The sequence below is a fragment of the Gossypium arboreum genome, chromosome 3 (genome assembly GCF_025698485.1).
Source record: "Gossypium arboreum isolate Shixiya-1 chromosome 3, ASM2569848v2, whole genome shotgun sequence".
Classification (NCBI taxonomy): Eukaryota; Viridiplantae; Streptophyta; class Magnoliopsida; order Malvales; family Malvaceae; genus Gossypium; species Gossypium arboreum.
Genome location: NC_069072.1, coordinates 112,925,524 through 112,997,612, shown reverse-complemented (window position 1 = coordinate 112,997,612; position 72,089 = coordinate 112,925,524).

The following is a 72,089-nucleotide window of genomic DNA, read 5'->3' as shown; positions in this document are numbered from 1 at the left end:
TTTATTAGAAGTAAAACGTGGTTTCCTAAACCATAACTATTTTTAAATGGCGTGGTTTCGTATTCCATTGGCTAAGGTTTTTCGTTTTAAGGAAGTGTTTCCAATGAAAACAATGTTTTTGCTAAAACACTTCAATGTGACGAGCCAGATTCGGCCAAAACGTCTGGGCCGGGTTTGGGGTGTTACACGGCTGTGTGCCAGACTATGTGAAATCTAAGGGGGTTACTGACTTGGGTCACATGGCTAACCACACACCAATGTGCCAGCCCATGTGCCACACACGACTAGGTCGTGTCAAAACTATAGGGTATACTATCTTTAAATTGAAGGGTACCCTAAGGGACACACGACTGTGTAGCATGACTATGTGTCATACACGACTAAGATGCACGCTGGTGTCTCTGCCCGTGTAGACAAAAATAGGCCATTTGCAAGGCTAATATGCCACCATTTTCTCATGCCAACCTAGCCATCAAGATGGTATCATTTCTTCACAAATATGGACAGCCAAAACATGCTAATTCACAACATTTCATGTCATTTCATAATCAACCATATCAACTGCTTAATTTCCACAACCAAAACGTACCATTTCAATAAATCCAATTCATTAAGTTTGCATAACTACTAAATGCATTTAATCAATTCCTTATCATCTATATCATGCCACAAAACTTACCATTTCAATATCCCATAATTAAGCCATCACATAAGCATTATATACATCACATAACTTACTTACCAAACACATCATTTAGGCCAACTTTAAGGACCAAATACATATCAACATTTCCAACCAAAAGTAAGACAAATCTCATGGCTAAAATATTAACACAATAAGACAAATCTCATGGCTAAAATATTAACACAAAACATATCATCAACTTACTAGCCTATAAATGCCATACACCATATATAGAAGACTTCAAAAATACCAACAAGTAGTTGATAGTGTAATGATAGTTCTCGATGATCCCCGATGTCTGAGCTAGCTTCGATGGTCTATAATACATGGAAAGAACACACAAAGTAAGATTTAAAAGCTTAGTAAGCCATATACAAATAAAGCTATCATATAAACATATTCATATCAATTCAAATATGTTAAACATAGCTTAACACATTCAATTACACAAACCTTTTCATTGTACACATATTCAATATCATATTTGAATCCATCAAATAAATAATTTATGTATAAGCACATATAGATACACAAACCTTTCTCAATGGATAATTATTCACATTCACATGTAAGTTCATCAATTACTTCTCATCTTAATGCTCGTATGAATCTCATACGTATCTAAATTACTTAGCTCATTCACATAATCTTTCTCAACTTGACTTTTCCCGTTGAACCACTCGGAAACATTAAGGATACTCAGAATCGCATAAGCTCTTACAATGCCATATCCTAGATATGGTCTTACATGTAAATACATATCAATGCCACTGTCCCAGACAGGTTCTTACACTAAATCACTCCCAGACATGGTCTTACACGTAACCTCACTACAATGCCAATGTCCCAGACATGGTCTTACATGTAATCACATCTCAATAACCTAATGTCATGACATTTATATCCTATACTATTCCTAAGGTTTGTATGGGACTTTCGGATGTTGAAACTTCATTGTTTCTTGCTCGAAATTACTCGTTCAACATTCATAACAAATCAATGTGAAGTAAACACGTATAATTCAATTTAAATACATTTATTTGCATATGAACTTACCTTGTAGTCGGAATAGACGAATTGAATCAATTACTTGATAACTTTCGATTTTCCCCGATCCAAATCTAATTTCTTTCGTTCTTGATCTATATACATTCAAAATTAACTCTTTTATTCCTGAATTCATTCAATTTTGTCCACAAACACATATTTAGACATTTTTACACTTTAGGCCTAAACTTTCACATTTATTACAATTTAGTCCTTATTTCATAACAACATAAAATACTCAAAATTTCCTTATACACATGCTTGGTCAAATATTCCCTTAGTTCATATAAGCCCATATTTTTCATTTATTTCATATTTTTACCCCTCAATTTGGAAATTTCACAATTTAATCCTTAATAAGCATTTTTGTCAAAAATCACTTAATTAAACATAATAATCTATCATCAAAGATTTATTTTTCATCATCAAACCACAAAAATCTCAAGCAATCAACAATGACAAATCACAAAATCCACAACAAATTTAAAAATTCAAGCATGAGCTACTAATATTCGAAGGAACGATCTCAAAAATGTAAAAATCATCAAAAATAGAACAATACGAACCTTCAATTAAGCTTTAACATGGCCTAACCCTAAATCTTCCTATTTCTTTTCTTTTCTTTTGATTTTCGGCTAGGAAGGTTAAAAGATGATAAGAAATTTGATTTTGTTTTATTAATATTAGCTTAATAACTAATTTACAGAATTAACCCTAACTAAAAGCCACCATATTCCATCTTATTAAACCCATTTATGCAAATTTCTAAATTCAATGGTCTAATAACAACATAAGGACCTTTCATTTAATAAGCCATAGCAATTAGATACCTTTATCAATTAGAATGCAACTTTTGCATTTTACATGATTAAGTCCTTTTTCTCAAATTGAGCTATTAAATGATAAAATTAGCTCACAAAATTTTCACACATACATATTCACATGTTGTAAACACAAAATAATATTAAAATAATTTTACAACCTAGAATTTTTTGTTCTGAAACCACTGTTTTGATTTAGCTAAAATCAGGTTATTACAACTCTCCCCCTTAGAGATTTTCGTCCCCGAAAATCTTACCAGTGAATAGGTTTGGATATTGCTTTCTCATAGCATCCTCAGATTCCCATGTAGCTTCTTCAACCCCGTTTCAATGCCATAAACTTTTACTAATGCTATTCTTTTATTTCTTAATTCTTTGATATCACAAGCTAGAATTCGAATCGGTTCTTCACTGTAAGACAAATCTGACTGAATCTCAACTTCAGTCGAGGAAATAACATGCGAAGGATTAGATCTGTATCTTCGAAGCATCGATACGTGAAATACGTTATGAATCTTTTCTAACTCAGGTGGCAACAACAATCTGTAAGCAACCGGCCTAATACACTCAATAATCTCATACAGCCCAATGAATCTCGGACTCAATTTGCCTTTACGACCGAATCAAAGTATATTCTTCCACCGAGATACTTTCAAAAACACTTTATCCCCGATCTGAAACTCACTACCTTTCTGTTTCAAGTCTGCGTACGATTTCTGACAATATGACGCTGCTTTCAGGCTTTCATGATCACTTTCACTTTTTGTTCAGTCTCTTTAATCAAATTGACCCCGTGAATCTTATTCTCGTTGCAGTACAAAGGTGTTCGACATTTGCGACCGTACAATTTTTCGTAAGGTGCCTTTTTTATACTCGATTGAAAGCTATTATTATACACAAATTCAATTAATGGCAAGTATCATTCCCATGTACCTTCAAACTCAAGAATGAAAGATCTCAACATATTCTCAAGTATCTGAATAATCCACTCGAATTGTCTATTCATCTGTGGGTGAAAAGCAGTACTGAAGTGTAGCTTCGTACCTAACGTATCTTACAGTTTCTTCCAAAATAGCGATGTAAATTTGAGATCTCTATCCGAAACATAGAAATAGGTGCTCCATGCAATTTCACAACCTCAGAAATGTACAACTCAACCAACTTATCAAGCGAATAATCCATTCGTACCGGAATGAAATGAGCCGATTTGGTCAGTCTATCAACAACTACCCAGATCGTAGCTTTCTTACTCGAAGACAGGGGCAAATCCAATACAAAATCTATAGTGATTCTGTCCCATTTCCATTCGGGAATCAAAATCAACTGCAATAACCCAGATTGTACCTGATGCTCAGCTTTGACTTGCTGGCAAAGTAAACATTTTGAAACAAATTATGAGATATCACGCTTCATTATACATTTTCATTCTTACTAGATGAACAGATAAATGGCTACTATGTGCTTCGATCAAAATCATCTGAGTTAATTGTGAATTTCTCAAAACACATATTCGACCTCTAAATCTTAAACAGTCATCTAAATCAACTTGAAACTTTGAGTCAAGATTCGAATCACATTGAGCTCGTTTTGCTAACATTTCATTATCAGTTTTCTAAGCTTCACAAATCTGTTGTATAAACAATGGTTTCGCTTTCAACTTGGCTACAATCGAGCCATCATCAGACAGGGTCAATTGAGTATTCATTGCATGCAAAGCAAACAAAGATTTCTGACTTAATGCATCAGCAACAACATTTGCTTTTCCCAAATGATAGTCAATCACTAGCTCGTAGTCTTTTAACAATTCTAGCCATCTCCGCTATCTCAAATTCAAATCTTTCTGAGTCATCAGATATTTTAATCTCTTGTTATCTGAATAAACATGACGTTTCTGTAACAGCCCTTACCCATGTACGATGCCAGAGCAGGGTACGAGGCATTACCTGTAACACCCCTAACCAGTATCCAACACCGGGACAGGGCTCGAGGCATTACAGGAACTTTACACTTTCAGTATACTAACTCAGGTTACAAAATTTCATTTGAATTTAAAACTTTTCAATCATGAACATCTCGTCCCTTGTATAGGCCTTCGAGACCTATAACATATCGGAAGGCAATGCGGGATAAATACGGGCATGTTCGATTAACCTTGGGCTCCTCGGAAAATTTTCCTTAACATAAAAGGGACACACGCCCGTGTAGGTGGGCCGTGTGGACTCACACGCCCGTGTATCTTGGGGCACGCCCATGCCCTTCAACCGTGGGCAACACTGACTTATCAACACGGCCATGGAACACACCCGTGCTGCCTGCCCGTGGACGAAACTATCATTTTAACATGGCCATGGCGCACGCCCGTGTGGCCTACTCGTGTACAAATTTGAGCTAAAATTTTAAGTGCAAGGGACACACGGCCATAGCACACGCCCATGGAAGGGAACAGTGTGTCACACACGGCTAAGACACACGCCCGTGTGTCCAACCATGTGGACTTTATTAGGCTATTTCCAAACCTTTAGTCAGCCCTTTCTCCTACTTGTGCCCAGTGGTTACCAAGTTTGAGAGAAAACATAATTTTACGCTTGTAAATAATCTTAATGGAAATAGTTGTATGGAAACCTCATATCATTGGTTTCATACATAAATGGTTATTTCCTCTTTAGTGTTATGGGTTCCCATGTTACATTAATCAATCTGAAATTGGCTCATTCATGTGAATCATTGTCAATCGATAGCAACCCATCATTTGTAGTTAAAACCATGCATAAAATCATAGGTCATAGCCTACTTAAATTAAGCCATTTTTCATGGCCATAAACAAAGAGATAAACATATTTTTACATGCCTTTACTTGGCAAATCAAATGACACATATAACAAAATACTCAAAAATACTATACATGCCATTAAACAAAATAAACAGAGTCTTTATACCAAAGCTTGTTTAGTTGATAGTGTGTTGCTTCTCCAACCGTCTTCCAATCCTTGTGAGTCATCGAGCTCTGTAAAACGGGGAAAATGAGAAGGGGTAAGCATTTTCATGCTTAGTAAGCTCGAATAATCGGAAAGTAAACTTACTGAGTAATTAGCATACATCCACACATAAATCATGAAATCATCAATTATGAAGTGGTTTCCTATCACATGCACTCAATCAATGAGTTAGTCACATAACAAAGCATCATGTAATTTATGTAGATGAGCTCATCATTCATCATCTTATTGACATACATCATATTAATCCCACTTACTTTCTAGGAAATCTTGATGGAATACCCATTATCCGTAAATTCTTATGAATGATCATTTCACATATATGCACTTCCGCGAACCTTACATCTCATGTCGGGATTACCAGTCCAGGCTATGTCCCTTATAGCGACAAACACCCTTAATTACCAGTCCAGGCTAAATTCAGACCCTAATAGGATTACCCGTTCGTGCTAAATCCTCAATGCACATATATTCTTCGGGGGGCTCGATCATTCAAGGAACAGCCATCCGGGCTAGATCCTTTCCATACTTGAGATCACGCATTACTCGTCCAGGCTAAATCCTTACTGCAATATATGCAGGATCTCTTTACACATATCAATGAGGGTTTATCCATCGAATTCCCTTTGTCAACCTCATCCGAGACATTTTTCACATGTTACCATCAAATATGCATTTCCATGATATTTCATGCTAATAATAAATGCAATCATCATACATTCATAAATCATTCAATTACGTATATTAGGGGTTTACTTTAAGTTATCTGAACTTACCTGGTATTCATTTCGGAGATTTGTTTCGGTTATTCTGAAACCTTGCGTTTACTACGATCGACCTCCGAAATTTGTTCTTCGGGGTCTATATCACTAAAATTAACTCATTAATACCCCACATTATACATTTCAAATTTAATATCTACCCCGGTCCAAATGACCGTTTTTCCCCTAACCTTTCACATTTTTACGGTTTAGTCCCTAGGCTCGAATAATGAAACACATGCACTTTCTATCTTAACCAAGCCTAGCCGAACACTTTTCCTTCTTATGGTAGCCCACATTATCCATTATTTTCTCATTTCTACCATACATTTACATCTTTTGCAAAAATAGTGTAACACCCCGAACCCGAGACCGTTGCCGGTGTCGGACACGAGGGGTTAACAAGCCAAAACCACTTATAGCACCGACCAACTTGACATTCCCAGGCAAGCTGGAAAACTGCGTCACTGTTGTCTTAAAAAGCATATCTTGAGTTACAAAACTCGGAAACTGATTTCGTAAATTTTTCCTGAATTTAGACTCATATATCCATCCCTGGATTTATTTCTAGAATTTTTGGTTGGTCCAATTGGTACAGTTTATTAGTTAAAGTCGCCCATGTTACAGGGGTCGACTACACTGACCTTCGCGCGTTACAACTTGAATATCTCTCTGTACAGGGTTTCAATACTGATGCCGTTTGTTTCTAATGAAACTAGACTAAAAAAAGAATCTGCACATATAAGGCATGACTTCTAATTCATTCCGGATAATTTATGGTAAATTTTCAAAGTCGCGACAGGGGACCCAAAAACCGTTCTGGCCCTGTCTCACGAGAATTTTTATATCTCTCGGTATACTATTCATATGATCGTTTCGTACTTTCATATGAAAATAGACTCGTCAAGGTTCGATTTCATAATTTATTCACCATTTAATACCATTCCTACAAATTTTGGTGATTTTTCAAAACCACGTCACTGCAGCTGGCAGCATCTGTTTTTAAGGTAGGCTTTACCTAATTTGTAGTCTCTATGGGCCAACTATGGTCTTGCCATACATGGGTCCACATATGATCATATTTAGCCATTCCAATGGCTGATCATGTGACCAACACTCCCATTCCAATCCATAATCACATCATGAAACCATATATAATTACAAACCACAAATGGTCTAATTCCATACTCCACTATTACGAACCATTTTCGCATGGCCGTACACATATACAACACAAGTACTTAAAGACAACCGAGGGTAGTCCTATACATGCCATATCCGAACTCAACTAAAGGAGTACCAAAAGGGCTTTGATAGTGTGGTTGACTTCAACTTCGTGATCCCGAATCCGATCGCTAACGAGCAAAATCTATAAACAGAGAAACAAAGAAACGGAGTAAGCAATTTATGCTTAGTAAGTTTGAGCCATAATATACACACAACCAAAGCATAGCATTCAAGTAGCTAAACAATAATTCATATGCACAATTTCTCAAAGACATGCTTACTTCACAATCCCAACTCTTATTTTCATACGAAACAACGGCTTAGTTAAGGCCGATAGCTCGTTTATCATTAGAGCGAATATTCATACGACTTACTCATAGTGTGCAAAGCACACACAAAACATACCTTGTTGTTGGGAATTTCACAAGTGCATTAACTGAAAATTTTCCAGCAGCTTATAAATTTCAAATCACATACCTTCGGAGTTTATCCGGATATAGCTACTGTTCAAAACACCTTCGGACGTAGCCTGTTATGGTAACCCGCACAAATGCCTTGGGACATAACCCGGATATCACAACTCGCACAATTGCCTTGGGCTTAGCCCGATATCATAGCTCGCACAATTGCCTTGGGCTTAGCCCGATATCACAATTCGCACATTCATTCACATCTTTGTTTCAATTTCATAACAAACTTTTATGCACATTTTACTTAATCAAAATATCATTTCGGCTCAATGGCCATATACAAGGGCACAATTTCGATTGCTTATTACTTCATCCAATCGAATCAAAATCTAAGTTCCGATACTCGAAAACTTACCTCGGATGTTGTCGAATGATTCCGATGGCTATTCGACTACTTTTTCCTTCCCTTTACCGGATTTGGTCCCTTTTTGCTCTTGAGCTTAATTTAGCAAATAAATTGATTCTATCATTTGAGTATCAAAAAGAGGAACTCAAGGCACTTAGCCCACATTTATTCACTAGACATTAAAGTCACATAAGTACGGAATTCATGAATCGACTCAACACACAAAGCCTTCAACATGCTTACTCATGGCCGAACAACACAACCTCTTAGGTACTCATTCATGGGCCGATTATGCATGTTGATGTTGAGGCCAATTACATGTTTAATACCACACATGCATGGCACACATTTTACTAGCTAATGCTTTACATATTGTAGCTCAATACACATCTATCATTTGCTTCATAATCAAAACACAATCACATGAAAATACATACTTTGAGGTAGTACATATGTCATTCCAACACATCATGTGCAAACATATATATACATATAGGTGCATGGCCGAATCTCAAGGGGTTCATACCCATCCAAACACAAATTTTTACCAATCAAGTAACAAGCATAAATCATGCTCATGAGTGCACCATGGCCGAATACATCACAACCATACCCTTTTAACTTTGGTCATGGTTAAACAAAGAATTCAATGTCCTACTCAAGAATACTAAAAAGAAATTTCAAGAGTAGTCAATCCATCATTACATGCATCATCAACAAGCTTCACATTTAGCATGCAATGGCTTTAACACAATATCAACCTTGGCCAAATACCATTTTCATGGCATAACAAGGATTTGAACCATGGCTAACATGCACATCAAGTTAGTAACCAAAACAAGCATGAACCTCATGACACAACCTCAAACATACCTAAATCTTGATGCAATTATAGCCGAATCTCCTTCTAGTTCTCTTCTAAACCAAGCATGAAGCAAAAATCCTTCCTTTTTCCTTAGTATTTTCGGCCAAAGAAGAGAAAAATGGATGAACAAAATTTTTTTCCTTTCCTCCTCTACAACTCACGGCAATGGGGAGAAGATACCACACTCACACACATTTTTTTTTCATTCTTTACTTACCCATACTCTTTATTTTATCATTTCTCCCTAATGCATCAACAAAACATGTTTCATGACATGTTTAACCCATACACCCTTGTCATGGCCGGCCACTACATGTTGGGGGGGGGGAATTTGACATGCAGATCCCTTATTTTTGCATGCATTATCAACAAGTCATCACACATTTCCCCATCACACTTTCAAAGTTTACTACTAGGTCCTTTCTAGTGAAATTCACCTTTATAACTCTAAATCGAAACATCAGAAATGTCACACACAAACTAACACATATCATAGGCATCAAAATAAATTTTAAATTATTTTTATGCCTCGGTTTTGTGGTCCCGAAACCACATCCCGACTAGGGTCAATTTTGGGCTGTCACAACTCTCCCCCACTTAAGAAATTTTCGTCCCCGAAAATCTTACCGATAAATAGGGTTGGGTATCACTCTTTCATAGAGTTCTCGGTTTCCCAAGTTGCTTCTTCTATCCCGTGTTTGAGCCATAACACTTTCACTAGCGGAACCCGCTTGTTTCGCAACTCTTTCACTTCACGTGCTAGGATACGAATCGGTTCTTCCTCATAACTCATATTGGCTTGAATTTCAACCTCTGATGGACTAATCACGTGCGATGGATCAGATCTATAGCGTCGAAGCATCGAAACATGAAAGACATCGTGAATCTTTTCGAGTTCAGGGGGCAAAATCAAACGATATGCAACTGGACCGACTCGCTCAGATATCTCATATGGCCCAATGAACCTCGGACTCAATTTGCCTTTACGGCCAAATCTGAGTATCTTTTACCAAGGCGAAACTTTAAGAAACACTTTATCTCCCACCTGATACTCGATGTCTTTTCGTTTCAGATCCGCGTACGACTTCTGACGATCGGAGGCTATCTTCAGATTTTCACGGATCACTTTCACTTTCTGTTCAGCATCTTTAATCAAGTCCACCCCGAAAATTTTGCTTTCACCGAGCTCCGTCCAACACAATGGTGTACGGCATTTACGCCCGTACAAGGCCTCGTAAGGTGCCATCTTAATACTTGATTGAAAACTATTGTTGTAAGCGAATTCAATCAAAGGCAAATACCGTTCCCATGAACCACTGAACTCGAGGATGCAATATCTTAACATATCCTCAAGTATCCGAATCATCCGCCGGATTGACCATCGGTTTGGGGTGAAAGGCGGTCTTTGAATTGCAACTTGGTACCAGAGCCTCTCGCAACTTCTTCCAAAATTGCGAGGTAAATCTCGGATCTTTATCCGACACGATGGAAATAGGCACCCCGTGTAATCTCACAATCCGAGAAACGTACAATTCGGCTAGTTTGTCCATTGAAAAATCCGTACGTACGGGGACAAAGTGAGCTGACTTAGTCAATCTATCAACAACGACCCAAATCGCATCTTTCTTACTTGCTGACAATGGCAGTCACAATAGACTTTGTATCCCACTTCCACTCGGGTATCGTGATCGGCTGAAGTAATTCTGAAGGCACTTGATGTTCCGCTTTCACTTGTTGACATATTAAACATCTCGAAACCAAGTCGGAGATGTCTCGTTTCATACCATGTCACCAAAACCGACGTTTCAAATCGTTGTACATTTTCGTACTCCCGGTGGATTGCCATTCGGCTACAATGGGCTTCTTCGAATTATCAAAATATGTTCGAATTCTTTGGAACACACAGACGATTTCTCAACCTCAAAGAATCGTCATCATCGATTTGAAACTTCGATTCCTTGTTCGGAGCACACTCAGCCCGTTTTGCAACCAACTCATCGTCGACTTTCTGAGCTTCACGAATTTGACGTATCAATAATGGTTTGGCTTTCAATTCAGCTACTAACACAATGTCGGATCGAACGGACAAGTGCACATTCATCGCTCGTAAAGCGAATAATGATTTACAACTTAAGGCATTCGCAACCACATTCGCCTTTCCCGGGTGATAGTTAAAGACCAGCTCATAATCCTTTAACAGCTCGAGCCAACGTCTTTGAGTCATCAAATATTGGAGACTTTTGTGATCCAAATACACATGGCCCTTCTCACCGAATAAGTAATGTCGCCATATCTTTAAGGCGAATACGATGGCCGCCAATTCGAGATCATGGGTCGGATAATTTTTCTCATGTGGCTTTAATTGTCTCGACGCATAAGCCACAACTCGACCTTCTTGTATCAATACGCAACCTAACCCAAGTAGGGAGGCGTCACTATAGATGACAAACTCTTTGCCCGATTCGGGTTGCACTAGAATTGGGGCTTCAGTCAAATAAGTTTTCAGTTGATCGAAACTTTTCTGACATTTCTCCATCCATTCGAACTTAACATCCTTTCGGAGTAGCTTCGTCATTAGCGTGGCTATCGTCGAGAAACCTTTTACAAATCATCGGTAATAACCGGCAAGCCCCAAAAGCTCCGAACCTCAGTAATATTTCTCGGAGGCTTCCAGTCAAGTATGGCTGAAATTTTGTTCGGGTCGACTCGAATACCCGATGCAGATACCACATGCCCCAATAAGCTAACCTCTCTTTACCAGAACTCACACTTACTGAACTTAGCATATAATTGCTTATCCCGTAAAATTTGCAGCACTAACCTCAGGTGTTCAGCATGTTCGGTCTCATTTCTTGAATAGACCAAGATGTCATCAATGAACACGACTACGAACCGATACAAATATGGTCCGAAGATCCTATTCATCAAATCCATAAATACTGCAGGGGCATTAGTAAGCCCAAACGGCATCACTAGGAACTCGTAGTGACCATATCTTGTTCTGAAGGCTGTTTTGGGTACGTCCGAATCTCGAATTCGCAACTGATAATAGCCCGATCTCAAATCTATTTTCGAGAACACTGAGGCTCCCTTCAATTGATCGAACAAATCATCGATATGCGGTAACGGATATTTGTTCTTTATCGTTGCTTTATTAAGCTGACGATAGTCGATGCACAGCCTTATAGTTCCATTCTTCTTTTTCACAAACAACACTGGTGCACCCCAAGGTGAAAAACTCGGGCGAGCAAAACCTCTATTCACCAATTCTTGCAACTGAGCTTCCAACTCCTTTAATTCCGTTGGTGCCATACGATACGGAGCCATCGAAATTGGAGTGGTACCAGGTACCAATTCGATGCCAAACTCTATTTCCCGAACAGGTGGTAAACCCGGCAATTCCTCAGGGAAAACATCCGGGTATTCACAGACCACCAGCACAGATTTGGGTTTCATTTCTAACTCTTTGTCATCAAGTACATACGCAAGGTATGCTTCACACCCCTTTCTTACGTATTTCTGAGCCAACAATGCTGATATTATAGCTGGCAATCCCTTTAAGTCCGTAGACTCAACCCGAATTATCTCGCTATTCGTGCACTTCAGATCAATAGTCTTGCTTTTGCAATTTACAACCACATCGTGCATGGTCAACCAATCCAAACCAAGAATAACGTCGAATTCGTCGAATGGCAAAAGCATCAAGTCCACCGGAAAACAAGAACCTCGAAATACTAGGGGACTTTTCTCACACACTTTGTTGACGAGCACGTAATGACCCAAGGGGTTTGACACCCGAATTACAAACTCAGTAGACTCAATGGGTAAAGTCTTACTGGATGCAAAGGTTTCGCATATATAAGAATGAGTAGAACCAGGGTCAATCAAAGCGATCACATTAGTATTAAAGAGAGTGAAAGTACCGGTAATAATATTTGGCGAGGAAGCATCCTCACGTGCACGTATGGCCTAAGTCTTAGCAGGAGCACGAGCCTCAGATCTGATGGTGGCATCTCTAGATCCTCTATGACCGCCACTAGCATTGCCCGTGTTTCTAGACGGCCTACCTCGAGTTGTGGTAGCGCCCGGGTTCCCACTTTGATTTACGTTTTGTTCAGATAAGCTCGGGCAATCCTTAATAAAATAATCGATGATCCGCACTTGTAATGTAAGCGGTCACGGAATCTACAACTCCCGAATGCCATTTGCCACAATATTGGCACTCTGCTTACTCTCGACGATCATTGCCAACACCGGCGATCGAAGTGACTCGTGTGCCCATAGGGGGTCGATCGCGGTCTCGTCTAGAAAAGCCCGAAATGTCTCTAGACCGCCTAAGCCATCTCTAAATTTTCTTTGATGATGTGGGAAGGGCTTCCCAAGACCTCCTACGAAACTCCCTTGCTCCCACTTCACTTTTCTTTTCTCCATCTTGAGCTCCTCGGCTTGCACGCCGCTCGACAAGAGCCACAAGCTCTCGGATTTCCAAAATGCCAACATACGACTTATATCATCGTTCGGTCCATCTTGAGCGTTTACACATCACGACACGAAGAAATGCACTGCAGCAGCATCGGCTAAACCTCACAAATTTTTGTTCGTAGTCGGTAATCGACATGGAACCTTGCTTAAGATCAAGGAATTCCTTTCGTTTTGGTCCATAAATCTCGATCGATATACTTCTTTCGAATTCACCGAAGAACTCCCAAGTTACTTGCTCTCTAGACACCACGAAGTCGAGTACTCCACCAATAGTAGGCGGAATCGCGTAGCAAGGAGATAGTACACTTTAAGCATTCATCGGGTGTACATGATAACTCATCGAGCACCCAGATAGTGTTGTCCAACCAAAATTCAGCTTGCTCGGCATCGTCGCTATCCGTAGCTTTAAATTCAGTAGCCCCATGTTTTCGAATTCTGTCGACTGGGGGCTTACTTGACCTTACTTGGTCAGTTACCGGAGGTATTGTAGGTGCGGGGGTTGCATTAGTCGGGAATGGAGGTTGTGGAACAGCCGTGTTAGTTCGAATGTATTGGTTAAACCAATCATTCATCACACTATAAAAGGCTTGCTTAGCCTCATCATTCGGATTCTTGGCAATAGGTTGAGAGTCCCGGCGCTGTCCCTTGCGAGAGTAGGCGCCACACTCTCCACATCATCAGCTATTGCTCGGTTGGGATCGGGATCCATTGCTATAAACAAACACAAACTCAAATTGTCAGAAATCACCACACTATCAATTTATCACTTAATGGCATGTATAGCTAGACCCCAAACATATCACGGTAGTCCTAGGATCGACTAAACCGTAGCTCGATACCAATAAATTGTAACACCCGAACCCGAGACCGTTGCGATTGTCGGACACGAGGGGTTAACAAGCCAAAACCACTTATAGCACCGACCAACTTGACATTCCCAGGCAAGCTGGAAAACTGCGTCACTGTTGCCTTAAAAAGCATATCTCGAGTTACAAAACTCGGAAACTGATTCCGTAAATTTTTCCTGAATTTAGACTCATATAGCCATCCCTGGATTTATTTCTAGAATTTTTGGTCAGGCCAATTGGTACAGTTTATTAGTTAAAGTCGCCCATGTTACAGGGGTCGACTACACTGACCTTCGCGCGTTACAACTTGAATATCTCTCTGTAAAGGGTTTCAATACTGATGCCGTTTGTTTCTAATGAAACTAGACTAAAAAAATAATCTACACATATAAGGCATGACTTCTAATTCATTTCGGATAATTTATGGTAAATTTTCAAAGTCGCGACAGGGGACCCAGAAACCGTTCTGGCCCTGTCTCACGAGAATTTTAATATCTCCCGGTATACTATTCATATGATCATTTCATTACTTTCATATGAAAATAGACTCGTCAAGGTTTGATTTCATAATTTATTCACCATTTAATACCATTCCTACAAAGTTTGGTGATTTTTCAAAACCATGTCACTGCAGCTGGCAGCATCTGTTTTTAAGGTAGGCTTTACCTAATTTGTAGTCTCCATGGGCCAACTATGGTCTTGCCATACATGGGTCCACATATGATCATATTTAGCCATTCCAATGGCTGATCATGTGACCAACACTCCCATTCCAATCCATAATCACATCATGAAACCATATATAATTACAAACCACAAATGGTCTAATTCCATACTCCACTATTATGAACCATTTTCGCATGGCCGCACACATATACAACACAAGTACTTAAAGACAACCGAGGGTAGTCCTATACATGCCATATCCGAACTCAACTAAAGGAGTACCAAAAGGGGCTTTGATAGTGTGGTTGACTTCAACTTCGTGATCCCGAATCCGATCGCTAACGAGCAAAATCTATAAACAGAGAAACAAAGAAACGGAGTAAGCAATTTATGCTTAGTAAGTTTGAGCCATAATATACACACAACCAAAGCATAGCATTCAAGTAGCTAAACAATAATTCATATGCACAATTTCTCAAAGACATGCTTACTTCACAATCCCAACTCTTATTTTCATACACAAACAACGGCTTAGTTAAGGCCGATAGCTCGTTTATCATTGGAGCGAATATTCATACAAGACTTACTCATAGTGTGCAAAGCACACACAAAACATACCTTGTTGTTGGGAATTTCACAAGTGCATTAACTGAAAATTTTCCAGCAGCTTATAAATTTCAAATCACATACCTTCGGAGTTTATCCGGATATAGCTACTGTTCAAAACACCTTCGGACGAGCTTGTTATGGTAACCCGCACAAATGCCTTCGGACTTAACCCGGATATCACAACTCGCACAATTGCCTTCGGGCTTAGCCCGGATATCATAGCTTCGCACAATTGCCTTTGGCTTAGCCCGATATCACAATTCGCACATTCATTCACATCTTTGTTTCAATTTCATAACAAACTTTTATGCACATTTTACTTAATCAAAATATCATTTCGCTCAATGGCCATATACAAGGGCACAATTTCGATTGCTTATTACTTCATCCAATCGAATCAAAATCTAAGTTCGATACTCGAAAACTTACCTCGGATGTTGTCGAATGATTCCGATGGCTATTCGACTACTTTTTCCTTCCCTTTATCGATTTGGTCCTCTTTGCTCTTGAGCTTAATTTAGCAAATAAATTGATTCAATCATTTGAGTATCAAAAGAGGAACTCAAGGCACTTAGCCCACATATATTCACTAGACATTAAAGTCACATAAGTACGAATTCATGAATCGACTCAACACACAAAGCCTTCAACATGCTTACTCATGGCCGAACAACACAACCTCTTAGGTACTCATTCATGGGCCGATTATGCATGTTGATGTTGAGGCCAATTACATGTTTAATACCACACATGCATGGCACACATTTTACTAGCTAATGCTTTACATATTGTAGCTCAATACACATCTATCATTTGCTTCATAATCAAAACACAATCACATGAAAATACATACTTTGAGGTAGTACATATGTCATTCCAACACATCATGTGCAAACATATATATACATATAGGTGCATGGTCAATCTCAAGGGGTTCATACCCATCCAAACACAAATTTTACCAATCAAGTAACAAGCATAAATCATGCTCATGAATGCACCATGGTCGAATACATCACAACCATACCCTTTTAACTTTGGTCATGGTTAAACAAAGAATTCAATGTCCTACTCAAGAATACTAAAAAGAAATTTCAAGAGTAGTCAATCCATCATTACATGCATCATCAACAAGCTTCACATTTAGCATGCAATGGCTTTAACACAATATCAACCTTGGCCAAATACCATTTTCATGGCATAACAAGGATTTGAACCATGGCTAACATGCACATCAAGTTAGCAACCAAAACAAGCATGAACCTCATGACACAACCTCAAACATACCTTAATCCTGATGCAATAGCCGAATCTCCTTCTAGTTCTCTTCTAAACCAAGCATAAAGCAAAAATCCTTCCTTTTTCCTTAGTATTTTCAGCCAAAGAAGAGAAAAATGGATGAACAAAATTTTTTTCCTTTCCTCCTCTACAACTCACGGCAATGGGGAGAAGATACCACACTCACACACATTTTTTTTTCATTCTTTACTTACCCATACTCTTTATTTTATCATTTCTCCCTAATGCATCAACAAAACATGTTTCATGACATGTTTAACCCATACACCCTTGTCATGGCCGGCCACTACATGTTGGGGGGGAAATTTGACATGCAAATCCCTTATTTTTGCATGCATTATCAACAAGTCATCACACATTTCCCCATCACACTTTCAAAGTTTACTACTAGGTCCTTTCTAGTGAAATTCACCTTTATAACTCTAAATCGAAACATCAGAAATGTCACACACAAACTAACACATATCATAGGCATCAAAATAAATTTTAAATTATTTTTATGCCTTGGTTTTGTGGTCCCGAAACCACATCCCGACTAGGGTCAATTTTGGGCTATCACAAATAGCCCCTATAAGGGTTTCTCATGAAAATCAACTAGGAAAAGATGTTTAACACACATTAACCTTTCATTTTCCTCCATAATCTATCAAAATACAAGCAACTCATGCATGGGTAAATTTTTAAACATGAACCCTAGCATGAAATATGGGTAGAAATGGAGAGAGCAAGCTACCGGGATTTCAAAAATACAAAGAACATTAAAAACGGGGCTTGGGAGCACTTACTATTGAGCTTGGAAAGCTTGAAACCCTAGCTATGGTGACAAGAGAATTTCGGCAGCTATGGGGAAGGAAATGGCTGATTTTGGCTTGATTTTTTCCATTTTAATTCATTAAAATGACAAATGACCAAAATGCCCTTATGCACTTTCTTTAAAATTTCATCCATGCAAGCCTATTTTTGTCCAAAAATTTAGAATTTGGGAAAATTGCTCTCCAAGACCTTCTAATTCATAATCTAAGGCAATTTCATACAAATTGCTTCTAGAATCCAAGTTTTGCAATTTATTCAATTTAGTCCCTAATTTCCTATTGGACACCTCATACTTAGAATTTCTTCATGGAACTTTAACACGTTCATTTACTCATATTATAGGCCTCATAATAATCATAAAATAAATATTTTGATGTCAAATTTGTGGTCCCGAAACAACTATTCTGACTAGGCCCTATTTCAGGATGTTACATTTCTCCCCCCTTACGGACTTTTGTCCTCGAAAGCCTTACCAGAAAACAGATTCGGATATTGACTTCTCATAGTTTCTTCAGGCTCCCATGTAGCATCTTCTACACCATGTCGATGCCATAGAACTTTTACAAGAGCCACATCTTTATTTCTCAACTATTTAAATTCGTGAGCTAATATCTTAATCGGTTCCTCTTCATAAGTCATGTCCGGTCGAATTTCAATCTCAGTCGATGAAATTACATGAGAGGGGTCTGATCGATATCTCCTTAACATGGATAAATAGAACACGTCATGAATCTTTTCTAGTTCGGGTGGCAACACCAAATGATAGGTTAACACTCTAACTCTTTCGGTAATCTCGTACGGTCCGATAAATTGTGGACTTAGTTTACCTTTCCGACCAAATCTCAAAACCTTTTTCCATGGAGATACTTTCAAGAATACTCTATCTCCAACTTGAAACTCAATTTCCTTTTTTTTCAGATCAGCATAAGACTTTTGCCTATTGATGCCGCTTTTAAACAACCCCGTATCACTTTAACTTTTTCTTCAATTTCTCTAATCAGATTAACTCCATGAATCTAATTTTCTTTGAGTTCTGTCCAGTACAATAGAGTTTGGAACTTCCTACCACACAAGGCCTCATAAGGTGCCATCTTCAAACTTGTTTGGAAACTATTGTTGTAGGCAAATTCTACCAATGGTAGGAATTTTTCCCAGCTACCCTGAAATTCGAGGATGCAACAACGCAACATGTCCTCGAGAATCTGAATCATCCACTCAGACTGACCATCGGTCTGAGGGTGAAAAGCTATGCTAAAGCTCAACTTTGTACCTAAGGCTTCTTGTAACTTCTTCCAGAATCTCGAAGTGAACCTCGAGTCTCTGTCTAAAATAATCGATAGTGGTACTCCGTGTAATCTTAGTATCTAAAAAATGTACAAATCAGCCAATCTATCAAGAGAATAATCCATCCTTACTGGAATGAAATGATCCAATTTCGTCAATTTATCCACTATAACCCATATGGCATCTTTCATTTTTGGAGTCATAAGTAGTCCTGTCACGAAGTCCATGGTAACTCTGTACCACTTCCATACGGGGACCATTACAAGCTGTAACAAACCTGAAGGCACTTGATGTTCAGCTCTAACTTGCTGACATACCAGGCATTTCAATACAAATTCAGAAACATCTCTTTTCATACTGTTCCACCAGTACATCTTCTTTAAATCATTGTACATCTTGGTACTTCCCAGGTGAACAGATAAATGACTGTTATGTGCTTCTTACAAAATCTCCCGAATAAGTTCATTGCTCTGGGTACACAAACCCTATCTCTAAACATTAAACATCCATCAAGACTAATTCTAAAATCTAACTCAACACCAGGCTCACATTGAGCTCTTTTTGCTTGTAAGTCATCATAATTAAGCTGAGCATCATGAATTTCCTGCAGAAATGTTGTCCTAGCCTCCAGATCAGCCAGAACTGAACCATCATCAAGCAAATTCAAACGAGTATCCATGCCTCTCAAAGCATACAGGGATTTTCTACTCAATGCATCGGCGACCACATTCGCCTTTCCCGAGTGATAGTCGATAATCAGATCATAATCCTTAATTAATTCTAGCCATCTCTGCTGTCTCAAATTTAGTTCTTTCTGAGTCATCAAGTACTTCAAACTTTTGTGTTCTCTGAATAAATAGCAAGTCTCGACATACAAATAATGCCTCCAAATTTTTAAGGTAAAAATAATAGCAGCAAGCTCTAGGTCGTGGGTTGGATAATTCTTCTCGTGGGGTTTCAATTCCCGTGAAGCATAGGCTATCAACTTGCCATCTTGCATAAGCACACAACCCAATCCATTTAAGGATGCATCACTGTAGACCACAAATTCTTTTCTCGGTTCAGGTAGCACTAAAATAGGAGCTTTGGTCAGCAATATCTTTAACTTCTCAAAACTTTGCTGACACTTCTCTGTCCATTCAAACTTAATGTCTTTCTGTAGCAACTTCATCATTAGAGTCACTATTATGGAAAATCCTTTTACAAACCTTCGATAGTAACCGACTAAGCCCAAAAAGCTTTTAACCTCAGATACATTCTTAGGCGATTTCCATTCAACAATTGCAAAAATCTTACTTGAATCAACTCAGATGCCTTCACCCGAAACTATATGACCCAAAAATCTAACTTTCTGGAGCCAATACTCACTCTTGCTAAACTTAGCATACAGCTGCTTTCCTCGCAAGGTCTGCAACACAATTTTTAGGTGCTTTGCATGCTCTGTCTCATCTTTAGAGTAGATCAAAATGTCGTCAATAAACACAACGATAAACTTATCCAAATATGGCCGAAAGATCCTATTCATTAGATCCATAAACACAGCCGATGCATTCGTCAACCCAAACGACATGACAAGAAATTCATAATGGCCATACCTCGTTCTAAAAGCTGTCTTGGGTAAATCCGAGTCTTTAATTTGCAGCTGATAATAGCCAGGCCTTAAGTCTATCTTGGAGAATATGGTGGCTCCTCTCAACTGGTCAAACAAATCATCGATCCCTGACAAAGGATACTTATTCTTGATAGTCACCCTGTTCAGTTGCCGATAATCAATACATAACCTTATCGAACCATCTTTCTTCTTTACGAACAACACAAGGGCACCCAATGTGAAAAACTTGGCCTAGCGAATCCTTTATCTGTTAGCTCTTGCAATTGTGCTTTTAACTCCTTCAGCTCTTTAGGTGCCATTCTGTACGGGGCAATAGAAATGGGAGTCGTCCCTGGCACCAACTCAATACCAAACTCTATTTCCCTTTCAGAAGGTAATCCGGGTAATTCAAACACATCTGGGTACTCACAAACTATCAGCACAGACTCGATCTTCAGCTCTATTTCCTTAGTGTTCAGTACAAATGCAAGGTAGGCTTCATATCCTTTTCTCATATATCTCTGAGCAACCATTTCCATGATTACAATCAGCGGTGAACCAAATTCTCTTGATTCTACCTGTAGAATCTTACTACCTGGACATTTTAACTTAATATACTTACTACCACAGTTCACAATTACATCATGAAGGGCTAACCAATCCATACCAAGTATTACATCAAATTCGTCAAATGGTAACAACATAAGGTTAGCCGGAAAAAAATGACCTTGAATCGTCAAAGGACAATTCTTACAGACTTTATCAACTAGGACTGATCTACCTAGTGGGTTCGACACTCTAAGGTTGAATTTGTAGGTTCAACGGATATGTTCATACTAGACGCCATGTATGAATGCGTCAACCCTGGGTCAATTAAAGCAACAACACTTGTAATAAAAAGAGAGAAAGTACCTGTAATAACATTAGGAGCAGCGGCTTCCTCTCAGGCACGTATTGCATACGTTCTTACCGGGGCTCGAACTTCTGATTTTGCAGCATCTTTCATCACAACTCGATTGCCACTAGCACTCCCAGGGTATTTCGGAGGTCTACCTCATGGAATGGGAGCATTCAACTTCAAAGCTAATTCCTCATCTTTTTTAGTTTGTTCCGGGTAGTCTCTGAGTAAATGATCAAGAGAACCACATCTGAAACATGTGACGCTCTTCATTCGGCACTCTCCAAAGTGAAATTTATTGCAGCTCTTACACTTCTGTTTTGTATCATCTACACTCCCTACACTGGTCACCATTGAGGAGGAAGACCTTTGACCTCGTCACTTAGAGCTTCTTGATCTACCCGAATATGGCACTAATGAAGTGGAGCGTTCATGCAGGCTCTTGGCTTTCTTCGTGGAGAACGAAAGTGTTTTACCGCTAGACCTCTTGCTCGCAACTTGAGCCTCTCTCTTAGCTTGTTTTCTTTCATTATTAAGTTCCTCAACCTTCTTGGCTCGATCGACCAATGCGGCGAACTCCTGTATTTCCAAGATCCCAATCAACAACTTGATGTCCTCATTCAGACCTTCCTTGAAGCGTTTACACATTTCCAATTCCGTTTGGACCCATTCAGTTGCGTACTGACTTAGTCGTACTGATTTAATTTTTCATGTGAGTGCCCGATTAAATAAAAGGACTAAATCGCGTAAAATGAAAATTTGGTGGTTATTTTTAAAAGGGACCGAATAGTGGTTGTTTTTTTAATGTGGAGGATTTATGTTGCAATTAGCCCATTGAATAAATAAGTGGATAGTAATGGCCAAGGATTATAATGATTTTATATTATATTATAAAGGTTATATAAGTAATTTGGTTAATAAACTTATAATAATTAAAACAAAGTTATCATATTCATTTTTATTTTCTTTGTTCATCCACTGAAACTAGAAACAAAAGAAAAGAAATAAAGAAGATTAGGGTTCGGCACTTTGAAAGCTTTATTCAAGGTGAGTTCTAGCTCGGTTTTTGATAATTTTTACGTTTTTGAGATTGTTTCTAAGTTGTCTTCAAGACCCATGCTTGAATTTTTTATTTTGATGAATTTTTTGAGTTATTCCATTGTTGAGAGCTTGTGATTTTTGTTGTTTGATAATGAAATATAAAAGATATGTTTTGGGTTAACATGTTTTGTATTGGAGTTCTTGATGATTTTGAGTAATTAGGACTAAATTCAAAAAAATAATAATTTGAGGGACTAAAATGTGAAATAAATGAAATATATGGACTTCTATGAATATGTGTAACATTTGGCCTAACATGGGTGTAGTGAAATTTTGCATATTTTGTGTTTTGTGCAATAGGGACTAAATTGTAAAAAGCATAAAATGTCAGAGGTAAAATAGTAATTTCTAAATTTTTTGACCTAGTTACAACATCTGAAAGCCTCGTATGAACTTAGGAATAGTTACGATACATATGTCGTGACATAGGATTGCGGTATGTGATGTGCAAGTAAGACCATGGCATCGATATGTGATTCCGATATATGTGTACGAGTAAGACCCTATCTGGGACAGTGGCATCGATTTGTGATTACATGTAAGACCACGTCTGGGACGCTAGCATTGTACGATATATGTGTGATTATCCGAGTGTCCTATCCAATTCCGAATGGTTCATCGGGCAAAGATAAGTTGTGATCGAATGTGTAAAACGTGTTAAATGGCCAGGTATGAACTAGCTTGTTGTCTACTTGAAATAAGGTAAGTAAGTAACTTGATATTTTTTGCAAATTATGTGTGATGCAAATGAAGAATATATGTGAATTTGGTAAGTGTTTTCAGCCTTGTGAATATTATTGAAATGAATCTTAACTATGTGCATATATGATCATGTGTATTAGGCCACATAACTAGTATATGTATATGAAGTTATATTTTGATATATGAGCTTATGTATTTGAATGTATGTGGACTAGGTTTTATAATGACTATTTGGCTTGGAAAGTTGAATAATAATGTGCCAAATTGACTATGTAAGCATTCGGCCAAGGTAGAAATTATGTATGAAAACGTAGTATTTATGAAAATTGTAAGTTTGAATCTAAGCATGGTAATGTTAATGTAATTCGGTTTAGTTTAAAATGAGTTGATTATATCATTGGGTTGCTTATTTGCTTATGACTTACTAAGCTATGATAGCTTACTCTGTGTGACACCCCTAATTTGACCCTAGTCGAAAAGTGGTTTCGGGACCACAAAACCGAGTCATAAAAATAATTAGCTGTCATATTTGATGCTTATTATATGTACATATGCATGTGTGAAAATTTCATGTTTGAATTTTGTTAATTGTAAGTGAATTTTATTAAATAGGACTTATGTGAGAAAATTTAGAAATGTGCTAGGCAAATGTAAGTGGCCTATTTATGCATGTTGCAAAATAATTGTATTTGCATGTCAAATTAACCAAAAGAACAAGAAGGTGGCCGGCCATGCTATAAGTTAAAGCCTATTAAAAACATTTGGTGTTAGTGTTTTATGGGAGAAAGAATAAAATAAAAGGATAGTAATAAAGAAATGAAAAGGGAAGGGTGATGAAAACAAAGTTGTCTCATCCATGTCCCCCCCTCCATTGCCGTGAGTTGAAGAAAGATAACAAAAGAAAAAAAAATTTTTACATGCTCATCTTTCTTCTTGGTGGCCGAATTTGGGAAAGGGAAGATTGAAGAGGAAAAACCAAGGTATTCGGCCATGGCTATCCTAGTTTAAGGTATGCATTGTGATTTTCTTTTTAATTGACAATGAGATTAGATTGATAAGTGCATAGCTTATTTAACCCATGGTTTAATTTCATGCATCAATAGACAAATGTTCATTCGGTCAAATGGGGGAATGACTAGAATGGGGTAAAGATTTTTGGATGAGTGGCTTAGAGGCACCTTGTACATTCGGTCAAAGATTGAGTCTATTTAGAATGTTAATTTCTTCCTCTATGATTATTTTCCTTGCATGTTAAATGGTTCTTGATAAGGCCAAATGAGTTATGAAAGTTTTTATAAATGTATGAAAGTCTTCATGCTATGAAAAATTCGGTTGAAATATGGAGAATGAGAGCTGTCATTTAGGTTAAGACCAAAGGAATGATCAATAGGCATTAAAAGATTAAATGTGTGAATTTAAGGTATAAGAACCTATAGGTATTTACATGGGTAATGTTAAAAATTAATGTGGTATATTCGGCTAAATGGGTGATAATGGTTTATAATGTTGTATTGAATTATGATTATGTACATTAGAATTAGATATAACAAAAACTATGTGAATTTGGATGCAATATTACATTCGCCTAGAGGCATTAGATGAACATTTGTGGAAATCTCAAAGTCTTGAATAATGGTGATTGTAAGATGATGTAAAAATCATTGAATTATATGCATAAGTAGTTAGCAAAGTGATTAAGCTACCGAATTTAATTATTAAATGAGTTCTAAGCTTGCTGAATTTTGAGATGTGATTGGGAGTAAATTTGACATGAGCATAATTTGTTAATGATATATTGATAAATGTTGAGTTATGATACCATGATATGAACTTAATTATCAAATTGCGAATGCGTTTATAATTAAGTAAGGTTAATAATAGAGCAATGAGTGGCTAGTAGAATCTAGTAGTCTTCTTGTTATATTCGCCATGAGTTTGTATAATTGGTTTGTAATAGATTAAATTTGTTTATTCAAGCTCAAGAGCTTAGGAGTCTAATTCGAAAAGAGAAAAAGCTACCTAACCGAATAGTCGATCTGTAATCGTTCGGCAATTTCCGAGGTAAGTTCTTAAGTATTTGAGTTTGATTCCTTTGTAAGTTTTAAGTGATTAAACGTTGAGTAAATTCAATCATAATAAGACATAATGAGTTGATTTAATAAGATATGATGTGGCCATGATATGTCTTAAACTCAAATGGTAAGTTCATAAGTGTTTGGACTTGGAAATTTAAGAGCAAATTGTAATAATTTGCTTTGGACAAGAAGAATAACGTGATTTTAGAAAATCACTATAAATTGTTTGTGTGGAATTATAGGCTGAATAAAATATGTAATCAAAGCTTAGTTAGTCTAATTTCTTATAAAAGAGACCATGTAAGCAAAGAAATTCCCTATAAAGAGATATTAAAAGTTGTGTGGGAGAGTGTCGAATGACTCAAATCCCTGCTACTTTTTGGAAATTCATTATAATTTGTACAAAATGGTTATAAGATAATATTTATATGCTTAGACTCCTTAATGAGTCTAGTTTCAAATGAAATCAAATAGAATACATTATGAATTATGTACAATGAAAAAATTTGATTCGTAGTGAAAAGTGGTCAGATTAGTCAAACAGTGAAACAGTGGAAACTTTAAGAAAAATCTGGTATTTTATTGATGGAAGATATACGAGTCTATATTCAGGGAAAATTAACGGCAAGTGATTTGGAGTTTTGTTGCTCCAGTTATAAATAATTTAGTGACTACTGCTCAGGAAAACAGCTCGTAGTGAATATGTGATTTTGTTGTAAACACGGATAAAACTTGTTTTAGTTACTCATAAGCTATTGATTAAACCCATACGTGAATTCTAAATCGTGATATTGTAAAACAATATATGAGTGTTAGATGGATCTTTGATATTAAAATTTGTGAAGTCGTAAGTTTATGAGTATTCGAATATGAAATGATAGTATGGCGTGAAATTGAATTATTCATTGGAAAATGATTAATGTAGATTCGGCCAGGACAAAGTGTATACATGATAGTATATGTGGTATGTGAAGTATATTTGGATAATTGTGATGTGAATACATGAAAATTTATTTTTTGATTTATGATTTTATGTGATGAATGTGAATGTGCATATATGTGATAAGGCCGAATGGCCAATGTGATGAACTTGAACATGCATATATGTGATAAGGCCGAATGGCCAATGTGATAAATGTGAGCATGCATATATGTGATAAGGCCGAATGGCCAATGTGATGAATGTGAGCATGCATATGTGTGATAAGGCCGAATGGCCAATGTGATGAATATGAACATGCATATATGTGGTAAAGCCGAATGGCTAATGTGAAATATATATATGGGATATGTATATGTGGTAAAGCCGAATGACTAGTGTGAAATATGTATGAGATATGTATATGTGGTAAAGCCGAATGGATAGTGTGAAATATGTAGGCGATGTGCGTATATTGTGGCCGAACGACCAAATGTGAAAGGTGTGTATTATTAGATATTTGATGAGGCAAATGAATTACAAATATGACAGTCGATGTGAATGTTGTAACATGTGATTAAATGTGCATGAAACTTGGAAATATATTCCGGGTAAGACCCGATGACTACGTGTGGAGATTATGTCCGGGTAAGTCCCGATGACTACGTGTGGAGACTATGTCCGGGTAAGACCCGATGACTACGTGTGGAGATTATGTCCGGGTAAGACCCGATGACTACGTGTGGAGATTTTGTCCGGGTAAGACCCGATAACTTCGTGTGGAGATTTTGTCTGAGCTAAAGGTCTCACCGATAATCCGAGTAGAGGTTAAAGCTATGAGACATCATGATAAGAATTGCTTATAAATATATTAAATGTGAAAGGTTAAACAGGTATGTACTCCAAGTTTATATGTGAGCTTGATTTGAACTAAATCATAAGGTAGTTATGTGATGCATACGAGAGCAATCTATGAGACGATTCCTATGATTATGTGACATCGGATCAGTGTGAGAGGTTATGTGAAATCATACAATATATCTATGTCACATGAGCTCACTCTTATGTGAAAGTTTATCTGCCTATTGTATATTATGAGATGTGCATATTCGGTAAAGGGATGGTATGCCCGAAGGAAGAGTGAAATAAAAATACGAACAACTATGTTTTAATTTGATTGTTATCTGTTGACACTGCTTAAAACTTACTAAGCATTGTAATGTTTACTCCGTTTACTTTGTTTTCTCTGTTTTATAGATCTCATTGCGAAGCTACAGGCTCGGGGATCGTCAGCAACTAGTCACACTATCACTATCCACTGCTTGTTACTGTTATGTTTAGAACTATTTTATGGCATGTATAGAATAGACTAGTGGCGGAAGAATATTTTTGGTTAATGTATATAAGCCATGCGAAAATGACATCTTTTGAATGTTTACTTAGTGAAGTTTAAATTTTATCTCTGGCTGTGCTTAGTACTTATTTAAATGAATGATCTTTATTTCAAGAAAAAGTTTAAAATCTTACTGTTCTGACATGAGTTACAAGTCCGGTAATGCCCCTTACCTATTCTGGCGACCGTTACGGGATAGGGGTGTTACATTTTATTGGTATCAGAGCTACGGTTTAGTCGATTCTAGGACTAACGTAGCATGTGTGAGTCTATTTATACATGCCATAAAGTGATAAAATGATAGTGTGATGATTTTTGGCTATTAAAATGTGTTTGCTTTATCGTAATGAATCTTGATCCCAATCGAGCTGTAGCAAGCTTCTAGCTATGAGAATTTGCGATATAACTTCACTTAGATATGCCTGAATTATTAAGTTGATCAGGTGCGTATCATGTACTCGTATTTTAATTTCGATTTGGATTGAATTATAAGGGTATAAGTGATGCAATTTTGAAGGAGTGTTATGACTATAAATGTGATTTTTATATGTGGCTATGGAACTGGAAGTTGAATGGTCGATAAGCATGTTGTGTTTGTATTCAAGTAATGTAAATGATATACTAATGTGTATTGCTATATGTGTATATGTACATGAGAATTGAGAGTGATGTATCCGGGCTAAGTCCCGAAGAGCATTCGTGCTAGTGATGTATCCGGGCTAAGTCCCGAAGAGCATTCGTGCTAGTGATGTATCCGGGCTAAGTCCCGAAGAGCATTCGTGCTAGTGATGTATCCGGGCTAAGTCTCGAAGAGCATTCGTGCTAGTGATGTATCCGGGCTAGGTCCCGAAGAGCAATCATGCTAGTGACGTGTATTCGGGCCTTCGTGCCTAGTAGGCTTCGTGCCGGTAAATTGAGCAAAGTTTAAGTGTTCATTACTATACGAATTCAAATTTATATGAGACGATATGTTTAAAAGTGTACATACGTGATGTTTATAGACTTGGGTAAGTCATTTCAATGTGTAATAACGAATGAATAAGGGCACTATGTGTGTGAATGATTAGAGGCACTGTGTGTGTGTGCGAATTCCTTTAACCGAACACTATGAGTGCGAGATCGGTCAGTGGGCACTAAGTGTGTGAAGTGGAATTCATGCAAGACCTTGTCTGGGACGAAGGCATTGATTTGAGATAATGTGTAAGACAATGTCTGGGACATGGCATCGGCTCGATATGTGAGAATATGTAAGACCATATCTAGGATATGGCATTGTAAGAGCTATATGTGCTTAACGAGTATCCGTAATGATTTCGAATGATTCAACGGGTATATTTAAGATGATAAATTAAGTAAGATCAGAATAAGTGATACAGGTATGTACGGAAGGTATGATAAAATCAGATGAAAGTAAAAAGATGGTGGATATGTTGTTAAGAAATGAATTCATGTTATAAATGTGTTACGGATTTAGTCTATGGAATGCTTGGTATATGAAGTCATATGTGCTATTGCTAAATGACCCCTATTTTTTTGTTAATCATATTCAAGAAATTATTTCGATTAAGTTCGACATTTGAAAGTCTGTAAGAATTTGTGATGAATGCTGATAATTTTGGATATATGGGTTATGTACTAAAATAAATCCCATGCCGGTATACAATATGAGGCTTGATGCCAAATCGATTGTATACGGGTATCGTTAACGGTGATTGAATGTGCTAAATGAATTCAATGTTCAGGTATGTGGAAGTTGATTTTCTGTTGGAAATAGGTTAAGTTGAATTGTGAGATATGATGGAATTATAAAGGATATTTATTGGGATGTTTGAGTATATGTGTACTTTCGGTCAGGTTACAGCTTATACATGAATGAAAATGTGGGTTACAAATATGTGGGTTGATGATGTGAATTATACATATTAATATGTGCTTAATATGTGTTTGAAATGCATTTGTGAATTAAATTAAGTGATTATTGCTTATGAAATCAAGAAAATGAGATATATGTGCATACTTGTAGAAATGTTTATGTATTTGTTTTAAGATAAGAAAATGATTTTATAGATCGATGCGAAATCAATAATGAATTACAATTGCTATCGATGAGCTAATGTTTATATGAATAAAATTCAATAAGAGGACGTTATCCTAAACTATACATCGGTAGAAATTTTCGGGGACGAAAATCCCTAAAGGGGGGAAGAGTTGTGACACCCCTAATTTGACCCTAGTCGAAAAGTGGTTTCGGGACCACAAAACCAAGTCATAAAAATAATTAGCTGTCATATTTGATGCTTATTATATGTACATATGCATGTGTGAAAATTTCATGTTTGAATTTTGTTAATTGTAAGTGAATTTTATTAAATAGGACTTATGTGAGAAAATTTAGAAATGTGCTAGGCAAATGTAAGTGGCCTATTTATGTAACACCCCGAACCCGAGACCATCGCCGGTGTCGGACACGAGGGGTTAACAAGCCAAGTTCACATATTTTGCCCCCCAATTTGACATTTCCAGTCAGGCTGGAAAACTGCGTCACTGTCGCCTTAAAAATCATATCTCGAGTTTCAAAACTCGGAAACTGGTTTCGTAAATTTTCCCTGAATTTAGACTCATATATCCATCCATGGATTTATTTCTAGAATTTTTGGTCGGGCCAATTGGTACAGTTTATTAGTTAAAGTCACCCATGTTACAGGGATCGACTACTCTGACCTTCGCGCGTTATAACTTGAATATCTCTCTGTACAGGGCTTTAATACTGGTGCCGTTTGTTTCTAATGAAACTAGACTCAAAATGGAATCTGTACATATAAGGTATGACTCCTAATTATTTCTGGATAATTTATAGTAAATTTTTAAAGTTGCAACAGGGGACCCAGAAACCATTCTGGCCCTGTCTCACAATAGCTTTAATATCTCTTAACATGTAACTCCTATGACCATTTCGTTTCTTCCATATGAAAATAGACTCATCAAGGTTCATTTAAATATCTTATTCACTATTTAATACCATTCCTACAAATTTTGGTGATTTTTCACATTCACGTCACTGCAGCTGGCAGCATCTGTTTTTAAGGTAGGTCTTACCTATTTTGTAGTCTCCATGAACCAACTAGTCTTGCCATACATAGGTTCATATATGATCATTTTAACCATACCAATGGCTGATCATGTGACCAACATTCCCATCTCCAATCCATAATCACATCATGACACCATATATATATATACAAACCGCAAATAGTCTAAGTTCAGTACTTCACTTTTACGAGCCATTTTCGCATGGCCGTACACATATACATCACAGCATATTTAAGCCAACAAGGGTAGTCCTATACATGCCATTTCAAAGTTCAACCAAAATTTATACCAAAATAGAGGCGTTGATAGTGTGGATGACTTCGACTTTAATGATCTCGAATCCGATTGCTATCGGCGTAATCTATAAAACAGAGAGCCAAAGCAACGGGTAAGCATTTTTATGCTTAGTAAGTCTCAAGGAATAAAATCAGCTTTAATTTAAGCAATACATTCACATAACCAAATGCATCATTTCATTAATACACATTCTCATAATCATTCTTACTTCACACTTCATCATTATATACTTTCACAAAGTATCAACCATTCCAATAGCTGAAATTGTTAGTCGATTGAGCGAATGTTGCTCAAATATGTCGACTTTCCAATGCACATATAAACGTACCTTATTCTTTGGGCTTTTCGAGCGTACTAATTGAATTTATTACAGCAACCAACACTCACCTCCAGCCCAAGCTTCTTCGGAATACAACCGGATATAACCACGTGCACGAATGCCTTCGGGTCTTAGCCCGGATAGAATGACTCGCACGAATGCCTTGGTCTTAGCCCGGATGTAGCCACTAGCACAATTGCCTTCGGTCTTAACCGGATATAATTTCAGCATAATTGTCTTCGGGCTTAGCCCGGTATCATTCAATTTCTCATGCACACATACATCAATAATCATTGGACATACATATTTCATTTTCGTTACTAAGGCTCAAACACAATTATAATCACTAGCATAATCGCCTTGGGACTTAGCCCGGGTATCATTCGAATACTCATACACACATAAATCAATAATCAATACATCCATATTTCATTCCACATAATTCAATTAAGGTCACTTCTTGAGGACTTACCTCGGATGTTGTCGAACGGCTTTTACGGCTATTCGATCACTTTTTCCTTCCCTTGTCCAATTGTGGCCCTCTAAGCTCTTGAGCTAATTCAAACAAATTCAATTTATTAAAACCTCATTGTGCTAGCTTATGGCGAATATGACAAGGAGTTTAAATGGTCAAATGGCCACCCTTTAGCTTGAATACACAATGGTCATGCACATTTTATACTACATCAAGCAATTCAATACAATTCATTCGGGCATCAAGGAAAAGCTAAGGCCTTCAATAGGCTACCTAAGGCCGAATATACATGTCCATGTTGAGGCCAATTATGCACTTAATACCACACAAAAACAGCATGCATTTTACTAGTTAATGCTTTGCATGTTGTAGCTCAAAACTTATAATATAGCATCAAGCACTCATATGTGTGCTAGGCCGAATGTTTTCACAAGCATTCTTCAACATCTTCTTCTTTAAACAAACATATTCATCACTTACTTCATAGCCAAAACATCATGTGCAAACATATATATACATATATGAGCATGGCCGAATTTCAAGGTGTCCATAGCCATCTAAAACACAAATTTTAACTAACATGCAAGAAGCATGAACCATGCTCATGAATGCATCATGGCCGAATACATCATAATCATGCCCTTTTATCTTCAATCATGGTTAAACAAAAGAAAACTCAAAGTCTTACTCAAGATGGCTACAAAGAAATTTCAAGAGTAGACAATCCATCATTGCATGCATCATCATCAAGCTTCACACTTAACATGCAATGGCTTTATCACAATACCAACCTTGACCAAATACCACTTCCATGGCATAACAAGGATTTGAACAATGGCTAACATGAACATCAAGTTGGCAACTAAAACATGCATGAATCTCATGACACAACCTCATACATACCTCAATCTTGATGCAAGTTTAGCCAAATATCCTTCTAGATCTCTTCTAAACAAAGGAAATGAAGCAAAAATCTCTTCTTCCTCTTAGTATTTTTGGCCAAAAAGGAGAGAACAAGGATGAACAAATTTTTTTGTTTTCTTCTTGGTTGCACGGCAATGGGGAATGCTACTCTCTCACACACATTTTTTTTCATTCTTTTCTTACCCATGCTTATTTGTTTATTATTTCTCCCTAATGCCCAACAAAACATGTTTCATGACATGTTTAGCCCATATCTCTTTGTCATGGCCGGCCATCACTTGTAAAAAGGGGAATTTGACATGCAAGTCCATTATTTTGCATGCATGCTTTAATTAGTCATCACACATTTCCCTATCGTACTTTCAAAGTTCACTACTAAGTCCTTTCTTGTGGAATTCACCTTTATAACACTAAATCAATCATCATAAAATGTCATACATGAGCACACACATATTATAGGCATCAAAATAAATTTTTAATTATTTTTATGCCTCGGTTTTGTGGTCCCGAAACCACATTCCGACTAGGGTCAATTTTGGGCTGTCACAATTTATGCATGTTGCAAAATAATTGTATTTGCATGTCAAATTAACCAAAAGAACAAGAAGGTGGCCGGCCATGCTATAAGTTAAAGCCTATTAAAAACATTTGGTGTTAGTGTTTTATTGGAGAAAGAATAAAATAAAAGGTTAGTAATAAAGAAATGAAAAGGGAGGGGTGATGAAAACAAAGTTGTCTTATCCATGTCCCCCCCTCCATTGCCGTGAGTTGAAGAAAGATAACAAAAGAAAAAAAAAATTTTACATGCTCATCTTTCTTCTTGGTGGCCGAATTTGGGAAAGGGAAGATTGAAGAGGAAAAACCAAGGTATTCGGCCATGACTATCCTAGTTTAAGGAATGCATTGTGATTTTCTTTTTAATTGACAATGAGATTAGATTGATAAGTGCATAGCTTATTTAACCCATGGTTTAATTTCATGCATCAATAGACAAATGTTCATTCGGTCAAATGGCGGAATGACTAGAATGGGGTAAAGATTTTTGGATGAGTGGCTTAGAGGCACCTTGTACATTCGGTCAAAGATTGAGTCTATTTAGAATGTTAATTTCTTCCTCTATGATTATTTTCCTTGCATGTTAAATGGTTCTTGAGAAGGCCAAATGAGTTATGAAAGTTTTTATAAATGTATGAAAGTCTTCATGCTATGAAAAATTCGGTTGAAATATGGAGAATGAGAGCTGTCATTTAGGTTAAGACCAAAGGAATGATCAATAGGCATTAAATTTAAGGTATAAGAACCTGTAGGTATTTACATGGGTAATGTTAAAAATTAATGTGGTATATTCGGCTAAATGGGTGATAATGGTTTATAATGTTGAATTGAATTATGATTATGTACATTAGAATTAGATATAACAAAAAACTATGTGAATTTGGATGCAATATTACATTCGGCCTAGAGGCATTAGATGAACATTTGTGGAAATCTCAAAGTCTTGAATAATGGTGATTGTAAGATGATGTAAAAATCATTGAATTATATGCATAAGTAGTTAGCAAAGTGATTAAGCTACCGAATTTAATTATTAAATGAGTTCTAAGCTTGCTGAATTTTGAGATGTGATTGGGAGTAAATTTGACATGAGCATATTTTGTTAATGATATATTGATAAATGTTGAGTTATGATACCATGATATGAACTTAATTATCAAATTGCCGAATGCATTTATAATTAAGTAAGGTTAATAATAGAGCAATGAGTGGCTAGTAGAATCTAGTAGTCTTCTTGTTATATTCGCCATGAGTTTGTATAATTGGTTTGTAATAGATTAAATTTGTTTATTCAAGCTCAAGAGCTTAGGAGTCTAATTCGAAAAGAGAAAAGCTACCTAACCGAATAGTCGATCTCGTAATCGTTCGGCAATTTCGAGGTAAGTTCTTAAGTATTTGAGTTTGATTCCTTTGTAAGTTTTAAGTGATTAAACGTTGAGTAAATTCAATCATAATAGGACATAATGAGTTGATTTAATAAGATATGATGTGGCCATGATATGTCTTAAACTCAAATGGTAAGTTCATAAGTGTTTGGACTTGAAATTTAAGAGCAAATTGTAATAATTTGCTTTGGACAGCAGCAGTAACGTGATTTTAGAAAATCACTATAAATTGTTTGTGTGGAATTATAGGCTGAATAAAATATGTAATCAAAGCTTAGTTAGTCTAATTTCTTATAAAAGAGACCGTGTAAGCAAAGAAATTCCTATAAAGAGATATTAAAAGTTGTGTGGGACAGTGTCGAATGACTCAAATCCCTATTCTGTTTTTGGAAATTCATTATAATTTGTACAAAATGGTTATAAGATAATATTTATATGGTTAGACTCCTTAATGAGTCTAGTTTCAAATGAAATCAAATAGAATACATTATGAATTCTGTAAAATGAAAAAATTTGATTCGTAGTGAAAAGTGGTCAGATTAGTCAAATAGTGAAACAGTGGAAATTTTAAGAAAAATCTGGTATTGATTGGCCAAACCTAAAATTCTGGAAATTTTATTGATGGAAGATATACGAGTCTATATTCAGGGAAAATTAACGGCAAGTGATTTGGAGTTTTGTAGCTCCAGTTATAAATAATTTAGTGACTACTGCTCAGGAAAACAGCTCGTAGTGAATATGTGATTTTGTTGTAAACACGGATAAAACTTGTTTTAGTTACTCATAAGCTATTGATTAAACCCGTACGTGAATTCTAAATCGTGATATTGTAAAACAATATATGAGTGTTAGATGGATCTTTGATATTAAAATTTGTGAAGTCGTAAGTTTATGAGTATTCGAATATGAAATGATAGTATGGCGTGAAATTGCATTATTCATTGGAAAATGATTAATGTAGATTCGGCCAGGACAAAGTGTATACATGATAGTATATGTGGTATGTGAAGTATATTTGGATAATTGTGATGTGAATACATGAAAATTTATATTTTAATTTAGGATTTTATGTGATGAATGTGAATGTGCATATATGTGATAAGGCCGAATGGCCAATGTGATGAACTTGAACATGCATATATGTGATAAGGCCGAATGGCCAATGTGATGAATGTGAGCATGCATATGTGTGATAAGGCCGAATGGCCAATGTGATGAATATGAACATGCATATATGTGGTAAAGCCGAATGGCTAATGTGAAATATATATATATGGGATATGTATATGTGGTAAAGCCGAATGGCTAGTGTGAAATATGTATGAGATATGTATATGTGGTAAAGTCGAATGGATAGTGTGAAATATGTAGGCGATGTGCGTATATTGTGGCCGAATGACCAAATGTGAAAGGTGTGTATTATTAGATATTTGATGAGGCAAATGAATTACAAATATGACAGTCGATGTGAATGTTGTAACATGTGATTAAATGTACATGAAACTTGGAAATATATTCCGGGTAAGACCCGATGACTACGTGTGGAGATTATGTCCGGGTAAGACCCGATGACTACGTGTGGAGATTATGTCCGGTTAAGACCCGATGACTACGTGTGGAGATTATGTCCGGGTAAGACCCGATGACTACGTGTGAAGATTATGTCCGGGTAAGACCCGATGACTACGTGTGGAGATTTTGTCCGTGTAAGACCCGATAACTTCGTGTGGAGATTTTGTCTAAGCTAAAGGTCTCACCGATAATCCGAGTAGAGGTTAAAGCTATAAGACTTCATGATAAGAATTGCTTATAAATATATTCAATGTGAAAGGTTAAACAGGTATGTACTCCAAGTTTATATGTGAGCTTGATTTGAACTAAATCATAAGGTAGTTATGTGATGCATACGAGAGCAATCTATGAGATGATTCCTATGATTATGTGACATCGGATCAGTGTGAGAGGTTATGTGAAATCATACAATATATCTATGTCACATGAGCTCACTCTTATGTGAAAGTTTATCTGCCTATTGTATATTATGAGATGTGCATATTCGGTAAAGGGATGGTATGCCCGAAGGAAGAGTGAAATAAAAATAGGAACAACTATGTTATAATTTGATTGTTATCTGTTGACACTGCTTAAAACTAACTAAGCATTGTAATTCTTACTCCGTTTACTTTGTTTTCTCTGTTTTATAGATCTCATTGCGGTTACTGTGCTCGGGATCGTCAAGAACTAGTCACACTATCACTATCCACTGCTTGTTACTGTTATGTTTAGAACTATTTTATGGCATGTATAGAATAGACTAGTGGCGGAAGAATATTTTTGGTTAATGTATATAGGCCATGCGAAAATGGCATCTTTTGAATGTTTACTTAGTGAAGTTTAAATTTTATCTCTGGCTGTGCTTAGTACTTATTTAAATGAATGATCTTTATTTCAAGAAAAAGTTTAAAATCTTACTGTTCTGACATGAGTTACAAGTCCAGTAATGCCCCTTACCTATTCTGGCGACGGTTACGGGATAGGGGTGTTACACTCTGTGTGTTCATGTTTACTTTATTTTATAGATTTTGGACCAAGTTACAAGCTCGGGGATCGTTAACGAAGTTCATCACACTATCTACTATTTCGGTACTTAATAAGTTGAGCTTGAATTATGGCATGTATAGGTTAGCCTTGGAGATAGTTTATTTTGAGATAGTTTATTTTGAAAGTGTATGTATATAAGCCATGCGAAAATGACTTAACTTACTTGCTTGAATTCGGTTTTGGTTGATCATGGCTTAAGTCCATATTGGTTATTGTGCTATGTGTCATGGATGAATGATATTTGTGATATCCATTTTGTGCATTGAAGTAGGTTGGTGATTTTGGCTGTATGCATTTGGTTGATTCGACTATGATATATGGATAGATAAATACGTATGTGAAACGGGTAGTTATGCTTAATTAAGTATTATTATGTGACTTAGCATTAAAGGTTATTTGGCTATGTCCGAATATGATATAAATTTAGGGTATGATTATTACATAGAATGTAAGATTTATCTTTTAAATATGTCTATATGTGGTTAATGATTTGTAATGATAATAATAAGGTCACTTGATTGACAAGTATAATCGGTTAAATGTTAAAATGAGATAATGAATATGGTTGATTATAATGCTTATAGTTGTGTATACAATTGATCTTGGTTTGGACTTATATTAAAAGTGTGTTCGAGATATGCAATGTTGTGGAGTTTGACTTATATGTTTCGGCCACAAGGTAAATAATGATTGTTAAACTAACTAAAGTATAATATGCATTAGATAGGTGATATTCAAGATTATATGCGTTTTATGTAAAGTTTAAATGTCCGAATTGTTGATAAGTAGACTAGTTGTGTATATGTATTTTGGCATGTGAAATGAGTGCATTTCAAGTTCATTATGGTCAAAATGTGTATAAGGTTTTATTTTTTTAATGAAACATATTTGACCATTTGTGAAGTTATTAATGCCGCATATGTTAATGACAAAAATGCCATGTGTTAATTTTAATTGATTTAATTTGTACATGTATAGAAATATGACTTAGAATGATTAATGATTAATATATATTCAAATATCATTACAATATTGACTATATGATTTGCATTTTTATATTATGTATTAATAAAATCATGATTAACACTTAATTAGACATTCGTTTATATATATGAATATGACTTGTATGAATGTTCAGAGTTGAGCTTTTGTTCAGTAATGCCTCAGGATCTTAATTCAGCGATGGATACGGGTTAGGTGTGTTACATTTTATTGGTATAAGAGCTACGGTTTAGTCAATTCCAGGGCTAACGTAGCCTGTGTGAGTCTAGCTATACATGTCATATTATGTACTACGATAGTGTGATGACTTCTGACATTTGAAAATGTGTTTTCATATAGTAAATGGATTCTGATAGAGCTGTAGCTAATGATGTCAAGAGTGTAGCACCTACTCCTGTGCAAGGGACAGCACCAGTTGATTCTCAACCGACTTCAAGTAACCAAGAGGGAGAGGCTAAACAAGCCTTTTACCAAATGATGAATAACTGGTTTACTCCGTATATTTGGGCTAACCCGATTGCACAACAACCTCCACCCCGACTAATCCATCTTCGATGCCTGCTATGCCTCAAGTAAGTGACTCATTGAGATTACATAAGCCACCTGTTAATAAAATCAGAAAACATGAGGCTGAAGAATTCAAAGCTACTGATGATGATGATGCTGAACGAGCTGAATTCTGGCTTGATAATACTATTCATGTGTTTGATGAGCTGTTCTGTACCCCAGATGAATGTTTGAAATGTGTTATATCCTTGTTACGAGACACTATATATCACTGGTGGAATACTCTAGTATTGGTGGTTTCGAGAGAGCGGGTGACCTAGGAATTCTTTTAGACTGAGTTCCATAAGAAATATATCAGCCAGAGATTTATTGACCAGAAGCGTAAAGAATTTCTAGAGCTAAAACAAGGTCGAATGACCGTGATAGAGTATGAGCGAAAATTCATGAGACTTAGTCTGTCTGACCGAGAGTGTGTTTCGACCGAAGCTATAATGTGTAAAAGATTTGAAGATGCGCTGAACGAAGACATTAAACTGTTAGTTGGCATACTTGAGATAAAATAGTTCGTAGTATTTGTTGAGTGAGCCTGCAAAGCTGAAGAGCTCGGGAAAAAGAAAAGAAAAGCTAACTTTGAAGCTAGAGATGCACGTAAGAGACCATCCGGTAAGTCATCTCAGTCGACATTAAAGAAATTCTGAGATGATTTAGCCGTTCTAAAGCTACATTGGGTTATTCTTGACGGGATCAGAATAGACCACCTATGAGCTCGAGAGCTATCTTAGTAGCTAGTATGGGTAATGTCAAATCAAATTAACCTGAGTGTAAACAATACTGTAAATGACATCCCGACAGTTGCAGATTGCATGATCGGGCCTGTTTTAAATGTGGATTTATGGATCATTATATTCATGAATGCCCAGAGTTAGCTGAAGAAAATCTAGTGGAGAATACGAGATCGAGTAATACTGCAGCTCGAGGTAGACTGCCCAGAAACACAGGTAATGTGAGTAGCAGTCAGAGAGGGACTAAAGATACAGCAGTTAGATCTGAGGCTCGTGTACCTGCCAGGGCTTATGCTATTCGCGCACATAAGGAGGCTTCATCCCCAGATGTTATTCCTGGTACATTAATTCTCTATGTACTAATGTAATTACATTGATTGACCCTAGTTTGACTCATTCTTATGTGTGTGAGACTTTAGTATTCAGTAAGACTTTGCATGTTGAGTCTACTGAGTTTGTGATTAGAGTATCAAACCCCTTGGACCGGTGTGTTATGGTGGATAAAGTGTGTAAGAATTGTCCTTTGATGATTCAAGATTCGTGCTTTCCAGCTAATTTGATGTTATTGCCATTTGATGAGTTGGACATAATTTTAGGTATGGACTGGTTGACTTTGCATAATGTTGTTGTAAACTACAAAAGAAAGACTATTGATTTACGGTGTCAGAATGATGATATTATTGGGATTGAATCAATGATCTGAATGGCTTACCAGCAGTGATATCTTCAATGTTAGCTTAGAAATATATGAGAAAAGGTTGTGAAGCTTATTTTTCCTATGTGCTTGATAGTAAAGTGGCTGAAAGAAACATTGAATCAGTACCTGTTGTGTGCGAGTATTCGGATGTGTTTCCTGAAGAATTACCAGGTTTGCCACCTATTCGAGAGGTAGAGTTTGGTATTGAGTTAGTATCGGGGACTACTCTGATATCAATAGCTCTATATAGAATGGCACCTACTGAATTAAAAGAATTGAAAGCTCAGTTGCAAGAGTTGATATATAAAGGTTTCACGTGATTGAGTTTCTCTCCCTGGGGTGCACCAGTGTTATTCGTGAAAAAGAAAGACGGAACTATGGGAATGTGCATCGATTATAAACAGCTCAATAAGGTGACTAAAAATAATAAGTATCTGTTGCCACTAAAATTTGTTTGATCAACTGAAAAGGGCTACAGTGTTTTCGAAGATAGATTCGAGATCATGCTATTATCAGTTGCGAGTTTAAGTCTTCGATGGGCCAAAGACTACTTTTCGAATGAGCTACGGACACTATGAGATTTTGGTTATGCCATTCGAACGTACTAATGCACCCACTATTTTCATGGATTTGATGAATTGGATCTTCAGACAACATCTAGATCAGTTTGTGGTTGTGTTCATAGATGACATTTTGATCTATTCCGTGATGAAACTGAACATGCCGAATATCTGAGACTTGTGTTACAGACTCTGCAAGATAAACAGTTGTATGCAAAGTTCAGTAAATGTGAGTTCTGGTTACGTGAAGTCAGTTTTCTGGGCCATGTTGTATCAGCATCGGATATTCAGGATGATCCGAGCAAAATTTCAGCTATACTTGATTGGAAACCTCCGAGAAATGTTTCTGAAGTTCAAATTTTTCTGGGACTTCCTGGTTACTATAGACAATTTGTGAAATGTTTCTCTATGATTGCAGCCCCAATGATGAAGCTATTGCAAAAATATGTTAAGTTTGAGTGGTCAGAAAAGTGCCGGAAAAGTTTTGATCAGTTGAAAGATCTTTTGACTGAAGCTCTAGTGCTAGTTCAGTTGGAATCAGGTAAAGTTATTTATAGTAATGCATCTTTAAATGGTTTGGGCTTTGTTTTGATGCAGGAAGGTAAAGTTATAGCTTATGCCTCAAGACAGTTAAAGCCACATGAAAAGAACTATCCGACACACGACCTAGAATTGGCAGCTATTGTGTTTGCATTCAAGACTTGGTATCACTATCTATTCAGGGAAAAATGTCTTGTTTATCCTGATCACAAAAGCTTGAAATACTTGATGACTCAGAAAGATTTGAATTTGAGACAATGCTGATGGTTAGAGTTGCTAAAAGACTACGAGCTTGTAATTGACTACCATCCGGGGAAGGCTAATGTTGTTGCTAATGCTCTAAGCCGAAAATCACAATTTGCTTTGCGTGTAATGAATGCATATATGACTATGTCTGATGATGGTTTGATAATAGCTGAATTAAAAGCAAGATCGTTATTTGTTCAACAAATTTGTGACGCTCAAAAAATTGATGATGATTTGTTAGCAAAACGAGCTCAATGTGATTCAGATGCTGATTCAGATTTAGAGTTGATGCTGATGGCGGTCTGAGGTTTAGAAATCGAATATGTGTCCTGAGAAATTCAGAGTTGATTCAGATGATTTTGAATGAATCTCACAGTAGTCAGTTATCTGTTCACCCAGGTAGTACAAAAATGTATAATGATCTAAAACAACTTTACTGGTGGCATGGTATGAAACGAGACATTTCTCACTTTGTATCAAAATGTTTAGTCTATCAGCAAGTAAAAGTCGAGCATCAGGTACCTTCTGGATTGCTTCAGCCAATTATGATACCTGAATGGAAATGGGATAGAATCAAGATGGATTTTGTATTTGGTTTACCATTGACACCGAGCAAGAAAGATGCAATCTGGGTTATTGTGGATAGTTTGACTAAGTCAGCTCATTTTTTTCTAATTGGTATAAATTACTCACTTGATAAGCTAGCTGAATTGTATGTTTCTCAGATTGTAAGATTACACAGAGTACCTATTTCTATTATTTTGGATAGAGGTCCGATGTTTACATCGTGATTTTGGATGAAACTACAAGATGCATTAGGTACATAATTACATTTCAGCACAGCTTTCCATCCACAAACAGATGGTCAATCCGAATGAATCATTCAGATACTTGAGGATATGTTAAGATGTTGCATTCTCAAGTTTGAAGGTATGTGGGAACGATATTTACCTCTGATTGAATTTGCATACAATAATAGCTTTCAATCGAGAATTAAAATGGCACCTTATGAGGTTTTATACGGTCGTAAATGCCGTACACCATTGTCTTGGATTGAGCTCAATGAAAATAAGATACGCGGGGTCGATTTGATCAGAGAGACTAAACAGAAAGTAAAAGTGACCCGTGAAAGTATGAAAACAGCGTTAGATCATTAGAAATCGTATGCGAACTTGAAACAAAAAGATATAGAGTTTTAGATTGGAGATAAAGTCTTTTTGAAAGTCTCACCATGGAAGAAAATACTTAGATTCAGTCATAAAGGCAAATTGAATCCGAGATTTATTGGGTCGTATGAGATTATAGAGCGTATTGGGCTGGTTGCTTAAAGACTGTTGTTGCCACCTGAGCTAGAAAAGATCCACAATGTGTTCCATGTTTCGATGCTTCGTAGATATCGATCGGATCCCTCACATGTGATTAGTCTGTCTGATATTGAGATTAGGTCCGATATGACATATGTGGAAGAACTGATTCGTATTCTGGCTCGCGAGGTTAAAGAGTCACGAAATAAGAAAATCTCGTTAGTTAAGGTACTGTGGCATAAACATAGAGTTGAGGAAGCAACATGCGAGTCAGAGAATACAATGAAAGAGCGTTATCCAAACCTATTCACCGATAAGATTTTCGGGGACGAAAATCCCTAAGCTTGGGGAGAGTTATAACAGCCCGATTTAGACCCTAGTCGGAACAGTGGTTTTGGGACCATGAATCCAAGTCATAAAAATATTTAAAAATTAATTTTTGTGTTTATTATATGTGAATTTGTATGTGTGAAATGTTCGTGATTTAATTTTGTAACACCCTAACCCGTATCTGTCGCCGGAATAGGTCATAAGACATTACAGAATGATAACACAATTCCGAACAGTTATATATATACATGAATAAATTTCGAAGATCGGTCAAATTTTATTTCATAAACTAAACAACTCTTAAAATTTGAAAACATTTCACATCTCATGTTTATGCAGTTATATCACTTATAAGCAATAATATATAATATATCATTGAAAATATTTAGCATATGCCGATTTTAACAAAGATAAAACATAAACTCTAATGAACATCCAGTTATTATAATGCATGAGTATATATATATATATATTGTCTATTAAATTAATACTTAAAATCAAATATCTATATGTCATACAATTTACTATCTTTATAAGTATATACAAGTAACTAACAAAATTAATACATAATATCTATTCAAAGAACAACCACATGAGTCAGTTATTTTTATCAAATATTTAAACATGCTATAATCATATAATGGCTCATTCATAAAACTAATCTCTATGACTTTAATGAATGCTATGTCATGGTGACCAAATATAATTACAACAAAGTACCTATTTATAATATCTATCAATCAACATAAGTTATACTCAATTTACCATTCATCTTAATTCAATCATTTATCTTGCAATCATTTAATTTAAATAATATATCAAACCAACTCAATTATCATACCTATTTTGTCCATCACTAAAGGAAATTAATTTATGCATTTCCGCTGTCGTACAACCAACTCACATAGACCAACATTTATTCTATTACAAATATATATATTATATCCAAATCAACTAATATATCAATGAACATGAACATATCTTGTACCTTGACTGATATGTCACAAACCTAGACGTATGCATAAGCAATATCCGAAACACCAACAAATTCCTAAACACACATCACATGACGGTACTAATCAAATACTTTATTTGAAAGCATTATACTCATATATAACCTTAGTCAAAATATGCACAAATATTTTTAGTAGTCATTATCCACTTCAAGCATATATGTTATTTACCACAACTACCATGTAAATATAGAATGTAGCATTATAATTAAGGTGTACTTAAATCTTAAGAAAAAAAATATAAATGCAAACATTTAATTAAGCCATTTTCACATGGCTTTTATACAACCATGTTTCCAAAATAACCAAGTCCAAAACGAGCCTATACATGCCATAATTCGAGTTTTAGTTTATTAGGTACCAAAGTAGTAAACAGTGTGATGAACTTGGCTTACAGTCCCTAAAATCGTAGCTTGAGTCCAAAATCTATAAAATGGAAACAGACATAAAACATAAAGTAAGCTATTGAAGCTTAGTAAGTTATAAGAAGATAATTAACTCATTAATACTGTCCACTTTTACTAACTAACATTTTATATTATCTTTACCATACTTGACCTTGAATTACAATTTCATATTTAAAACACTTTTATGAACAATTTTCTATTTAAGTCGAATATTCACAAGCTATTTAACATATTTTTCATCAACTTCCAATGAATTAATCTTAATTACCATGCATCCAGTTACTCACTTATTCAAACACAAGAATCACAGAATAACATCACTTATATAAGAATCACCTATAAGGCCGAATATACCAAATCATAAGTGCACATACTCAAGAAACATTTCAATGGTACACAATCTATACATTCACAATTCAAATACATATACCACATACTCATATATTCTTCATTTACATTGCACAATATTTACAACAAATATTCTTAATATTTACTTACCTTACCTCATGTAAATACCAATAAATTCTTACCTGACATTTAACTCCGATCACGATTTACCTTTTCCTGATGAACCATTCAGAATTGGATAAGACACTCGGATAATCACATAAATCGTACAATGCCAACGTCTCAGACGTGATCTTACATGTAACCACATATCGACGCCACTGTCCCAGACAGGGTCTTACTCGTAAACCCATATCAAAATCATAAATCGATGCCATGGACTTACTCGTACACATATATCGGAATCCTATGTCATGACATATGTATCCTAGCTATTCCTAAGGCTCATACGGAGCTTTCGGGCGCCATATCTCGGTCAAATCGAATTCGAAATTGTAGTACCCACATTTAATCATATTCGGCCATAGTATATTTAAATTCTAACATTTCATAATAGCATATAAATATAACATTAAATTACCAATAAACATGTCTATTTGCTTATAAACTTACCTCGAATATCGTAAAACGGGACGGGGCTGCTAGTCGACAACTTTCATTTTTCCCTAGTCCAAATTCGATTTCTTTGGTTCTTGACCTAAGCATATTTAAATTAAGCTCATTCAAACATATTTTCATTCAATTTAGTCCAAAAACACATAAATGAGAAAATTACCATTTTACCCCTGACATTTACAATTTTTACAATTTAGTGCCTGTTGCACAAAACATAAAACACACAAAATTTCCCTATACTTATGTTGGGCCAAATTTTACCCACTCTCAAACAAGTCCATATATTCAATTTATTTCACATTTTAGTCTCTCAAATTATTATTTTTGCAATTAAGTCCTAATTATCAAAATCATGAAAAATTCCAATACAAAACATGTTAATCTAAAATATATCTTCCATTTTTCATCGCTAAGCAACAAAAATCACAAACTATCAACAATGACACAACTCAAAACATTCATCAAAATCGAAAATCAAAGCTTGGGTTTTGTAGTACTCAAAGCAACGATCTCAAAAACGTAGAAATTATCAAAAACCGAATAAAAACGAACCTTGATTTAGCTTGAATATTGGTCGAACCCTAGCTTGCTTTCTTTTCTTTTTATTTTGTTTTGTTTCGGCAATGAAGAACAATTATAACACATATATTCACTTTATTTTATGTTTTATAATATATATATATATTATATTATAATAATTTATAATATTAGTTTCCAAAAATAACCTTAGTTAATTTATATCAAAACCTTATAATATAAACCCATACCGTCCACCTAATAATTTATGGGCTATTTAACTCTTAACGACTTCTATTTTAAAAGCCAAGTGCAAATTAGCCCCCTTTAGAAATAGCCACCTAATTTTCACTTCATGTGATTAAGTCCTTTTATTTAATCGGACACCTAAACGACAAAATTAAATCACAAAATTTTCACAGACATAAATTCACACAGAATAAAAACTGAAAATAATTTTAAATTATTTTTTTGACTTAGATTTGTGGTATCAAAACCACCGTTCCGATTAGGGTCTAAATCTGGCTATTACAACTCTCCCCCCTTAAGGATTTTCGTCCCTGAAAATATTACTGGTGAATAGGTTCGAATAACGTTCTCTCATTGTATCCTCTGGCTCCCATGTTGCTTCCTCAACTCCGTGCTTATGCCACAATACTTTAACTAATGGAATCTTCTTATTCTGCAACTCTTTAACCTCACGCGTCAAAATGTGAATCAGTTATTCTTCGTAGGTCATATCGGGCTGAATTTCAATCTCAGACGGGCTAATCACATGTGAAGGATCAGATTGATACCTCTGAAGCATTGAAACATAGAATACATTGTAGATCTTTTCTAACTCAGGTGGCAACAACAGTCTGTAAGCAACTGGCCCGATACGCTCTATAATTTCATACAGCCCAATGAATCTCCGACTCAATTTGCCTTTACGACCAAATCTGAGTATTTTCTTCCATGGTGAGACTTTCAAGAAAACTTTGTCTCCAATCTGAAACTCTATATCTTTATGTTTCAAGTTTGCATAAGATTTCTGGAAATCTGATGCTGCTTTCAGACTTTCACGGATTACTTTCACTTTCTATTCAGTTTCCCTGATTAAGTCAACCCCATTTATCTTATTTTCACTGAGCTCAGTCCAGTACAATGGCGTACAACATTTACGACCGTACAAAGCCTCATAAGGTGTCATTTTGATACTCGATTGGTAGCTGTTATATATGCAAATTCAATCAGAGGTAGGTATCACTCCCACATACCTTCAAACTCGAGAATGCAACATCTCAACATATCCTCAAGTATCTGAATAATTTTCTCAGACTGGCCATCTGTTTGCGGATGGAAAGCAGTGCTGAAATGTAATTTCATACCTAGTGCATCTTGCAGTTTCTTTCAAAATTGTGATGTAAGCCTCGGATCTCTATCCGAAACAATAGATATAGGCACACCATGTAATCTCAAAATTTGAGTAACATACAATTCAGCTAGCTTATCCAGCGAGTAGTCTGTGCGTATCAGAACAAAATGAGACGATTTAGTCAATCTATCCACAACAACCCAGATTGCATCCTTCTTGATCGGTGTCAATGGAAAACTAGATACAAAATCCATCATGACTCTATCCTACTTCCACTCAGGTATCATGATAGGCTGAAGTAATCCTGAAGGTACCTGATGCTCGACTTTTACTTGTTGACAGACTAAACATCTTGCAACAAAATCAGAAATATCTCGTTTCATACCATTCCACCAATAAAGCTGTTCCAGATCATTATACATCTTTGTACTACCTAGATGAACGGATAATCGACCGCTATGAACTTCATTCAAAATCATCTGAATCAACTCTAAATTCTTCGGAACACATATTTGGTCTCTGAATCTCAAACAGTCATTAGTATTGTAACACCCCCGTACCCGAGACCATCGCTGGAGTCGAGCACGATGTGTTAACGGACTTAATTCATTAATTAAACAGCTCAAACAATTTATTTTAGAATTTCCAGACAAGCTGGCTAACTGCGTCACAGTCGCTAAAAAATATATATCTCGAGTTACGAAACTCGAAATCCAATTCCATAAATTTTCCTGAAAATAGACTCATATATCTACTTACTAAATTGTTTTTAGAATTTTTGGCTGGTCCAATTAGTACAATTTATTAGTTAAAGTCTCCCTTGTTTCAGGGTTCGGCTACTCTGACCCCTGTGTATTACGAATTAGATATCTCCATGTATAGAGTTTCAATGACTATGCCGTTTGTTTCTAATAAAACTAGGCTCAATATGGGTTTCGTACATGTAAGGTAAAACTCCAAATTGTTTTTTTACAATTTATGGTGAATTTTTAAATTTAGAACAGGGGATTCAGAAATTGCTCTGACCCTGTTTCAGAAAAACGTAAATATTTCATAAAATACAACTCTTTTAAATATTTTGTTTTTTCCACATGAAAATAGTTTCATTTAGCTTCAATTACATATTTTATTCATCATTAATTCTATCTATACTATTTTTAGTGATTTTTCAAACTCATGTCACTGCTATTGTGTGATTCTATTTTATAGCCAATTTCACCATTTTATGGATTTCCGTAGATTAGTTAGCACATAAAGCATACATGTTATCAAATATAATCTCAATTAGCCACTCCAATAGCTAATCATTCTCAAACATTTCCATGCCATCCATGAGCTATATCATAAGATTAAATACACAAAAGGATTATAATGCTATACATGCCATATTCCCAAAATATGCAAGCCGCCATACCGAGATGGTCCGTTGATAGTGTGAGGTGCCTCCGACCGTCCTGATCTCCAAACTGGCTTGTCAAAACTACAAGGAATGGAAGAGAGGGAGTAAGCATAAATGCTTAGTAAGTTCACATGCAAATAACAAATAACTTAACAAAGCAATTATACCAACCAACATTAGCATAATATCACCAAAACATGTATCACATTTCTATTCATCATTCATCATCTTACTACATTATTGTTGTCGTATCAAGTCTCAACCCTAGGGTTAAGTACATACCTGTCCAAAGTGCCCATTCCACAACACTTACCAATACGTCACTTGCATCTTGAGTATTCTTCCATTTCACTAGAATTTTACCCATTGAACACATCGGAATATAACTCGGATACATGGAAAGTTTGCACATAAGTGCCACATATGTAGCCAAGCTACCATGTAACCCGCCCATAAGCAAACTCGAACTCAACTCAACGAGCTCGGATCCCTAGTTACATCTCACGAACTCGGACTCAACTCAACGAGTTCGGGCTGTAACGCCCCAATTTTCGGGTTTTCTGTGTTTTTGTAATTTTTAAAATTTGTGTGTGCTCTGGTTGGTTAAAATATATATTTTAGTAGGTTAGTGGGAATTTGGAAGGCCCAAACTTAAGTTAAATCCGTGGTAGTCTTCGGAAGTTTAATTTTATGAACAGGTGATGCAATTGGCGTTTGGGATTTTAAGAGTAAATGGGTAAAAGATGACACAAAAAGGAGTGTGGTGTAGTGGCAAGGTGGCGCCACTTAGGGGACAAGGAAGTGACGCCATAGAGGAAGCAAGGGGTCCAAGGTTCAAGTCTTGGCTCTTGCAATATATTTTGGTTTTTCTTTTCAATAAATCTGGAATGTAACACCCCGAACCCGAGACCGTTGCCGGTGTCGGACACGAGGGGTTAACAAGCCAAAACCACTTATGGCACCGACCAATTTGACATTTCCAGGCAAGCTGGAAAACTGCGTCGCTGTCGCCTTAAAAAGCGTATCTCGAGTTTCACAACTCAGAAACTGATTCCGTAAATTTTCCCTGAATTTAGACTCATATATCCATCCATGGATTTATTTCTAGAATTTTTGGTCAGGCCAATTGGTACAGTTTATTAGTTAAAGTCACCCATGTTACAGGGGTCGACTACACTGACCTTCACGTGTTAGAACTTGAATATCTCTCTGTACAGGGTTTCAATACTGATACTGTTTGTTTCTAATGAAACTAGACTCAAAAAGGAATCTTCACATATAAGGCATGACTTCTAATTAATTCTGGATAATTTATGGTAAATTTTCAAAGTCACGACAGGGGACCCAGAAACCGTTCTGGCCCTGTCTTACGAGAACTTTAATATCTCTCAGTATACTGTTCATATGATCGTTTCGTTACTTTCATATGAAAATAGACTCGTCAAGGTTCGATTGCATAATTTATTGACTAATTAACACCATTCCTACAAATTTTTGTGATTTTCCACATCCACGTCACTGCAGCTGGCAGCATCTGTTTTTAAGGTAGGCTTTACCTATATTGTAGTTCCCATGGACCAACTATAGTCTAGTCATACTTAGGTCCAACATATGATCATATTTAGCCATTCCAATGGCTGATCATGTGACCAACTCTCTCATTCCAAACCATAATCACATCATGAAACCAAATATAATTACAAACCACATATGGTCAAATTCTATACTCCACTTTTACGAACCATTTTCGCATGGCCGCACACATATACATCACAAGTACTTAAAAACAACCGAGAGTAGTCCTATACATGCCATATCCAAAACTCAACTAAAGGAGTACCAAAAAGGGCTTTGATAGTGTGGTTGGCTTCAACTTCTATGATCCCGAATCCGATCGCTAACGAGCAAAATCTATAAACAGAGAAACAAAGAAACGGAGTAAACAATTTATGCTTAGTAAGTTTCGAGCCATAATATACACACAACCAAAGCATAGCATTCAAGTAGCTAAACAATAATTCATATGCACAATTTCTCAAAGACATGCTTACTTCACAATCCCAACTCTTATATTCATACACAAATAACGGCCTAGTTAATGCCGATAGCTCATTTATCATTAGAGCGAATATTCATACGACTTACTCATAGTGTGCGAAGCACACACAAAACATACCTTGTTGTTGGGAATTTCACAAGTGCATTAACTGAAAATTTTCCAGCAAGTTCAAAGTTCTCGAATCACATACCTTCGGAGTTTATCCGGATATAGCTACTGTTCAAACACCTTCGGGACATAGCCCGGTTATGGTAACCCGCACAAAGGCCTTCGGGACTTAACCCGGATATCACAATTTGCACAATTGCCTTGGGCTTAGCCGGATATCATAACTCGCACAATTGCCTTGGGCTTAGCCCGGTATCACAATTTGCACAATTGCCTTCGGCTTAGCCGGATATCACTCGAACATTAATACACATCTTTGTTTCAATTTCATAACACAACTTTTATGCACAATTCCCTTAGCAAAATATCATTTCGCTCAATGGCCACATACAAAGGCACAAATTCGATTGCTCATTACTTCATTCAATCGAATCAAAATCTAAGTTTCGATACTCAAAACTTACCTTGGACGTGGTCGAACGATTTCGACGGCTATTCGACGACTTTTTCCTTCCCTTATCGGATTTAGCTCCCTTTGCTCTTGAGCTTAATTTAACAAATAAATTGGTTTTATCATTTGAGCATCGAAGAGGAACTCAAGATACCTAGCCAATATATATGCTCATTAGGCATCAAAGTCACATATGTACGAAATCACGAATCGAACTCAACACATTAGTTAATATTCCTCTTAGCGAATTTTCTAAGCCAAGAATAGGCATCAATATGCTTGCCTCTAACCGAATGCATGCACACCAATTTCCCCTCATGTGGCGAATATGCATGTCCATGTTGAGGCCAATTATGCACTTAATACCACACAAAAAATAGCATGCATTTTACTAACTAACGCATTACATATTGTAACTCAATACACATCTCTCATGTACTTCATAACCGAAACATCATCACAAGCAAATATATACCTTGAAATAGTATATATGTCATGCCAATACATCATGTGCAAACATGTATACACATATAGGTGCAAGGTCGAATCTCAAGGGTTCATACCCATCCAAACACAAATTTTACCAATCAAGTAACAAGCATAAATCATGCTCATGAATGCACCATGGCGAATACATCACAACCATACTCTTTCAACTTCGGTCATGGTTAAACAAAGAATTCAATGTCTTAATCAAGATTGCTACAAAGAAATTTCAAGAGTAGTCAATCCATCATTGCATGCATCATTAGCAAGCTTCACATTTAGCATGCAATGGCTTCAACACAATAACAACCTTGGCCAAATACCATTTCCATGGCATAACAAGGATTTGAACCATGGCTAACATGAACATCAAGTTAGCAACTAAAACATGCATGAATCTCATGACACAACCTCATACATACCTTAATCTTGATGCAAGTATAGCCAAAATCTCCTTCTAGATCTCTTCCAAACCAAAAATGGAGCAAAATCCTCCTTCTTCCTTAGTTTTGGCTCAAAGAAAGGATGAACAAAATTTTTCTTTCTTTCTCTACAACTAACGGCAATGGGGGGGAATACCACACTCACACACATTTTTATTTCATTCTTTTCTTACCCATACACCTTTGTTTATTATTTCTCCCCAATGCACCAACAAAACATGTTTCATGACATGTTTTGCCCATCCTCTCTTGCCATGGCCGGCCACTTCATGTTGGGGGAATTTGACATGCAAATCCCTTATTTTTGCATGCATGAGCAACTAGTCATCACACATTTCCCCATCATACTTTCAAAGTTCACTACTAGGTCCTTTCTAGTGAAATTCACATTTATAACACTAAATCGAAACATCAAAAATGTCACACACAAATTAACACATATCATAGGCATCAAAATAAATTTTAAATTATTTTATGCCTCGGTTTTGTGGTCCCGAAACCACATCCCGACTAGGGTCAATTTTGGGCTATCACATGGAAGCAAGTCGGTGCGCTTTAAAGTTTAATGTGTTGGATTTATGACACAAATGAGTTGATGGCCTAGTGGTGATGGCGTGAGTTGGCATGTGAGAGGACTTCGGTTCAAATCCCTTGGCAAGCAAAGGTTGATTATTTTACTATGTTGGGACGGCAAGAGTTGGTGTTGGTTTTAAACTCTGGTGATGGAGGGATCCCACATTGGGAAGCTAACATAAGAGTAGATGGAGAGTTGGCTTTAAATAAAGCAAACCATGAGGAGAGTAGGCATACCCTTCTTGGCTGATCCCTTTCGCTTTGTGACGTGTTCGTTTGGGTTGGGCGTCAGTTAAGAGTGTTTGGAGCGCGGATTAACTGCAGTCTCCTAACAGGTGTGTATTTCTCATTACTCTAGCAGTAGGACGGCTATTTCGGGCTGCGATGGGCTAAAATGGGCCATGTGGTCCCAATGGATCCGTAGGCCCAAGTGGATAAGTTGTAGAATTACCGAAATACCCCTATAAGGTAGAATTACCAAAATACCCCTGTAAGGTAGAATTATTAAAATCCCTGTAGGGTAGAATTACCGAAATACCCCTGTAGGATAGAATTACCGAAATACTCTTGTAGGGTAGAATTACCGAAGTACTTCTGATTACTTGGTAAATGTTAGAATGAGCTTGAAACCTTAGCAATAGGTGATAATTACTGAAATACCCTTATGCATGCAAATTTACGATTTTACCCCTAGGGTTATTTTTTCTAAAAAGCATGATGTTCTATTTCTGTATACGTATGCCATGACATATTACTTCTGTTGCATGGGACATGGGTTTATATTGATGGAGGAAGCGTTCTGGCAACCTCGCTGCAATCTGGTGGCCTCGCCACATATATCTGTTCTGGTGACTTTGTCATAATATTTGGTAACCTCGCTACAATCTGATGGCTTCGCCACATACATATATATATATATGTTCTAGTGGCCTAGCCACAATATCTGTATCTGGTGACTTTGTCACAATATCTGGCAGCCTCGCTGCAATTTTTGTGGTGTGTAGCAGTTGGGTGGGTCGAGTAGTCTCCCCACATGTTGTAAGGCTGGTACGGGGGTGTTATGGATGGCTCTGGGTTGGTATTTCTGCATTCATGATATATTTGTTCTGTATCTACTATGGGTCTATGGGTTTCATTCTGATTTCTGTACTGGGCCAAGGCCTAGATAAGTCTGACTCTGGGGTTTGATATGTTTCGGGCTATGGTTGGCTTATGTTACACACTGAGTTTACCGAACTCACCCTTTATTTTCATCTCTGCAGGAAATCCCCAACCATAGTGGGCTTAGAGCCGTGAGGGATTCGGAGTGGCCACATCATCTACAAAGTTGGTTTTTCTAAGTTAGTTTATTTTTATTATTTTTATATTCTGATTTAATTTTGGGTTTTAAGTTGTAATAAGGCCACTATTTAAATTTCTTTTTCCGCTATGGTTTTATTTTCTGATTATGTTTATACTATGTCAAAACTGCTAGTGTTAGGCTGCGCGGGCTTTTAAAATTAATAAACGTTTCCAAGACTCGAGAAGTACAACAAATGGATAGCCTAAAGATTGATAAACTGGCTTTTCATTCAATCGCTGTTTTTACAAAGACCACCCCAATCACTTAAACCAACGAATGCATACTAAGTCGTAAGTCCATGTGACACGTCAGATCTGGCAATAACGTCTGGGCCGGGTTTGGGGTGTTACATTTAGTGGTATCAGAACCAAGTTGCAACAAGTCGGCTGTGGAACAGGTCTAAAAACGGGAGTTTGTAAAGAAGCACTGAATAAAGGTTTTCGAAAATCTTTTTTTTTTAACGTGATTATAAATTGTTTTCGAGAATGTTTCCAATATTTTCTCTTTACAAATAGATGATTTTAAAGATTAAAATCAGTTTTCTAAAATTAGGTTTTTTAGAATGTGGCACACCGAATTTCTGGCCCAAGTCTGTAAGTTTTCTGAGCCTTTCTGATTTTTTCTGAAATATCTGTTATATGCTTGTACAAAACCTTATCATGGTACTTTAGTTAGGGTAACACTGGAACTATAGAAACTCTAATAAGTAGACTAAGACTGTAGCTAGGCTACTGCAAAAGGAAACAAATTCAAACTCTGAATTACTATTATTCATAAGACATTTGTAATAAACACTAAAATATTAAACTAATTCATAAAATTCTTTATCAGATAATACGAAATGAGTACACGAGCAGCTCGTGGAAAAGGCTATGGACGTGGCTGAGGTAATGCTCAGGTTGAATCTTTGTCTTCTGGACATGTGCCAGCAGTAGATGCACTGGTACCACCGGCAACGGAGGCAGAGTCTCATGATCGAGGTGCCAGGACGATGCTCTATCCCAGACAATGCTCCGAGTTTTGGAAAGGGTTGTTGGGGCAAGTACAGGAAACGAAATTCGGGGGTCTATTTCTGAGCTGCTCCGGGCCAATGGAGCAGAGATATTTCGGGGCATATCTGGTGTAGCTCCGAATGTGGCTGAGTATTGATTAGAAGCCACAGAGCGGATTATGGATGATCTGGACTGCTCTATGGAGCAGAAGCTGAAGAGAGCCATATCGTTACTCAGGGATGAGGCTTATCAGTGGTGGCTCACGGTGAGAAAGGGAACTCCTGTTGACAGTGTGACTTGGGAGCTGTTTAAGAGAGCCTTCAAAGGAAAGTATGTTGGGGCTAGTTACGTGGACGCTCACCGAAAAGAATTTCTGAACCTGGTCCAAGAGAGTAAGTCAGTGGCTGAGTATGAGTCTGAGTTTCTGAGACTGAACCGGTATGCTTCTAGGATTATCGCTACAGAGTATGAGCGTAGCGTACGCTTCGAAGATGGTCTGAGAGATGAACTTAGGGTGCTGATTGCTCTGCAGAGGGACTAACTTCGCTGCTTTAGTGGAGAAAGCTAAGATAGATGAGGAAGTGAAGCATACAGAAAGATAGAATCATGAGAAAGATCAGAACCATTTTCGGAGAGATTCAGGACTTTCAGGTGGTATGAACAGGAATGTTAAGAGAGCAAGGGTAATAGAGCCAGTCCGAGCAGTATCGATGAATGCTGTTAGACCGCAGGGTTGTAGGAATTGTGGGAAGATGTATATGGGTGAGTGTCGAAAATGTTCTGGTGCTTGTTTTCGATGCAGATCTATGGAGCATAAGGTTAAGGATTGTCCCCAAGAACCAGATCAGGTTCAAGTTTTAGAGCAGAGGGTCGCTCAACCAGTGAGGGGTGGACCACAGTGTCCGAGAGGACGTAGGTAAGGCAGAGGTGGTAATGGAAACGGCCGAGGAAGAGGAGCGCCTAGCAGGGATGCTGGATTTGCTGAGGCTCGTCAGCCAGGGTTGGTGCATGCATCTTATTCCCGAAAGGAGGGTGATGCAACTGACGTCATAACTGGTACGTTTCTGATATCCAGTATGTCATACACTGTGTTGATAGATGTTGGATCTACCCATTCATGCGTTGCATGTGCTATATCTGGGTCGCTGGGTGTGCACTCTGAGGAGACCGTGAGTGGGGTATCTGTACTAAGTCCTTTGGGTCACTCAGTTAGAGTAGATAAACTGTATAGAGATGTGCCTATAAAAACTCAAGGAAAAGTTTTCTTTGGAGATCTGATAGAGCTACCTTTCGGAGAATTCGATCTCATTTTGGGAATGGATTGGCTTGTTAAGCATAGGGCTACTCTATATTATGCTGCTAAGCGAATAATGTTAAAGACCACAAAGGATGATGAGGTTTTGGTGATAGGCGAGCGTAGGGATTATCTGTCTAATGTGGTGCTGGTATTGAGGCTTATTTGGCATTTGTAAGCCAATCAGAAACTGAGGATGTGACAACCCGAATTAGGGCCTAATCGGAATAGTGGTTTCGTGACCACAAATCCGAGATAGAAATAATTGTTTTATAATTATTTTGGGGTTTATGATATGATTGCATGATTGTGTGAAAATTTCGTGATGAAATTCTATGCCTAAAGTGCTTAAATTGAAAGTAGGGACTAAATCGAATAAGTTGCAAAATTTGCATCCAAGAAGTTTTTAGTATGAAATTGTTTTGGAATATTAATTAGGAGGTCTTAAATAGCAATTTGACCAATTTTAAGTTCATGGACAAAATTTGGACATGGAAGGAATTTTGAAAGTTTAGTAAGGAGGGCATTTTGGTCATTTGGATATTAAATGAAATAAAATGGGAAAAATAACACAAAATTGGTCATCATCCTCCTTAGTTGCTGCCGAATTCTCCTCTCTCCATAGCTAGGGTTTCTTCAATTTTCAAGCTCCATAGTAAGTGATTCCAAGCCTCGCTTTTAATGTTCTTTACGTTTTGGAATCCCTAAGCTCGATTAAGCTTATGCTAGTAATAATTTAACCTAGGGTTCATATTGGGAAAAATACCCATAGGTGAAATTTGTGTATTTTGATGTTTTATGATAGAATATGAGGTTTTAAATTATGTTAAATAACTTGTGCTACTCGGTTTTAAGTGAAAACGAGTAAAGCAAGATAATCAGTAAAAATACCTATTGTTCATAACTATATGATAGAGTGAGAATTTGATGTGGTTGTAGAAGAGAAAATGTTCAGCATATCATAAAACATAAGAATAAGGGCTGAAATTAATTCCCGAGCCTAGGGGCAAAAATGTAATTTTGTAAAGTTAGGGGCAAAATGTAATTTTTCCATGATGTGATTTTGGATTGAAATAAATAGTATGAGTATTAAATGAGCTAAATGTGTTATTATAGATCAAGAAAGACGCGAATTGATCTCGAGCAGGGGAAGGAAAAGTTTTGGATTAAATTGCAAAATTTTCACATTTTGCACCAAGGTAAGTTTGTATGTAAATATTACAATAATTTCATGTACATTCTTATATTTCAGCCTATTATATGTATATACTAGCTGATGTTGAAGTATAAATCGACTATTGGAAGAATGGAAATAAATAAGAGAGAGAGATCCGGTTGAACATTCGGAAAAATCGAATAAAATAGATGGAGCGTAGCTAGGTCACATGTATGATGCCGAGTGCACATCATGTGTACAAGAAAGCTACGAGACACCCTGTAGTAGCTAGGTCACATGTGTGATACGAGATGTATCCCATGTAGACAAGAGAGCTACGTGAAAGATAAATGTAGCTAGGTCGCATGCGTGATTCCAAGTGAAGGACACCATGTAGACAAGAGAGCTACGTGAAAGATAAATGTAGCTGGGTGCATGCGTGATTCCAAGTGACGGACACCATGTAGACAAGAGAGCTACGAGACAAATCGGCTAGGTCGCATGAGTGGTACTAAGTGTTCACCATGTGTACAAGAGAGCCGAACTAAACGAAGTATGATGGTGGGGGTGTGTCTTTGAAACCATTAAATATCGAGGATTGATCCGAATTGTTCAACGGGATGGTTTTGTGGTGACATTGTGGTTTGGACCTATACATATGGTGAATGAAATATGGTGAAAATGATTTGTGGTATATACAAATATAAGATAAAATGAGGTTAGCATAAAGAATTTGTGAAAGAGTGAAATTAGCATTAAAACTGTTTTTAGATGGTAGCAGTGACGTGATTTTGAAAAATCACCAAAAATAGGAGAAATATAATTAGAGGTTGAATGAGATGTGAAATTAAAGTTTAATGAGTCTACTTTCATATAAAAGAAACATAGCAAGCAAAGGAATTCTATATTTTGAGATATTTACAATTGTATGTGACTTGCTCAGGATGAATACGTGATCCCCTGTTCCAACTTTGAAAAATCATTAAAAATTGTACAAAGCAAATTAAGAAATATAGTTTACATGCCTAAATTCCTTATTGAGACTATTTTAAATGAAACAGACTTCAGGGTTGTTTGAATTGTGTACTGAGAGAAATTCAATTTGTAGTGAACAGAGGTCAGATCAGTCGAGCTGTGTAACAGGGAAACTTTAACTAATAAAATGTACTAATCGGCTGAACCAAAATTATAGAAAAAATTAGCAAAAAGCTTTATGAGTCTAGATTCAGGAAATTTTACGGATTTGAATTTCGAGTTTGGTAACTCGAGTTATGATTTATTTAGTGAATATGACGCAGCAGAGACAGCTTAATCAAAGTGGAATGAATAGTGAAGTTAAAGTAGATGTACTTGAATTGTTGTGTAAACATGTTAGATTTTTTTAATTAGTATTTACATACTTACTTACTAAGCTATAAGCTTACTTTGTTTCTCTCTTTTGTCTTATAGTGTTCTCCGGCTTGCTCGGGAGTTAAGGATCGTGAAGATCTATCCGCACTATCCTACTTTAGGGTATTTGAACTAAACGTTTTGAATTATGGCATGTATAGTAGGCTTAGTTATTTTGTTACGTGTCATATTTGTCTAGGTTTAAAATATTAGTTACAGTACTCGACCAGCTAATTTGTACAAACCATTAAAGTTGGCTAATATTGTTCAAGACATATTTATATTTCGATTATGTTTAATGGTAGGTATTATGTTTTGGTAATACCTTGTATCCTGTTCCGGCGACGGTAACGGGTAAGGGGTGTTACAGAGGATCTGACAGTGGATAAAGTTAGAACCGTCAATGATTTTCAATATGTTTTTCCAGAGGCGCTTCCAGGTTTGCCCCCGAACCGTGAGGTTGAGTTTGGAATCGACTTGTTGCCTAGAACAGCACCGGTGTCCATTGCACCTTATAGGATAGCATCGAAGGAGTTGGTGGAGCTGAAAGCCCAAATTCAAGAGTTATTGGATAGAGGCTTCATTAGACCAAGTTTGTCTCCGTGGGGAGCACCAGTGCTGCTCGTAAAGAAGAAAGATTGGTCAATACGGATGTGCATCGATTATCGGTAGTTGAACAAACTGACGATTAAGAACAAGTACCCACTGTCGAGAATTGATGATTTATTCGACCAACTTAGAGGAGCTTCAGTATTTTCCAAGATTGATCAGTTGAAGGTTAAGGAGGTGGATATTCACAAGACAGCATTCAGAACTCGGTATGGTAACTATGAGTTCTTGGTTATGCCATTTGGGTTGACAAATGCACTTGCGGAATTTATGGATCTGATGAATCGAGTGTTCCAGCCATACTTGGATTGATTCGTGGTCGTCTTTATCGACGATATTCTGGTTTATTCTGAAACTGAGGAGAAGCATGATAAGCATCTTCGTATTGTGCTGCAAGTGCTGAGGGAGAATGAGCTTTATGCGAAATTCAGTAACTGTGAGTTCTGGTTGAGAGAGGTAACTTTCTTGGGGCATGTTGTCTCTGCTGAAGGGATCAAGGTGGACTCTCGAAAGATTGAAGTGATTCTGGAATAGAAGCCACCGAGGTCAGTGTTGGAAATTTGAAGTTTTCTGGGTTTAGCTGGGTATTATAGAAGGTTTGTGAAAGGATTTTTTGTGATGGCAATGCCTTTGACAAAGCTTATTATGAAGGGAGTACCGTTTGTTTGGACTGAGAAACAACAAGAATCTTTTGAGAAGTCAAGAAAGTTCGATCGAGGCACTGTCTTGGTTCACCGAGTCTGAAAAGATTTTACCGTATGCGATGATGCATCACATGTAGGGTTGGGCTATGTGCTGATGCAAGAGGGTAAAGTGGTTGCTTATGCATCGCGACAGCTTAAACCACATGAAGTTAACTATCCTACTCATGATCTGGAGTTGGCAGTGGTAATTTTTGCACTTAAGATTTTAAGACATTACCTGTACGGAGAAAGGTGTATTATATACACAGATCATAAGAGTCTTAAGTACTTGCTGACTCAGAAAGAGCTGAACCTTAGGCAGCAGAGATGGATAGAGTTGCTTAAGGATTATGACTGCGCGATTGAGTATCACCCAGGCAAAGCTAATGTGGTGGCTGATGCCTTAAGTCATAGAACTGTATCTGATCTGAGAGCCATGTTTGCTTGTTTGAGTCTATATGACGACGGTAATCTGTAAGCAGAACTGCAAGTTAGGCTGACCTGGGTAGATGAGATTAAGGAAAAATAGTCGAGGGATGAGTCCCTGGTTTCTCGATTCCAGCAAGTTAAGAATGAGGATACTTTTGAGTTCGGACTGAACAGTGAGGGAGTTCTGTGTTATCGAGGTAGAGTTTGTATTCCAAAGGACTTTGACTTGAGGCAACCAATTCTGAAAGAAGCTCATGGAGGTCTGTGTGTTATGCATCCTGGAGGGAGTAAAATGTATCGTGACTTAAAGGAGTTGTATTGGTGGCCTGGATTGAAGCGTGAGGTAACGAAAGTTGTGGGAAAATGTCTGACTTGTCAGCAAGTGAAAGCTGAACATCAATTACCTTCTGGACTTTTGCAACCAGTGAAAGTACCACTTTGGAAGTGGGAGAGGGTAACTATGGATTTTGTGAGTGGGTTACCCTTGACACCATCGAAGAAGGACTCGATTTGGGTAACTGTGGATAGGTTGACCAAATCTACTCATTTCATACATGTCCGCACTAATTATTCACTTCAGAAGTTAGCCAAATTGTATGTGGCAGAAATAGTGCAACTTCACGGAGTGCCAGTGTCGATTATTTCTGATCGAGATCCTAGATTCACATCTCGATTTTGGCAAAAGTTGCATGAGGCGTTGGGTACGCGGTTGAAATTTAGTACAGCCTTTCATCCTCAGACTGATGATCAGTCGGAAAGGGTTATTCAGATTCTGGAAGACATGTTGAGGGGATGCATTAGTGACTTTCGAGGCAGTTAGGAGGATTACTTACTGTTGGCAGAGTTTGCATACAACAACAGTTATCAGGCAAGTATTCGAATAGCTCCTTATGAGGTACTATATGGGCGAAGATGTCATACACCTAGTTGTTGGATCGAGTTGGGTGAACTACATGTTCTTGAACCTGAGTTGGTGGCAGATACTGAGGATAAGGTCAAGTTGATTAGAGACCAGTTGAAGGAAGCATCTGATAGACAGAAGTCATATGTAGATTTGAAGTGCAAGGAAATTGAGTACTCTGTGGGTGATATGGTCTTCTTGAAGGTTTCACCTTAGAAGAAAATATTAAGGTTTGAGAGGAAAGGCAAGTTAAGTCCACGGTTCATTAGGCCTTATTGGATTCTTAAGCGAGTGGGTCCAATGGCTTATCAGTTGGAGCTACCTCTAGAGTAGGATAGGATTCATGATGTCTTTCATGTCTCCATGTTAAGGCGGTATCATTCTGACCCTACTCATGTTGTGCCGGTTGCAGAGATCGAGGTCCAAACAGACTTGACTTTTGAGGAAGAGCCTGTGCAGATTTTGGATCGAGATGTTAAGATTTTTAGGAGGAAATCAATTCCGCTAGTAAAGGTGCTGTGGCGTAATCATGGCAGAGAGGAAGCTACTTGGGAGCTAGAAGTGGCGATGCGTCAACAATATCCTCATCTGTTTGATTCAGGTAAAATTTTGATGATGAAATTTCTTTGAGGGTAGAGTTGTAACGCCCCAATTTTTGGGTTTCTGTGTTTCTGTGATTTTTAAAATTTGTGAGTGTTCTGGTTGGTAAAAATATATATTTAATAGGTTAGTGGGCCTTTGGAAGGCCCAAACTTAAGTTAAATCCGTGGTAGTCTTCGGAATTTTAATTTTATGAACAGGTGATGCAATTGGCGTTTGGGCTTTTAAGAGTAAAGGGGTAAAAGATGACACAAAAAGGAGTGTGGTGTAGTGGCAAGGTGGCGCCACTTAGGGGACAAGGAAGTGACGCCATAGAGGAAGCAAGGGGTCCAAGGTTGAAGTCTTGGCTCTTGCAATATATTTTGGTTTTTCTTTTCATTAAATCTGGAAGCAAGTAGGTGCGTTTTAAAGTTTAATTTGTTGGATTTATGACACAAATGAGTTGATGGCCTAGTGGTGGTGGCGTGAGTTAGCATGTGAGAGGACTTCGATTCGAATCCCTTGGTAAGCAAAGGTTGATTATTTTGCTATATTGGGACGGCAAGAGTTGGTGTTGGTTTTAAACTCTGGTGATGGAGGGATCCCACATCGGAAAGCTAACATAAGAGTAGATGGAGAGCTGGCTTTAAATAGAGAAAACCATGAGGAGAGTAGGCATACCCTTCTTCGTTGATCCCTTTTGCTTTGTGACGTGTTCGTTTGGGTTGGGCATCAGCTAAGAGTGTTTGGAGCGCGGATTAACTGCAGTCTCCTAACATGTGTGTATTTCTCATTACTCTAGCAGTAGGACGACTATTTCAGGTCACGATGGGCTGAAATGGGCCATGTGGTCCCAATGGGTCCGTAGGCCCAAGTGGATAAGTTGTAGAATTATCGAAATACCCCTGTAAGGTAGAATTACCGAAATACCCCTATAAGGTAGAATTACCGAAATACCCCTAAAGAGTAGAATTATTGAAATACCCCTGTAGGGTAAATACCCCTGTAGGACAGAATTATCGAAATACCCTTGTAGGGTAGAAATACCGAGATACCCTTGTGGGGTAAAATTACCATTTTGCCCCTAGGGTGTTAAATGACTATTTTGCCCCTCGTGCGTAAATGACTAACTTGTGTGATGATTGGGTTAGTTGACGTGGATTTATGTTAGTTATCGTTAATTCCTAAGTCTAATATGTTAGTGATCGATTGTAGGATTATCGCGTGGGAGATATCGTCATCAACCAGGTGTGTAAACGACACCCTCCCTTAGACTGAATCGGTAAAAGCCGAAATACCAAAACATTGGTATTTTGTAAACTCGCGAGCGTGCGAGCACTCGTGAGACAATTATTAATGATATGGTGCATTTGGATGATTAGAGTGTAGAGTGTGCATTTTCGTTCACAATGGTATTTTTGGGCTTAATGGGCCGAAAACGGGCCAATGGGCCAACGGGCCCACTTTGGTAAAAAGACAAGGTAACTACTTCTGATTACTTGGTAAACGTTAGAATGAGCATGAAACCTTAGCAATAGGTAATAATTACTGAAATACCCTTATGCATGAAAAATTACGATTTTACCCCTAGGGTTATTTTTTCTGAAAAGCATGATGTTCTGTTTCTATATACGTATGTCATGACATATTACTTCTATTGCATGGGACATGGGTTTATATTGATAGAGGGAGCGTTCTGGCAGCCTCGCTGCAATCTGGTGGCCTCGCCACATATATCTGTTTTGGTGACTTCGTCACAATATCCGCACCTCATTTGCAATCCGGTGGCTTCGCCACATATATATATATATCTGTTCTGGTGGCCTACCCACAATATCTATATCTGGTGACTTCATCACAATATCTGGCAGCCTCGCTGCAATTTCTGTGGTGTGTAGCGGTTGGGTGGGTCGAGTAGTCTCCCTACATTGTGTAAGGCTGGTACGGGGGTGTTATGGATGGCTCTGGGTTGGGATTTCTGCATTCATAATATATTTGTTCTGTATCTACTATGGGCTTATGGGCTTCATTCTGATTTCTGTACTGGGCCAAGGCCTAGATAAGTCTGACTCTGAGGTTTGATCTATTTTGGGCTATGGTTGGGTTATGTTACACACTGAGTTTACCGAACTCACCCTTTATTTTCATCCCTGCAGGAAATCCCCAACCATAGTGGGCTTGGAGCCGTGAGGGATAAGGAGTGGCCACATCATCTGCAAAGTTGGTTTTTCTAAGTTAGTTTTTTTTTTATTTTTATATTCTGATTTAATTTTGGGTTTTAAGTTGTAATAAGGCCACTATTTAAATTTCCTTTTCCGCTATGGTTTTATTTTCTGATTATATTTATACTATGTCAAAACTGGTAGTGTTAGGCTACGCGGGTTTTCAAAATTAATAAACGTTTCCAAGACTCAACAAGCACAACAAATGGATAGCCTAAAGATTGATAAACCGGCTTTTCATTCAACCACTGTTTTTACAAAGACCACCCCAATCACTTAAACCAACGAATGCATACTAAGTCGTAAGTCCATGTGACACGTTAGATCTGGCAATAAAGTCTGGGCCGGGTTTGGGGTGTTACACGAGCATTCGCATCCATAAGTGAACTCAAACTCAACTCAATGAGTTCGGATGCCTAGTTACATCTCAGGAACTTGGACTCAACTCAACGAGTTCGGGCATTCGCATCCATAAGTGAACTTGAACTCAACTCAACGAGCTCGGATGTCTAAATATCCGAATCTATTCCTAAGGTTCAACGGGACTTTCCTTGTTCATACTCTTTTATCATTCTCCTTGGAATACCAATGACGATACTTCGGTAGTCTTTCACATTTTTCACATAATTCATAAAATTTTTGCATGTTGTCCAACAATGATCACAAAGCATAGAATTGCATGATAACAATCATAATATCGTATAAATAGGATTAAATGATTTAAAATAATGGTTATATTACAATATTTACATATGAACTTACCTCGATACAAATTGAGAATAGTCGAGCCTATTCCTTGTAAACTTTATTTTCCCCCTCGATCTCGAGTCGAATCTCTTTTCTCTTGATCTATATTACCAAAATAATTTATTTAATACACACATTCATCAAAACAGCCCCTAGTACAAACTTTGGCAAAATTACCATTTTGCCCCTAAAATTTCACATATTTACACTTTTTCCCCAAGGCTCGTAAACTAAACCTCATCCTATTTTCTTATGTTTTATGACATGCTGATCATTTTTCCCTTCTATAGCAACATCAAATTCACACTCTAACATGTACTTATGTGTGACAACCCGAATTAGGGCCTAATCGGAATAGTGGTTTCATGACCACAAATCCGAGATAGAAATAATTATTTTATAATTATTTTTGGGTTTATGATATGATTGCATGATTTTGTTAAAATTTCGTGATGAAATTCTATGCCTAAAGTGCTTAAATTGAAAGTAGGGACTAAATCGAATAAGTTGCAAAATTTGCATCCCGGAAGTTTTTAGTATGAAATTGTTTTGGAATATTAATTAGGAGGTCTTAAATAGAAATTTGACCAATTTTAAGTTCATGGACAAAATTAGGACATGGAAGGAATTTTGAAAGTTTAGTAAGGAGGGCATTTTGGTCATTTGGATATTAAATGAAATAAAATGGGAAAAATAACACAAAATTGATCATCATCCTCCTTAGTTGCTGCCGAATTCTCCTCTCTCCATAGCTAGGGTTTCTTCAATTTTCAAGCTCCATAGTAAGTGATTCCAAGCCCGCTTTTAATGTTCTTTACGTTTTTGGAATCCGGGGAGCTCGATTAAGCTTATGCTAGTAATAATTTAACCTAGGGTTCATATTTGGAAAAATACCCATAGGTGAAATTTGTGTATTTTGATGTTTTATGATAGAATATGAGGTTTTAAATTATGTTAAATAACTTGTGCTACTCGGTTTTAAGTGAAAACGAGTAAAACGGCATAATCGGTAAAAATACCTATTGTTCATAACTATATGATAGAGTGAGAATTTGATGTTGTTGTAGAAGAGAAAAATGTTCAGCATATCATAAAACATAAGAATAAAGGCTGAAATTAAATTCCCGAGCCTAGGGGCAAAATTGTAATTTTGTAAAAGTTAGGGGGCAAAATGTAATTTTTCCATGATGTGATTTTTGGATTGAAATAAATAGTATGAGTATTAAATGAGCTAAATGTGTTATTATAGATCAAGAAAGACGCGGAATTGATCTCGAACGGGGGAAGGAAAAAGTTTTGGACTAAATTGCAAAATTTCCACATTTTGCACCAAGGTAAGTTTGTATGTAAATATTACAATAATTTCATGTACATTCTTATATTTCAGCCTATTATATAAATATACTAGCTGATGTTAAAATGTAAATCGACTATTGGAAGAATGGAAATAAATATAGAGAGAGATCCGGTTGAACATTTGAGAGATCGAATGAAATAGAGGAGCGTAGCTAGGTCACATGTATGATGCCGAGTGCACATCATGTGTACAAGAAAGCTACGAGACACCTCAGTAGTAGCTAGGTCACATGTGTGATACGAGATGTATCCCATGTAGACAAGAGAGCTACGTGAAAGATAAATGTAGCTAGGTCGCATGCGTGATTCCAAGTGAAGGACACCATGTAGACAAGAGAGCTACGAGACAAATCGGTTAGGTCGCATGAGTGGTACTAAGTGTTCACCATGTGTACAAGAGAGCCGAACTAAACGAAGTATGATGGTGGGGTTGTGTGCTGAAATCATTAAATATCGAGGATTGATCCGAATTGTTCAACGGGATGGTTTTGTGGTGATATTGTGGCTTGGACCTACACTTATGGTGAATGAAATGTGGTGAAAATGATTTGTGGTATATACATATATAAGATAAAATGAGGTTAGCATAAAGAATGTGTGAAAGAGTGAAATTAGCATTAAAACTGTTTTTAGATGGTAGCAGTGACGTGATTTTGAAAAATCACTAAAAATAGGAGGAATATAATTAGAGGTTGAATGAGATGTGAAATTAAAGTTTAATGAGTCTACTTTCATATAAAAGAAACAGAGCAAGCAGAGGAATTCTATATTTTGAGATATTTACAATTGTATGTGACTTGCTCAGGATGAATACGTGATCCCCTGTTCCAACTTTGAAAAATCATTAAAAATTGTAAAAAGAAAATTAAGAAATATAGTTTACATGCCTAAATTCCTTATTGAGAATAGTTTTAAATGAAACAGATTTCAGGGTTGTTTGAATTGTGTACTGAGAGAAATTCAATTCGTAGTGAACAGAGGTCAGATCAGTCAAGCTGTGTAACAGGGGAAATTTTAACTAATAAACTGTACTAATCGGCTGAACCAAAAATTATAGAAAAAAATTAGTAAACATCTCTATCAGTCTAGATTCAGGGAAATTTTACGGATTTGAATTTCGAGTTTTGTAACTCGAGTTATGATTTATTTAGTGAATATGACGCAGTAGAGACAGCTTAATCAAAGTGGAATGAATAGTGAAGTTAAAGTAGATATACTTGAATTGTTGTGTAAACATGTTAGATTCTTTAATTAGTATTTACATACTTACTAAGCTATAAGCTTACTTTGTTTCTCTCTTTTATCTTATAGTGTCCTTCGGCTTGCTCAGGAGTTAAGGATCGTGAAGATCTACCCGCACTATCATACTTTAGGGTATTTGAACTAAACGTTTTGAATTATGGCATGTATAGTAGGCTTAATTATTTTGTTACGTGTCATATTTGTCTAGGTTTAAAATATTAGTTACAAAGATTCTCGACCAGCTACTTTGTACAAGCCATTAAAGTTGGCTAATATTGTTCAAGACATATGTTATCGATGCACTATCAAATTGGATGACATATTTATATCTCGGTTATGTTTAATGGTATGTGTTATGTTTCGTAATACCTTGTATCCTGCTCCTGACGATGAATGGGTAAGGGGTGTTACATTATGAATATTAGGTATTTTTACCGGTTATGTCATTTCACTCGTTTTTACCAAAAATCACTTAGCAAAAGTTGTTTAACACATTCTCAAACTTCATATTCTACCATAAAACATCAAAACTCATATTATCATCCATGGGTAAAATTTTAAATATAAACCCTAGCTCAAAATATTGGTAGAAATAGTTAAACCGAGCTACGAGGATTTCAAAAATGTAAAGAACATTAAAAACGGGCATAGAAATCACTTACAATCAAGGCTTAAAAGTGTTGAAACCCTAGCTATGGTGGGGAGCAAAATTTGGGAGCAACTTATGGAGAAGATGATCATTTTTGTGTTATTTTTCCCATTTTGTTTCATTTAATATTCAAATGACCAAAATGCCCTTCCTTACTAAACTTTCAAAAATTCCATCCATGTCCAATTTTTGTCCATAAACTTAGAAATTGGTCAAATTGCTATTTAAGACTTCCTAATTAATATTTCAAAGCAATTTCATACAAGAAACTTCTAGAATGCAAGTTTTGTAACTTATATTTAGTCCCTAACTTCAAATTAAGCACTTTATGCATAGAATTTCTTCACGAAATTTTCACACAATCATGCAATCATATCATAGACCTCAAAATAATCATAATTATTTCTATCTCAGATTTGTGGTCTCGAAACCACTATTCTGATTAGGCCCTAATTCGGGATATCACAAGCATCAACTTTGAATCCTGATTTTGCATCCGTCTCACACCGAGCTCGTCTTACGATCAACTCATTATCAACCTTCTGGGCATCACAAATTTGTTGAATAAATAATGGTCTTGCTTTCAATTCAGCTACTATTAAGCTATCATCAGACATAGCCATATGCGCATTCATTGCACGCAAAGCAAACATTGATTTTCGGCTTAAAGCATCAGCAACAACATTAGCCTTCCCCGAGTGGTAGTCAATCACAAGCTCGTAATCTTTTAAAAATTCTAACCATCAGCGTTGTCTCAAATTCAGATCTTTCTGAGTCATCAAGTATTTCAGGCTTTTATGGTCAGAATAAATATGACATTTCTTACCGAACAGATAGTGACGCCAAATTTTCAATGCGAAAATAATGGCTGCCAATTCTAGGTCATGTGTTGGATAGTTCTTTTCATGTGGCTTCAACTATCTTGAGGCATAAGCTACCACTCTGCCTTCCTGCGTCAAAACACAGCCTAAACCATTTAATGATGCATCACTATAAATAACAAATTCTTTACCTGATTCTGGCTGAACTAGAACAGGAGCTTCAGTCAAAAGGGCTTTCAACTGATCAAAGCTTTTTTGGCACTTCTCTTACCACTCGAACTTAACATCTTTCTGCAATAGCTTTGTCATCGGAGTTGCAATCATAGAGAAACCTTTCACGAACTGTCTATAATAACCAACAAGTCCTAGAAAGCTTCGGACTTTAGAAACATTCTTCGGAGGTTTCCAATCAAGTATGGCTGAAATTTTGCTCGAATCAACCCGAATACTTGATGCTGATACTACATGGCCCAGAAAACTAACTTCACACAACCAGAACTCACATTTAATTAATTTCACATACAACTGCTTATCTCGTAATATTTGCAACACAAGTCTCAAATGTTCGGCATGTTCAGCTTCACCATGAGAGTAGATTAAAATGTCATCTATAAACACAACTATAAACCGATCCAGATACTGTCTAAAGATCTGAGTCATCAAATCCATGAAAATAGCAGGTGTATTAGTGAGTCCGAAAAGCATAACCAAAAAATCATAGTGTCCGTACCTCTATCTGTCAATCTTGCAATTGAGCTTTCAATTCTTTTAAATTTGTAGATGCCATTCTGTACGGAGCTATAGATATCGGAGTCATCCTAGGCATTAACTCAATACCAAACTCTACTTCCTGAATAGGTGGCAAACCCAGTAATTCTTCTGGAAACACATCCAGATACTCACATACAACAGGAACTAATTCAATGTTTCTTTCAGCCATTTTACTGTCGAGCACGTAGGCAAAATAAGCTTCACACCCTTTTCTCACATATTTCTGAGCTAGCATTGAAGAAATCACTGCTGGTAAACTATACAAATCACTAGATTCAATCCGAATAACTTCATCATTCTAGCTTCATAGATCAATGGTCTTTCTTTTGTAGTTCACAATAGCATCATGTAAAGTCAGGAAATCCATACCAAGAATTATGTCGAACTCATCAAATGGCAGCAACATCATATCAGCCGAAAAGCAGAAATCTCGAACCAACAAGGGACAATTCTTACACACTTTATCAACCATAACACACTGACCCAAGGGGTTTGACACTCTAATCATAAGCTCAATAGACTCAACAGGTAGAGTCTTAATGAATACTAATATCTCACATACATAAGAATGAGTAGAACCAGGATCAATCAATGCAATTACATTAGTATCGTAAAGAATCCATGTACCAGTAATAACATTCGGGGATGAAGCCTCCTCTTGTGCGCGAATGGCAAAAGCTCTGGCAGGTGCACGAGCCTCAGATCTAACTGTTGTATCTTTATTTCCTTTCTGACTACCACTCGCATTACCGTATTTCTCGGTGGTCTACCCTGAGCCGCAGTATTACCCGATCTCGTGTTTTGTACTGGATTCTCTTAAGCTAACCCTGGGCAATCTCAAATATAATGGTCTGTCATCCACATTTAAAATAGGCTCGACCATGTAGTTTGCAACTGTCGGGATGTCATTTACCACAGTGTTTACATCTAGCTGAATTAATCTGACATTACCCACACTGGCTACTGAAGTAGCTCTTGAACTCACCGGTGGTCTGCTATGGTCTCGTTGAGAGTAACCTGAAGTGGCTTTTGAATGACTGAAATCATCTCAGAACTTCTTTGGTGCTGACTGGACTAACCTTCTGAATGATCTCTTGCGCGAGTCTCTAGCTCCAAAATTAGCTTTCTTTTTCTCTTTCCCTAGCTCCTCACCTTTGCAGACTCGCTCCACAAGTACCATAAATTCTTTTATCTCAAGTATGCCAACTAATAATTTAATGTCTTTGTTCATTCCATCTTCAAATCTTTTACACATTATAGATTCAGTAGCTACAAACTCTCGGGTATACCGATTGAGTCTCACAAATTTTCGCTCATACTCTATCACTGTCATTCGACCCTATTTCAGCTCCAGAAATTCTTTACGCATCTAATTGATAAATCTCTGACTAATATATTTCTTACGGAACTCAGTTTGAAAGAATTCCCAGGTCACCTGCTCTCTCGAAACTACTGATACCAAGGTATTCCACCAGTGATATGTTGTGTCTCGAAGCAAGGATATAGCACATTTCAAACATTCATCTGGAGTACAGGACAGTTCATCTAACACACGGATGGTATTATCAAGCCAAAATTCAGCCCCCTCAGTGTCATCATCATCAGTGGCTTTAAACTCTT